At 38.1% G+C, this 72,089-nt stretch overlaps 2 non-coding genes across 2 annotated transcripts; both read right to left on the bottom strand.

Moving 5' to 3' along the window:
• Positions 1 to 47,471: 47,471 nt before the first annotated feature.
• On the bottom strand, positions 47,472 to 47,578 carry LOC128592811 (U6 spliceosomal RNA). The gene has a single exon (XR_008382024.1). It is a non-coding gene; the product is annotated as a U6 spliceosomal RNA (small nuclear RNA).
• Positions 47,579 to 65,334: 17,756 nt separating this feature from the next.
• LOC128592839 (U6 spliceosomal RNA) lies at positions 65,335 to 65,441 on the bottom strand. The gene has a single exon (XR_008382052.1). It is a non-coding gene; the product is annotated as a U6 spliceosomal RNA (small nuclear RNA).
• Between the last annotated feature and the right edge of the window lie 6,648 nt (positions 65,442 to 72,089).

Here is a 72,089-nt window from a genome sequence, read left to right as displayed (position 1 = left end):
TACAACATGGAATACTACTCAGCCATAAAAAAAGAATGAAATCATGTCTTTTGCAACAACTTGTATGGAACTGGAGGCCATTATTTCAAGTGAAATAACTCAGGAATGAAAAATCAAATACCACATCTTCTCACAAGCGGGAGCTAAGCTATGAGTGTGCTTAGTCATACAGAGTGTAATGATAAACATTGGAGACTCAGGAGGGGAGTAGGTAGGACAGTGGTGAGAGATGATAAAATTACCTATTAGGATAGGTACAGTAAAAGCCCAGACTTAAACACTAAAAGACTGCAGTCTCTTACTCCCTTCCCCTAGCCCCATATGCAGACTAGCATGGGTTAGTGGCCTGTTAGGAAAACAGCCACTAACCAGCCAGGAGGTGAGTGGTGAGCAAGTGAATGAAGTTTCATCTGTATTTATAGCGTCTTCCACTGCTAACATCACTTCCTGAGCACCACCACCTGTCAGATCACCAGCAGCATTAGATTCTCATAGGAACGTGAACCCTGCTGTAAACTGTGCATAGGAGGGATCTAGGTTATGGCTTCTTAGGAGACTCTAATACCCTACACTGTCATACCCAGCTCCCCATGGAAAAATTATCTTTCATGAAACTGGTTGGGGACTGCCACTATAGGATATACAGGTAGCAAAACTCCACTTGTACTCCTTAAATCTGTTGAAAAAATATATATATTTATATATAAATGTAGGATTATGGATTTTGCTTCAGAAGGTCTTTATCAATTCAAAACAAATTTTGAAAATCTTTCAATTTTGATTCTGTCTTGTGAAAGAAAAAATTAAAAATAGTAAGTAACAATAACAATTAAAGTATAAATTGAAAACCAGCTGTGGGAAACCAGGAGGGTCATGATGCCCACCAGGGTGAAAGGGCAAGATTGAGAGGCCCAAGCCCGTGGACCTGTGTGGGAAAGGCTTTGACCGGAACCTTATCCTCTTTGAATGTTTAGGACAAGGCTATGCTGAAAAGCCAAAAGTCAGGGGGACACCTTTTATGATAAATAGTTCAAGGCTTGGGCATTGTTTTCCTCTCAAAATAACTTTTGCTTATCTATTTATAGCTTGGGTAACAGGAAAGAAGCTTGTCTTGTGTTAACACAGAGCAGTTAATTCTGAATGCCATTCGGAAATGAAATGTAATCAACCTAGTCCAGGTTCCTAGCTTCCAAAGATAGCAGAAAGTTCAGATATCAAAACTGCCATCAGATAGCATGGTATCTACTTTCTTTGTTTTTTTTCTGTTTTTATATTTTGAAATATATCCTTTAGATAACAGTACATATACCATATCAGTAGAATTTAAGGAACAATAAAACAAATACTGTGAAACAATCACCCAGTTTAACAGTACATAGCTTTAAAGGTCCCTGTATATCTGTACTTCATTATTTCCTCCTGCCTTCTAGACATAATTAATACCCAGAACATCATTAAGCATTCTTGTGTTTTTCTTCATAGTTTTCTATTTATGTAAGTACCTGTAAACAGTATCCCATTTACTTCACGTGTTTTTATTACTTGCATGTTTTATAATAATTTTTGAAAAAATTAAGTCACAGTCACTCTATTCTTCTAAGACTTTTGTTCAAGCAACATTATGCATTGTATGTATAGCTATACATTTGTATTGATATGTATAACTACAGCACCTTCATTTCCACTGCTTGTAATTTTTTGTTATGAAATAAACAACAGTATATTTATTCATATTAAAGTCTATAGAGATTTAGGTAAGTTCTATATTTTGTTATTATAAACAAATAGTTTATGCATATATATACATCTCTTTGTAAAGGATGCTGAGGATATTTCTATAGAGGTGTTATCTGGTATTATAGGAAAAACAAAACACATTCAAATTTTCTGGATTATGCTGCATTGTTTTCCAAGTGGCTTCTTCATTTACACTCCTATTATTAACCTACAATATTGCCCACTGGCTCACAGTCTTGACAATACTTGTTATAATCAGACTTTGCTGTTTGCCAATTTAGTAGTTTAATTTGGAGTATAGATTTTATTTTAATTTTGCATTTTCTAGTTACTAATCGAGTAGAGCACCTTTTTATTTTTATCAGTTGGGTTACCTTTCCTTTGAAATGTTTGTTCCTATCTTTTACCCAATTTGTTTGCTTTTTTCTTATTGATTTTAGGGATTATTTATGTATTTTTAATAATAAAGCTTTATCAATTACATTTTGAGCAAATATTCTCCCATTTTGTGGCTTGTGTTTGGGTTAAAGTATGTTAATTTTAATGTAGCTAAATTCATCAATCCTTTCCCTCAAACTTTGTGCTCTTTGCATTCTTTTAAGAAATCCTTTTCTCAGGGCAGCGCCTGTGGCTCAGTGAATAGGGCGCCGGCCCCATATGCTGAGGGTGGCGGGTTCAAACCCAGCCCCGGCCAAACAAAAAAATAGCCGGGCGTTGTGGTGGGCGCCTGTGGTCCCAGCTGCTTGGGAGGCTGAGGGAAGAGAATCGCGTAAGCCCAGGAGTTGGAGGTTGCTGTGAGCCGTGTGACGCCACGGCACTCTACCCAAGGGCGGTACAGTGAGACCCTGTCTCTACAAAAAAAAAAAAAAAAGAAAGAAATCCTTTTCTCCTATAGTCCCAGCTGCTCGGGAGGCTGAGGCAAGAGAATCACTTAAGTCCGAGAGTCAGAGGTTGCTGTGAGCTGTGATTTCATCGCACACTACCTGAGGGCGGTACAGTGAGACTCTGTCTCTACAAAAAAAAAAAAAAAAAAGAAATCCTTTTCTACCTTGACGTCATAAATTTTTTTACCTATATTTTTGTGTAAGTTTGAAGTTTGCCTTTCACTTTTAAGTAGCTAACCCATTTGGCCATTGATTTGCAAGTATTAATTAATTGTATGATATATGAATGCAATTTCTTTACTTATTTTGGATAATGTGTTACTGCTTCAATATATTTAATTATCATTTTATCGTTTTCTCATGATCCACAATACCAGTTTTGTCATATATTAAGTTACTTAAATACATTTGTCTATTTGGGTGCTCAGTTGTTTCTTTAGTCTATTTTTCTATCCTTGAACCAATATCAAGCTGTCTTAATTTAGGTTTTTTAGCCATAGTTGAACTAGTTATCCCACATTGTTTTCTCTTATTTTTCTGTTATTCACTCTGCTTTTACTTGTATACTTCAAAATAATTCTTGCTTTAAGAAACTTTATTTCTCAAGAAAACTGTCTTGAATTTATATCCCTGGCTCCCAAGAAAAGGGATTATTTTTCAAATCTAATCGACCATAGCCCTAGAAAAAAATTATCCTACATTATTGTGAGTTATCTCACTAACACAAATAAATCTTAAATACTACTTTGATCTAAAAGATAACATTTTGCTCCCAAGAGTAATTAACTTATTGTTGACCACATCTAAGACTCCATAAATTGAAAACACTTGTGTTGGAGTTCCTTGGTGAGTTTATATGACACATTTTCTGCTTTCATGGAAGACAGCCAACTTAAAAAAATGATATTTTTTTCCTCAGAAAAGCATATGCCTGATTATGAAGAGCTTTGGCTGATGCACAGAGTCAGGGTCTGAAAAGTAGTGTTTATAACTCTATATCCAAGAATGTCTTCAAGGCATATTAAAATTACTTAGTTTTATACTTCTTCATTCATACTTAGTGATTCATTAAACATAAAGTGTTGAGATGTGAAGGAAAGGACACTGTTGAAGTTGAGATTTAAGTTGTCTCATAAAGTTCATTTATCGGAGGAAAGACCATTTGATTGCCCTTTACGTACTGACAGAAAAGGGATCCTTTAGGGTGGTAAATTTACCACACTTTAGTTTCTATCCTTTTTAGATTTAGAAGTCCAGTATGTTCAGCAACAGATATTAGATCTATCTTTACAGACCAGATTCACATTTAAGATGCTGCCATAAAAGCATGCCTGTGGCTCAAGGAGTAGGGCACCGGTCCCATATGCCAGAGGTGGCAGGTTCAAACCTAGCCCCAGCCAAAAAAAAACAAAAATAAATAAAACATATATATAAAAAAAAAGCATGCTTTAACATAAAGGCAGATACATGATACACAATGCACTTTATTAATTGGCAATCATTACAGAATTTGTAATATTTTCCAAGCCAGATTTTGAACTTCTCTGTGAACATGGAATAGATTCAATTTATTATTGAATATATAATTATTAAAAATCTTCTATGAACCAAGTATGATCACAAGAAGTTGGGTTAGTTATATGACTCAAAAGCTTAATTATGCCAGGTGTTTTAGTGGTCTACTACAGAGTAACAAAACACCCAAACTTAGTAGTTTATATCACAATTAAGACATAACTGCTTCTTGAATAAACAGATGATATTCTTAACCCCATTTTTGGAACTGAAAGTCATTAGTTTTTAAATGGCTAAATTTGATATTACTAGATTGGATCTTTTTCCATAATACTTACAGTGGAAAAGGCAGTAGATAAATAATTAAGAGACACTAATATCATTCCTAATGCTGTTATTATCTGTAAAACTTTGGATAATACCAACCTTTCTGAGCAATAGTTTCACAATGAACTTTCTTTGTGACTATTGCTTCTCAGCCTTTTAGCTAAGATCAAGTGTAAAATTACATTACTAATATATGTTGATGACTGTATTATTCATTCTGTATATTTACATTTCTGTTTTCTTTTAAGAAAACATTTCTTTGAGGGAAGTTTTCAAAAAAAAAATGGCATCTAATAGATGTACATTTTAAAATCTGAAATTTACTGCAAGCTCCCAAATCCACATATGTCTTTAACTAGCATTTGGAAAAATGACAGATTTCCCATCAGCCAATAAAAGAATAGGTTTTTAAAAGACTATATCATCCCAACCATCACTAAGAACATCTTCTATTAGGGTGAAGAAGAATAGAAAGATGATTTAAAAAATCAGCAACATCCTTCACTAATTACCCTAAAGAAAACTTTACTGATTTTCTTTTGATCTTTAGAAAGCTTTGAATTTCAGTGCAGTATATTTTATAGATAGTGCAATAGCAAATAGAACAACCTTTACACAAGGTTTCTCAACCTCAGGACGATAGAGAATGTGGCTACAGAATTCTGTGTTGCTGGAAGCTGCCCTGTGCATTGTAGGATCTTTTAGCATGTCTGGCCTCTACCCACTAGGTGCCTATATCATCCCCTTTTCTTGTTGTGACAACCAAAAATGTCTTCAGATATTATGAAATACCTGGGAGCATAATCGTGATGGAGAACCTCTGCTTTAGTTATGCCATGCTGGGATTTTATACATTTTCTCTACTTATCAGTCTTGACATTTGAAAATACAATGAACTTGGGCGGCGCCTGTGGCTCAGTTGGTAGGGCGCCGGCCCCATATACCGAGGGTAGCAGGTTCAAACCCAGCCCCGGCTGAACTGCAACCAAAAAATAGCCGGGCGTTGTGGCGGGCGCCTGTAGTCCCAGCTACTCGGGAGGCTGAGGCAAGAGAATCGCTTAAGCCCAGGAGTTGGAGGTTGCTGTGAGCTGTGTGACGCCACGGCACTCTACCGAGGGTGATAAAGTGAGACTCTGTCTCTACAAAAAAAAAAAAAAGAAAATACAATGAACTTGGGCAACACCTGTGGCTCAGTGAGTAGGGCATCAGCCCCATATTACCAAGGGTGGTGGCTTCAAACCTAGCCCCTGCAGAACTGTAAAAAAAAAGAGCCTGGCATTGTGGTGAGGGCCTGTAGTCCCAGCTACTTGGGAGGCTGAAGCAAGAGAATAGCCTAAGTCTACAAGCTGGAGGTTGCTGTGAGCTGTGACGCCACAGCATTCTAGTGAGGGCAACAAAGTGAGACTCTGTCTCTAATAAAAAAAAAGAAGAAGAAGAAAGAAAAAAAAATACAATGAGCTCTATAAATTATGACTGTGGTTTTAATTCATGGACTCAGCCTCCAAGATTCTGACTTAACTGATGTGGGTATCACCTTGGCGGAGTTCTCTTATTCTTGTTTGTTGGTGTGTTTTAAGTTCTAAGGTGATAACAATCTTCCATCAGGGATAAAAGACACTGCTTTAGATAAAAGCAAGCATCTCTCTCTGAGTCCACCTAGGTCTGTGGACATATGACTATTACCAAAGTACAGAGCAAGGGCAACCTATGACAGAGTTCAGTCTTCTCATATCAGCAGTAGTCACTCCCATCCAGACTTAGAGTCAGCTGGCCAATATCTCCAACAGGGAAGGGAAGGGTACAATTAGGAAGACAGAATGATCTGTGTATTCAGAGATCAATCCTAGATCTGGGGCAGAAATGGAAAGAGATCTTTATAATTAATCTGACAAAAAGCACTAATGGAAGAATTGAAATGTATAACAAATAGATGACAGAGATAAATGTTTGTGGTAGTTATTCTTTTTTTTTTTTTTTGTAGAGACAGAGTTTCACTTTATGGCCCTGGGTAGAGTGCCGTGGCATCACACAGCTCACAGCAACCTCCAACTCCTGGGATTAAGTGATTCTCTTGCCTCAGCCTCCCGAGTAGCTGGGACTACAGGTGCCCGCCACAACGCCCGGCTATTTTTTGGTTGCAGTTCAGCCGGGGCAGGGTTTGAACCCGCCACCCTCTGTATATGGGGCCAGCGCCTTACCGACTGAGCCACAGGCGCCGCCCCTGTGGTGGTTATTCTTTGTGTGAGTAGGCACTGTTACTGGCATGAAATTGATATCTATTGTTATGGGCAAGGTTAAGAAGGAAGATCTCTGTTTAGTAATGGAGAGTGCCTTCAATGGTGCTATTAATATCATTGTGCATTTGAATGCCCATTATATAATAATCAAATAAGACTAAGATGGATTTGGTAAAAAGTGGTCTGGGAAAATTTTTTAGCTTTTGGTACTATACTAGAAAGTACTTCATAGTGTTTAAACTTTCAAAATAGTCACATTATTTTTCATCAGACACTTCTAAGAATTTTTAAAATTCAAATCAACAGAAGAATATATTTTTCACCTTGATATAAACTAACTTTTGCCAGTTCTTCAACCAAATGGAAATCTCTGAGAACTGGCTGGGTCCTGGCTCCCAGAAGTATCAAAGATGAGGAAATTTTTGACATTTGGAATTACAAAAAAAGTCATCTGGATGAAGAGTAGAGCATTCCTCCAAGGTTGGGGAGATAAATGGTACTGGAGGAAAGTGGCATTTCAGAAGAAGAAAGCAGCTGGGGCTCCAATAATCCTTGTCCTACCTAGGCGCTGTTCGTCTGTGTGTCATCATCTGATTATTTTCATCATGCTGCCCTTAGTTATCACCCAGTGAGCTCAGACTGGCAAGACCTAGAAGCCTAAACCCCTTTTCCTCTGTCTAACCACTTCTCCACAATTTATCACCTTTTATTAAAGTCATATTAAATCACCCAAGCCTAATTGCTTCTTTCACTTATCTGTGAAGCCCCTATACATGTAAAATTAAGTGTTTTTAAAAATAATATGCCTTTTTTCTGTTGTCTCTTGTCAATTTAATCCACAAGTACCCAGCTATAGAACATAGAAGAATTAGAAGAAAAATTTTTTTCTCTTCTGCAAAGTACCTCAGACCCATCTCTGCCTGTACGATCATACTTCCTTCTTCTCTCCAGCCCACTACCTCCCTCTTATAAGAACCTTTGTGATAATATTGTATTCACTCATATAATACAATATAGTCTTCACCTCTCAAGATCCATGTATTAATTATATTTGTAAGGTTCCTTTTGCTTACATTCATAGGTTGTAGGCATTTTCGAGAATCATTATTCAGTCTATCATAGTATCTTATTCTCTACATACATAGTTCTAATAAAGAGTAGCCCCAACCACTGCCTTAAGGTAGGTCATGACTCAGGCTTGGACAATCGGGGAAATCCACTTTCTTATAACCACAGTTAGATCAAGTTAGAATGTGGATCAAGTTAGAATGTGGATCTTATAACCACAGAGATTGGATCAAGATGACCTATTGAGACTAATATCATAACTATTGGAAGAATTTATTTCCACTTGGGTTGTACATGAATTCAGTGAAAGCGTAGAGCTTCCAATTGCAATATCTGTTCCTAGTTTGAGTACCACCATCTAAAAATAAGAAATTACAGAAGAATTAGAACCAAGAAATGGAGAGATTGACATTATTGCTTACCCAATTCTACCCAAAAGTCTTCTTTCCCGATGCTCTTTAAATTAAATATGATTAAAAAGTACGTGTTAAATCTAAATTAAATTGGGTTTTTATGCCTTGTTACCCAAAGTGTCAAGATCAACACATTATTATTCCATATTTAGAGCATAAAAAAACTAGAGGTCATAAAGCTGAAATAAGTAAACAATGGCACAAAGACAGAGGCAAGATTTGAAATTACTGACTCTATGCTCTTTTTATATGTACGCAACTGAGCTGATAATAACTGAGAATGTATGAAAAACATGTAATTTATCTGTTCAGGAAGTTTGTCCATTATTAGCCACCAAGTAGTTCCTGAGGTTTCTCTCATGATGATGATTCATATTCTGCTAAATTCAATTTAGGCTCAGGTCACACAGTCCAAATAGAGAACAAAGCCGATGTAAATGGAGACCTTTCTCTGCAATGGCAAAGTACAGAGTCAAGTACTAACTGATAATGGAGGTAATATAAAAATCTAAAAAGTCTGTGGCGAGGGGCTGGAAGATTGGAAGATGTCAGGGCTCTTGTTTGTAAGTGATCAATCTCCTCACAGCAACTCTAGTTCAGAACTCTTAGGAAAGACATTGCCCTGGAGAGTAATCAGTGTGATAACTAGTGTGTATGTATGTGCGGGGTCCCATCGGTTTCCAGCTGAATCAGGTGCCACGGAGGTAAGAGAGATACAGTCTTACTGGTTTCTATTGATAGGAGTAATGGGAGACAAAAAGTTGGGAAAATGAAGAGGGTGCTATTTCCATAAAAAGAGAAATGCAGTGGATTTGTAGAATAATAATTGTATACCACAGCTAGACAAGAGAGGGAATGCCTCCCAGAAGACTGAGACAGACTTTCTCTAAAGAATACTGGTGAATGGCTAAGGAACATGTGAAAAAAGGCTCATAGTCCCTAATTATCAGACAAATGCATATCAAAACCACCCTGAGATATCACCCAACCCCAGTGAGAATGGCCTACATCTCAAAGCTGCAGATGCTGGCATGGATGTGGAGAGAAGGGAACACTTTTACACTGCTGGAGGGACTATAATACAACCTTTTTAGAAGGAAATATGGAGAATCCTCAAGGAACTCAAATTAGAACTGAACCTTCAATCCCATCACTGGGCATCTTACCAGAAGGAAAAAAAAAATCCTTTTATCATGAGGACATTTGCACTGGACTGTTTATCACAGCTTAATTTACAATTGCCAAAATGTGGAAACAACCTAAATGCCCACCAATCCAGGAATGGATTAACAAGCTGTAGTATCCGTATACTATGGAATACTATTTAGCAACTACCCTGTTTCCCCGAAAATAAGACATCCTCCGAAAATAAGACCTACTTACAGGAAAGATAAGACATCCCCTGAAAATAAGACCTAGCGCATCTTTGGGAGCACACCTTAAAATAACTGTCTTATTTTCAGGGAAACAGGGTAAAAGGATGGAGACTATACATCTTTTATACTAACTTGGATGGAGGTGGAACACATTCTTCTTAGTAAAGCATCACAAGAATGGAGAAGCAAGAACCCAATGTACTCAATTTTGATATGAAGACAATTGCTGTAGTACATGGAGGGTGGGGAAATGGGAGAGCGGAGAGAAGGGAGATGGCAGGGGAGTAGGGATCCTGATATTTGGCACACCTCTTGGGGGAGGAACACATATATAAAAGGGACTTTGAAAAATGCAATTAGTGTAACCTGGATGAATCTCAAACAATAGAAAAAAAAGAATAATTTGAACATGTCCAGAAAGGGGACTGTCTGGCAGCTCCAAAATCAAATGCTCTGTGACACAGAAGAATAAAAAAATACAACCAAAGGGGAACAAAAGACAAAACCTGGAGAAAGAGGCCTGAGGAAACAAGTTTCCTACAGAGAACTTCCAGTTGGTACTTGTTACTAACTCCTCTGTATAACCAGCACAACCCACTGACAGGGTGACAGGGTGTTCAAATGGACAGGTCTTTAAAATCATATAGTAAAGTATTAAATTCAAGTGACACCTTCTATGTAACCATAAAATTATAGAAAAGTGGGGTTTATTGTGTCAGTGTGACACTGTTACTCTTGCCAGGAGAGGCCCTTGCCAAACCCCACCTAGATTCCAGTTGAACCCAGTTTATTGTTTACAGTTACCAAGAGCATTATGGCCAACTACATGGTTTAATGAGGTTGGAGGGATGTATTCTTCGTAATTTGCTTTTTAGTTAAAAGATTCAAATTAATTCATAACAATGCTTTTAATCTTATCCCCCTCCCCAAGAAGTAATCCTAGTGAGTAAGAATTCAATTAGCAACTCAAGAGAGAACTCTTGCTGATGTGTACTTACTGTAGGGGGCCAGGGAAGGGAAATATGTTGTAGAAACTGTATGAATACTGTAAACACACTTTAGGTTGATTGCCATCTTGAAAACTGGCCCTGGCCTCCCCAAACCTTGTAAAACATTGTTTCTATGAGAAAATGCAATCTAAGTGGCCCATTGGCTGAAACACAATTTTTTATGTAAGAAACTCAATGTCATATGTGATTAGGTTGCAAAAAAGAAGCCATTTATGAAGGATCCTCTAGGCCAGGCAGAGGAGTTTAATGCATGAGAGAAGCAGCAGCCTTGGGAACTGTCTGTTGATGAAAGTGACAGAATAGGAGCAGAATTATGGGCCAGTGGGATGGGCAGATCCATGAAGACTTGACTGGATGGAGAGCCTGGCATCGGAGTTATCAGTCCCAGAGCAGTGCCAGTGAATCTTGTTGGTTGTGTTAGGGGGAAAGAAGGAAGGAAGACGACATAGAAAGGAATTTTCTAAGGTTCTTTACAAAGGCCATTAGAGGTCTCTTAGAGGAAACAAAGGCCTTTCATTTCTCTATGGCATTATAAATCATGTTCTCTCTAGATAATTGAGAGCGATTCTGTACCTGAAAATAGTCTTTCTCTTGGAGGGGAGACAAACACAAGCATAAACAGAAATATTCTGTTAGGGTCATGTTTCTGTCAAAAGCATCAAAAGCTCAGGGGGCACTTGCTAATGCAGAAATGGAAACAGCAGTGGTTTAAGATGAAACATTATCTGTTCAATACAGTCCAGTAGGAAATGGTTATTAATAATTACTGTGTCCCTCAAAATTGTCTTCTACCACCTTCTGAAAAGTAATAGAGGCATGCACTTGAAGAAAAAAGCATGTCTTTATGCTTTGAGAAAAGCTTCTTTCATAATTAATAATAGGTGAGAGTATCCTTCCTGGAACTTTTAAGCAACTTGAATTTTATTATATAGAATCAGATCTCCTATTTCCTTCCTCTGAAAGAGTAGGCATGTTTTATTCTTTTGAAATAAATATGCCAATTATTTAATCATGAATGTGTGCATTTGTATTAGTTTCCTATTTCTGTTGTAACAAATCACTATAAACATAATGAGTTAAAAAACACAAATTTATTATCTTACACTTCAGGAAGTTAGAATTGTGAAATGGGCCAGTAGGGCTGTATTCCTTCTGGAGTCTCCAGGAAAAGACCCATTTCCTTATCTTTTTCAGCCTCTTAAGGCTGCATTCCTTAACTTAGGACCCTTTGCTCTGTCTTTAAAGCCAACAATGTAGCATCTTAAAATCTCTCTTTGATCTTTTTTTCTGTAGTCACATCCCTTCCCTCACTGTCTCTCTTGCTTCTCCTTGGAAATTCCCTGTGATTATATTGGGCCCACTGGAATAATTCAGGATAATCTCCCTACCTCAAGATCTTTAATATAATGGTATCTGCAAAGTCCGCTTTGCCCTATTAAGTATAACAACATATTCAAAGATTCTATGAATTAGGATGTGGATGACATATATTTATTTTTAAGTACTACTCTACTATGAAATGTTATAGGCCTAAGATCCTAAATTCTCATTAATAAAATAATCTATATATTAAAGAAAATTTGTTGTGATAAACAAATTTGTGGAGGAATTGAAGCCTAATCATTGAGGGCTTATAGGGAGTCACATCAGATTCAGATTGAGTCAGATCAGAGATTTTTTCACCCCTAAATTGTTCAAATGAAATGAATACAAACTAAAAAGAACTTTCTAAGAAGACAAAAAACAAATTCAAAAATGATCATACAAACAGTTGGTTTCCAGGTCATGATTTTGAGGAAATGGTATAGTGGAAGAAAGTCTAGGGGCATTGATTCTGTTTTATGTTTTTTTGTTTGTTTGGGAGTTTTTTTGCAGTTTTTTTTTTAGCTCAGAATGAATGAAAGAAAAGATTCTTCTATCTTCCTCCCCCCTCAGAGGATACATCTTTGCCTTTCTTCATCCCCATGTAATAAAGCTAAACGTTTAGAACTGTTTCTTAAGACATTTTCAATCAACTTGAAATTCACTAGGGCAGGAATCAGTTGGATTTTGCCTTTAGACAAGAAATATGTGCTGAATTTTTTAAGAGACATAAACTTGGGCAGCGCCTGTGGTTCAAGGAGTAGGGCGCCGGTCCCATATGCTGGAGATGACGGGTTCAAACCCAGCCCCGGCCAAAAAAAAAAAAAGAGAGACATAAACTTGGCAGTGTCTAAGCCAGTATAATTCCACAGTGAAAGAAGAAATTATATTAACTAACAGATGTGGGGGGATAAAAATCTCCACACCTCTAAATATTGATAAAAGACTGATTCCTGGATGTGGGGAACGTACAGCCTGCGTCAGTGGTGTGTTTCTGCAACTTCTTACCACATGGTTCCTTCCTCAGCATCTGCACAGTCCACAGCCAAGGGTGGTGATTGTTTGCTTAACATTATCTTTGAGAACCATTTATAAGACAGTATTTAGGTGTTAATAGATATCCAAATGCTGCCTCTAAAGCTGTTTTACTTTGAGCAAGATATTGCAATTATGTATCTGCTTCCCATTTGCAAAAAGAACAATGCCCACTAACTGTCCCTTGAAGCCCTTTGAGACTATTAGATAAATTGATAATATATTTATTATTATAGCATTAAGTAGAATCATGTTAGAGTCCCAAATTCCTATATTAGGCATAACCACAAATATCAACAAATAGTTGGTTTTTATAGTAAGTTTTTAGCTGATGAACCCCATGACCTCTGAAAGTTTGAGGAAAATGATGAAGACATATCTTAGCATCAGTGGAGGAATTGAAGCCTAATCATTGAGGGCTTATAGGGAGTCATATCAGATTCAGATTGAGGTCAGATCAGAGATTTTTTCACCCCTAAATTGTTCAAATGAAATGAATACAAACTAAAAAGAACTTTCTAAGAAGACAAAAAACAAATTCAAAAATTTAGCAATAGAGGCATAGCCCAGTATCTTAAATATCAAAAGCATTTGACAAGGTAAAGGAAATCTGTTCCTTCACTCACAATGCTTGTAATACCAAATGCGTGAAGATTTCTTTTCCCACCAAAAACCAATACTCCACTGTTCTTTAGAACCAACTGGGCATCATATGATTCAGTTTCAATCCTGACACTAACTATCCAGAGTTAGCACAGTCTGTAGGTTAAGGGCCCAGTCTCACCAGACTGCTCCTGACTTCAGCCACACTTGCAAGTAGGGAGTCCCCAAATTACATATGTGTCTGTCTGACTTATCAGATTCCCACACCCTGTCCTCCATTTCAAGAAGTTGTTACCAAAGGAAGGAAGGAAGTACTTTAGAAGTATTTTGCCAAGCAAAATAATAGAATGAATAAAACAATTTGAGAAGCAAACATTGTACAAGATGGAAAAACTAATTAAATGTAACAAAAATTCTATTCCTATATGTTTCTGTTAAGGTAAGAAACATAAGTGAGAGATCAAGGCATTAAAAAAATGTCTTGAAAAGTGTTGAGAACTTGATCTACAAGTTGTATAAAAACTTGATTTATTTTAGGAGAAAACACTCAGACTTATACTAGCTAAAATTTTAAAATTTAATGGAAAATATTTTGTTAGCATTCAGACAATGAAAGAGGGAGAGGCTAGTCTGGGTTTAAGCTTTTCCACATTGCCATTCAAAGATAGAACTCAAGAGTAAAGTCTATACCATTCTGAGAGGAAAAAAATGTAATCCATGAATACTATGCCCAATAAAGGTCATACATATTCTTGAACATGGAAAAGCTATAGCCATACATACTCATAGATTTTATGGCACAAAAGTACTTAGTCTATGATAACTAATAGATTTTTTTTGAACGAATTTGAAAATACAGGAGATGAAATAAAAAGACTGTTAGAAAATATTAATTCAAAAAAATTGATGAACAAACAATGGGAATTATGATCCCAGAATACAGTAAAAATATAATTGTCACACACACACACACACACACACATATACATAACAAAAATTAAGTGCCAGGAAGAGGAATCAGGAGCAATTTTAAGAGATTAATTTATTATCACCTATAGCAAGTAATCTAAAATTGAAAAATACATTCTAAATATGCAAAAATACTTTCATAATCTTGGTTATTTTTATAATCATTTTAAAGAGAAATCGTTTAAGAAGTAATACGTATTAGAATCAAGAAACATTTGTACTGAATTTTAATTTATTTTATCATGTTTAAGTTTTTTTCTGTTGCATTAGGGATAACAGAATTATATCATTGAACTTATAGATGACTATAGAACTTATCTGAAAAATCTCTCTCAATTAAACCAATGCTTAGAAGTATAAGAGTGATAAATATTCAAGAGGACATCAGCACAAAAGGCTAAATTGGCCATTCTTTTCTATATTTTTTTCAAAAAACAAAATACATGTGATTCTGAGTAAGCAATATTTATATTGTAATTCAACAAATATTTATTGAACATAGACTATTAACAGCTATTAAGATTCTATGCTAGCTTCTGTCAAAGGTTTTATTTGGTTAAATAATGAAAACAAAAAACCATCCTTTAGAGACTATTTTAGAACATATAGAAATAACCTTTGTGAGCACCTAGGAGAAGTACCTAATATTTGATGCTTTCTTTTACACTCATTGGTTGGTTTAAACGACTAGGCAAACAAAGGTTTTAGCTTAACCTAAAGAATCTCGCTTGTAATGTTCATAAGAATTAGTGAGAGCATTTGTATATGAAAATGAGTGTACTCCACTGACTTAGTGATTTAAAATGCTTTGGAAAAAAATTGCACCTTTATGCCCTGGTTTTACAATCAACTAAACTAAGGTAAAAATATCACCTCGCTGAAAATTCAAATTAGTTTATTAAAATGTAAATTGTATACTATGATACCATTTTTATAGACATTTTCTCTATTTTGTAAGCTGATAACTTGCCCAAATGTTTGGAAATATGTATGGAAATGTAGCTAAAGCTAAAACTGTTAGTTCAGAGTGATAGAAAGTTAGGTGATTTTTAAAAATTTACTTTCTTAAACACTTAGAAATTTTGTTAGCATGCTAATGATCATAAATTGCTATAGAAGGAATTGTGTCTCTCCTCCCCTCCCCCACAATCCATCTGATGCCTTAACTCCAATCACTATATTCGAACATATGGCCTTTAAAGAGATAATTAAGGTTAAATGAGTTCACAGGAGCGGAGCCTACTCCAATAAGACTTGTATCCTCTTCAGAAGAGCAATAGACACCCAGAAAATCTATTGCTATGTCTACAGAGGACAACACCAAGAGAAGATAGCCCTCTGCAAGTCAATGAGAAAGGCACCAGGAGAAACCAGATCTGGTGACATCGTGATGTTGGACTTCCAGCCTCTAGAACTATGAGAAAATAAATGTCTACTGCTTAAGCCACCTAATGTGTGATATTTTGTTATGGCAGCCTGGCAGATTAATACATACATTGTTTTTATATGAACTCATTCAAACACTGTCTCTCTTTTTCTTTACCTCTCTTCCTCAAAGTTGACAAAATGTCTGAAGGCCTTTTGAGAAAAGATGCTCAGTAAGTGTAAAGATATAATCACGATAAAGCCCTAAAGAGTTTGAAAGGGACTTGACTTTAGCCACACAAACCAAGACTGCAAAATTGGTTGCAAGATCCCTTAAGAACAGGCTCTTGCCTGAGAGCATTCTCAGCTGTCCATTTCCAATCACACCAGAGAACACCAAAAGAGCTCCTTTTACACAGGTTGGTACTTTAGCTTTTGATCCCCTCAGGAATCAGAAAGTGCAGTGATCTATTTCTTATCATTTAAGCTTGAGAATGTTTTAGTCTGCCTGAAGGTGATGGCTCAACTTGATATTGAACTGGCTTTACCCCAGTATCTTGAGAAAAAAATCCTAGGTTAGGCTCTTTCTCAAAATGGCTATTCTGTTACAGGAAAGAGACACAAAAAGAGATTTTGACTGTTCCATGAATCCATTATTTCCCAAAGTTTGTTTCCGCAGGCTGCTTTACAAATACATTGTTTTAAGTCACTGCATTTGAAAACATACTGTCATCAAATATTTACACCTGGATTCCTCAGTTCTGGCAGTTCTCTATACAATTTTTTTTTATGTTTTTACTTTAATAATCATGAAATAAATTTATAAACATTTTCTACATTATGTATACAACCTTCTTATAATAAAACTTTTTTACAAGATTTCAGTATCAATGTTTCCCCTCTTTTGTGTCTATTAACTGATGCCTACGTCAAGATCACATAATACTCTGGAAGCCCAGACAAGCTAAATTTTGGGATCATTTCCAAAAGAGAAAAATGTCTAGAGAATAGACGCATCAAAAGAGAACATGCTAGTAGGTGACGCTAACTTGAAAGGAACCTACCTTGTAACAAAGCATACAATGCTTTCTCCGAGAGGAGATTTGGTAGAGCTTCTAATTTAGGGTATCAGCTTCGAGTAGTTCATTAGCAGTATAAATACTAGCCTTCTAATATTAAACATTCTCATATTAATGGTATGAAATACACCAGGAAGAATTTTCTATTCCTGATTCCAGCAATACTTGAATTGTATACCCAGACAACAAATAAGTTAACTAAGGACTTAGATTTTGAGTACTTTGTTAATTTTTCCAACTAGTATCATTTATCTTTTTAAGACGTATGCTATTTCAACAACTTGTACATGCCCTTATTTGCTCTTGCAATCTTATTATCTTTTATTTTATGAACACTATAAACACCTAAAGAGAATTGTGAAAATTAAAATAGACTTGCAGCTATTCTTGAAACCTAAGGTCTTTGTGCTTCAGAAGAAAGATGATGAAGTTTAGATGATATTTTATCCATCAATTGTTTGATGCATCTGTTTCTGGCAGTCACACAGTTCTTTGCACATTACAAGGCTCAAAAGATAATATAGAGACACACAGGGTGGCTTATACCTGTAATCCTAGCACTCTGGGGAGGCCAAAGTGAGGGGATTCCTTGAGCTCAGGAATCATAGACCAGCCTGAGCAAGAGGGAGACCCCATCTCTATGAAAGAAGGAAAGAAAGAAAGGGAGGGAGGGAGGGAGGGAGGAAAGAAGGAAGGAAGGAAGGAAGGAAGGGAAGGAAGGGAAGGAAGGGAAGGAAGGGAAGGAAGGGAAGGAAGGAAGGAAAGGAAGGGAAGGAAGGAAAATTAGCCTAGCATCATGATGGTACACACTTCTAATTCTAGCTACTCAGGAGACTGAGGCAAGAGAAATCCTTGAGCCCAGGAGTTTGAGGTTGCAGTGAACTAGGATGATGCCACTGCACTCTATGGGGAACAACAGAGTGAGTCTATGTCTCAAAAAAAAAAAAAAAAAAATGTTGGGCGGCGCCTGTGGCTCAGTGAGTAGGGCGCCAGCCCCATATGCCGAGGGTGGCGGGTTCGGACCCAGCCCCGGCCAAACTGCAACAGAAAAATAGCTGGGTGTTGTGGCGGGCGCCTGTAGTCCCAGCTGCTCGGGAGGCTGAGGCAAGAGAATCGCGTAAGCCCAAGAGTTAGAGGTTGCTGTGAGCCGTGTGACGCCACGGCCCTCTACCCAGGGGCGGTACAGTGAGACCCTGTCTCTACCAAAAAAAAAAAAAAGTTAATATAAAATTCTAAGCAAATAGATCATTTGTACCCATCCAGGGTTGACTCAGTTTGTCTTCAGTATCTATTCTACTCATAATTTCTTTTTAATCAACATCTAGGAGAAATAACAATGAATGTTTTATGTCCAGCTAAATGGTCTTTCACATTTGCTGAAATTCCAGGATCTTTGTGTAGACCAACCAAAGGTGTTTTGGTTACCCTATTGTTCCAAGCAATTTTAAGATCTTCTTTCCCAAAAAGTTACTTTTCTTTGTGAAAGCTCTCTTTTCTGTAACTGAAAATTAGGGGCCCCAGCCTTCCATTCATTTATTATTCTCTGTCCTTTTAAGCCAGAAGTTGATAAACTGTTTCCCTAAGTACCCAGATAGTAAGTAAAGATTTTCAGCTGAGGACCTTAAGCCCTCAGTCATAACTGCTTAACTCTGACATTGGAGTGTAAAATCAGATATAGATAATATGTAAGTGAATGAACGTGACTGTGTTCCAATAAAGCTTTATTTACAAAAATAGGTGAAAAAACATATTTGGCCAACAGACCATAGTTTTTAATTTCTATTCTAGACTCTAGAAAGTGATGAAAAAAATGTTAATAATGCAAACTGAACTTAAATGTATGCCATGTCTATAGCTGTTACACAGACAATATCACAAAAAAAAGGTAAATATTCTTCCTATATTTGAAAACTATTATATAATTCAACAAAGAAGTCATTCACTTTATGGTGAATAAATGAAGTTTCCATCATCTGTGGCTTCACTCCTATCTTACTGGTTAACATACATAAGGATATCAACCAGAATTCAGGTCAGAACTACACTTATTTGTAAATCACAACAATAGGCTGTCTAGGAATACAAGAGTTTGGCAAAAATCAAAGAAAGCATTCTATGAAAATTAGCTGGTCATGTACATTTATTTTTTTTAGATAAATTAAGACTTTGTTTTGAATTATGAATTAAAATGCTGGAGAATAATTTTTATTATTGGAGATTCCTTGAGGGTATAAGAAACCAGGTTACACTGATTGTTAGATAAAGTCTCTCTTAACAATTGTCTCTCTGGCCCTCAAAAGGTGTGTCATACACCGAGACCCCACCCCCACTCCCGCCTTCTTTCTCTCTGCTCTTCCTTTCCTCCAACCCCCTACCGCTTTCTCCCTCTCTGCTCCCCACTTCCCCCACCTCCCACTGTGGACTAGGTCATTAATTGTCTTCATATCAAAATTGAATACATAGGGGATTCATGCTTCTCCATTCTTGTGATGGTTTACTAAGAATAATGTGTTTTACTTGCATCCAGGTTAATACAAAGGATGTAAAGTCTCCATCTTTTTTAATGGCTGAACAGTATTATTCCATGGTATACATATACCACAGTTTGTTAATCCATTTCTGGGTTGGTGGGCATTTAGGCTGTTTCCACATTTGGTGATTGTAAATTGAGCTGCAGCAATGGACCTCGAACTACAGCCTGCGGGCCACATGAGGCAGTGTGATTGTATTTGTTCCCGTTTTGTTTTTTTACTTCAAAATAAGATATGTGCGGTGTGCATAGGAATTTGTTCATAGTTTTGTTTTTTTTTTAAACTATAGTCCAGCCCTCCAACGTTCTGAGGGACAGTGAACTGGCCCCCTGTTTAAAAAGTATGAGGACTCCTGGTAGTGCAAGTGTACTTATGATAGAAAGATTTTTTTTTCTTCTGGGTAGAAGCCTAGTAATGGGATTGCAGGATCAAATGGGAGGTCTAGCTTGAGTTCTTTGAGGTTTCTCCATACTTCCTTCCAAAAAGCTTGTATTAGTTTGCAGTCTCATCAGCAGTTTAAAAGTGTTCCTTTCTCTCCACATCCACGCCAGCATCTGCAGTTTTGAGATTTTGTGATGTGGGCCATTCTCACTGGGGTTAGATGATATCTCTCAGGGTCATGTAAATTTTTTTATAAAGACTATTATTTGGGAATTATGCACTTTATTGTATTTTCATTAGTAAAAATTTATAATACATTTACATGTATGCATAGAGATTAGTTATAGATATGCATGTACTTGCTTTATTTGAGGAGCCAGTATAGATACTAGACATCCAGCTCTTCCTGAAATCCATAATAGCCCAGTAATTGACTTCCTATGACTATTATGCTTAGGATTTTGGTCAACAGGCTGGGGAAAAATTTGTAACACTGGAAGCATAAAGAGGTTATTAAGGTCATGGGTCCAATAAAGAGGACTAATCTGAGTTCAAATCTTCGTGCTATGTTATAACTGTACAATTTAGTAAAATATATTTTATTCATTTTTCCCTTTCTTTTCTCATCTATCAAATATATTCTAGTGATAGCATCTAACTTATAGATTTTTGGAAGTACTAAATAAGAAAATTTACATGAAGGATAAATTAAAGTACCTGATAAATAATGATAGACTGATAATATTAGCTATGAATGTATAACAATAGTAATTGTGTATCATAGAGTGCCAGTGTCTCCCAATATTCATTTCTTACTTCTTCATAGTAATCAAGTATAGATTCATACGTCTGCACTGTTCATCCCAAGCACTTTCCAAGATAGAACATTCCCTGGCACAGCACTCTGAGCCCCAGTGGCAAGCTTAAAGCTATTTACCAATCAAATCCTTGCATCCTAGAACCACATCCTTTGTGCTTTGATTACATGCAAACAAGTCACTTTCTGGTTGTGGTATTGCAGCCTGGATGGTGTGAGGTCCTATAGAAATGTGAACTTAGTTATATTGTCTTATACCATCCCCTTTGCAGTTAAAAATTCCAAATTTTAATTTAATCAATAGATGTTTTTGTTTTTCAATCCTAATTTGGTTTTATATGTTAATCTTGGGTAATGTAAGTTGACCTGAATGTGCTAACTTACATAAAACAAAATTGTTTTTTCTTTTTTAATTTCAAAGTTTGGAGATAAAGTCTTCATCATGGAAACATTATATGGCTTTGCTCTCTGAGATTTTCTAGAATGATTTTCAGACTTGAATTTATTAACAAAGCTACCTCTAACAATAAAACAACAAGGAAATAAGGAAAAGACAGTGTTTCCCATTTTTCTTGATAAGAACACTAATCATAAAATGAAACCAACAAAAGCCTACTCTCCTCTATGAATATCATTGCATCCACAGAAAAATATATTTAACATAAAAAGGACATAATCTTCTAATAAAAATGTCTCAAGAAAAAAATTATAGATTATCTTATACTTCTGTATAAAAAAATGAAAACAAAGATCTTAATGAAATTTAAGACATAAAAATTCTACATAAAAATTTATAGTATTATATAGCATTATAGAAAATCCTTTTTGGACATAAACATGTCAGTTCACATGTGCATATTTGACAGTGTAAAATAATGTGGAGTTTGACTATCCAATTTATTCAGGTAATTTATTTTCATTACAATCACTGCCAAAAATTCAGCTTCACAAATTGTAAATTGACAGAATGGAAAACAACACATTTCACATAATTTCACTCAATTTGGCAAAATCTGGGTGATGACAGAAAAGTTGAAAAACAGTCCCCACCTGCATACTAGTATACCCTCTATGGAAAGTAGTATGGGAATTTCCACAAGACCTAAAAGTAGACCTACCATTTGACCATGCAATTCCATTACTAGGTGTCTAACCAAAAGAAAAAATAAAATTTTGCCACAAGGACATTTGCAATTGAATGTTTGTAGCACCTCATTTCACAATTGCAAAGTTGTGGAAACAGTCCAAATGCCCTTTAATCCATGAATAGGTTAACAAATTTTCTTATATGCGTGCCTTGGATTGCTATCAGCCATAAAAAAGATGGAGATTTTGCATCTTTGTAACAATCTGGATGGACCTGAAGAACATCTTCATAAGTAATATATCAGTAATTGAAAGATGACAATCACAATTACTCAGTACTAAATTGAAACTAGCAGATTAAGAACTATAGTTTCACATGAGATTATATCTCAGTTAGATTCAATTAAGGAGGAGCGGGAAAAGGGTTCGGTGTGCTGTCACCCGTGGTGTACAGTGCACAGGTATGTGGCACACATCGTGGGTGAAGGACACAGCTACAACTTGGACTTTAACTGTACAAATGCAAACTATGTAACCTAACAGTAAGTGCCTTCCTATTCATTTTAAATTTATTAAAAAAGAAAAACAGCCCCAGGCCTCCAGCTCTCTCCTGAGCCATTTCCTCAGCCTAAAAATGAGGATCACTCAAAGGTAGGACATTTTACTGAAAAGGGCAACCCATTCAGAAAGCCCAAGGATAGAGTCAGGGAGAAGATATAATTCCTAAACCTGTGACTATGGTAGGCAGGCAAAATGTATTTTGCGTGAAGAAAAATAAAAATCTTATTATGATATATTTTTTAAAAATTTCAAGTTAATGTGAGGGTAAAAACAACCAGGTCAAATATTTGATTTAGTTAGGTAAAGTCCCTTTTATAGTTGTGTCCTGCACCCAGAAGGTCAGGTGCCATACACTACTACATTGTGCCCATTCAATAGGAGCATACCAATCCCCTCCTTCTCTTCTCTCCCTTCTCTTGCATTTTCCCTCCCTCCGGCTTGTATTGAATCAAGTTTTCCTCCTGTATGGGTATGCTTTAGATCACTCTACTGATTTCATATTAGTATTGAGTTCATTGGATAATTACATTCCTATTCTTGTGATACTTTTACTTTACTAAAAAGAATGCATTTTAACTCCATCCCAGTTAATACAAAAGATATAAAGTCACCATATTTTTTGTAGCTGAATTGTATTCCATAGTATACGTATATCACAGTAGATGCCTAGTGGTGGGATTGTGGGATTTAAATGGAGGTCTAATTTGAGTTCTTTGAGGATTCTCCATACTTCTTTCCAAAGAGGCTGTATTAGTTTTCAGTCCCACCAGCAGTGTAAAAGTGTTCCCCTCTCTCCACATTTGCACCACCATCTGCAACTTTGGGACTTAGTGATGTGGGCTAATCGTACTGGGGTTAGTTTTGATTGGCATTTCTCTGATGACCAGGTACAATGAGCATTTTTTCATATGCTTGTTAGCCATCCATCTGTCTTCCTCAGAGAAAATTCTATTCTTGTCTCTTGCCCAGTGATAGATGGGATTGTTGTTGGTTAATTTGAGTTCTTTATAGGTACTGGTTATCAAACCTTTGTCAGATTTATAACTTGAAAATTATCTTTTCTTATTCAGATATTTGCTTTTAATTGTTGTGTCTTTAGCTGTGCAGAATCTTTTCATTTAGTTAAGTCCCATTTGTTTATTTCTGTTGTTGTTGCTATTGACACTAAAGTCTTCTTAATTAAATCTTTCCCCAGGCTGACATCCTCAAGAGTTTTTCCCATGATTTCTTATAGTATTTTTATCATTTCGTGTCTTAGATTTAAATATTTTATCCACATTGAGTCAACTTTTGTAAGCAGTGAAAGTGTCAGTCCAGTTTCAGTCTTTTACATGTTGTTATACAGTACCCTCCACAACATTTATTGAATAGGGATTCTTTTGCCCAGTGTAGGCTTTTGATTGGTTATCAAAGATCAGAGGGATATAAGAGACTGGTTTTATCTTTTGGTTTTCTATTCAGTTCCACATGTCTGTGTCTGTATTTTTGTGACAATGCCATGCTGTTTTGACCACTGCAGACTTGTAACATAACCTGAAGTGTGGTAAAGTGATGCCTCTGACTTTGTTTTTATTACTAAAAATTACCTTAACTATACAGGGATTTTTCTGGTTCCATATGAAACAAAGAACTACATTTCTCAGTTATTCAAAGTATGATGCTGATATTTTAATGGGAATTGCTTTGAATCTGTAGATTGCTTTGGGTAATACAGACATGTTAATAATATTAATTCTTCCCAGCCAGGAACATGGTATATTCTTCCATTTTTTAATGGCTTCTGCTATTTCTTTTCTTAGGGTTTTATAATTCTCTTCATAGAGGCCCCTCACCACTTTTGTTAGGTATGTTCCTAGGTATTTCATACTGTGAAGGCAATTGTGCCCTTGATTTGCTTCTCAATTTATTTGCTATTGGTATATACAAAGGCTACTGATTTGTGGACATTGATTTTACCCTGAGATATTACTGTATTTCTTGATCACTTCCAGGATCTTGTCATTCAATTTCTGGGTTTTCCCTGTATAAAATCATATAATTGGTAAAGAGTGAGAGTTTGACCTCTTCAGCCACCAATTAAATCCGGGGTCCTCAAACTACAGCCCATGGACCACATGCAGCCCACCCAGGACATTTATCTGGCCCACTGGGTGTTTTTGCCACAGCTGCCTGTCCTGCTTTACAGCTGACTTGTCCCAGGCCACAGTGTACATATGTAGAATGTACGCCAACTCTCCAACTCTGCTCAGTCTCTCTGTCTCTCCCCACCCCTCCTCCTTTCAGTCTCTGGTGCAATCAGAGGAGTCACCAGGTTGCCTGTGCAGAGCCTGCTGCTGCCTAAGGACCGAGGTAAGAACAAGTTAGGATTTATTTTATTTTTTTTTTTTTGAAGTTAGGAGGTCTATTTTTTTTTTTTTTTTTTTTTTGCAGTTAAGGGGGACTTTTTTTCTGAAGTTAGGATGTCTCTTTTTTGCAGATAGGGGGCGCCTTTTTTGAAGTTAGAAGAGGCTTTTTTTTGAAGTTAGGAGAGCTTTTTTTTTTAAGTCAGTTAGTTGTTTGGGGGTGGTTTCTAAGAGGGTTGCATCACAGTGATAACGCAAATAGTCAGCGCTCAGTGCTAATGCAAATTGTCAGTGCTCAGAGGTAATGCAAATTATTAGCGCTCAGTATTAATGCAAATTGTCAGCAGTCAGTGTTATTGCAAATGGTCAGCAGTCAGTGTTAATGCAAATGGTCAGTGGTCACTGTTATCGTATGGGGGCCCCAAACTGGTAATCTGCCTAGGACCCCATGGGAACTTAATCTGGCTCTGCAGACAGCCGAGAAGTAGGAAACCCAATTTAATTGACAGTAAGTGCATTTATATTCTGATTGCTATTCAGTTGTGTACAATCAGTATGTTGTGTACTGTGTAAGCACCAGTTCACACTGTTGCGATCTCTGAGTAGTGTGAGTTCAGCCATAGGCTTGTATAGCTGAACTTGCATTAGATTTGTAAGAAAAAAAGCATATGTGCCTTCTTTTTTCCTGCAGTGGAATCTGATCGCATGGGTCTTCTCACCCATGCGATCAGATTCCTGTGCGAGTTCACAGATCGCAGTGCAGTTCACACAGGGTAGTGTGAACTGTAAAGGTGGTGGAGGAACCGGCTCTGTAATCATGCCTCTTCCTGCACTGCACAAGTGTGAGCCTGAGGTAAAAGCAGAGTTCCACCATATGGGCACTGGCGAGGCTGAAATGATGTGGACTGGCAAGGCTTCATTGATGGACACTGATCAGACTGCATTGATGGGCAGTGCAGTCTATATGTCTCTGTGTGGGCAAAGTTATTGCTGGTATATTGTTTTTGGAGTGTATTTTACTAATAGCAATTTGGAATCCCTAGGAAACAATGATATCAAGAAAGAGAAAAATTGACTTGGAGTGTGGGACATTCAAAGAACAGTGGACTTATGATTACTTTTTTGTGCAGTACAAGGAAAGAGCTGTGTGTTCGATATGTCAGAATATAGTGTCTGTTTTCAAAGAATACAATTTGCGTCAACACTATCAAACTCAACATAAAGATAAATATGATTGTTTGGTCAGAGAAGTGAGAAAAGATAAAATATTAAAACTGAAATATACATTGACAACTCAGCAAAATACTTTTGTGAAGCAGAAACAGCTAAATACTTCATCAGTGTGAGCAAGTTTTCAAGTTGCCAAGCTAATAGCGTGCACTGGCAGACCATTCGTGGAGGGAAAATTTGTTAAAGAATGCCTTCTTTGTGTTGCCAAAGAGATGTGTCCAGAGAAGGCCAATTTATTTAGTACAGTGAGTCTTTCAGGACCCTTAATTACACAAAGGATTGAAGAAATGGGAGAATATTTGCATCAGCATTTGCAAAACTCCGCAAAAAAACTTTCCTATTTTTCCCTGGCACGCGACGAAAGTAATGATGTTCGTGATTCTGCACAACTTCTAATTTTTATTCGTGGGACAAATGACTATTTTAAAGTCACAGAAGAGCTTGCTGCATTGTAAAGCATCAAAGGAGCAACTACAGGAGAGGATATCTATGAAAAGGTTTGCCAAACTGTGAATAGTTTGGAGCTGGACTGGACAAAATTAGCCAGTGTGACAACTAATGGTGCTCCTAGCATGGTGGGATCTAAGAAAGGAGTAATTGCTTGCATTGACCAAGAGATGGACAAACATAACCACTCTCATCCAATAGCTATACACTGCCTCATCCACCAACAAGCACTGTGTAGTAAATCACTGAAGTGGGACTCTGTTATGAAAACTGTGGTATCTTGTATTAACTTCATTAGATGTAATGCACTAAATCACAGACAATTTCAGGAATTTCTGTCTGAGCTAAATGTTGCCTGTGAAGATGTTCCATACCACACAGAAGTCTGTCGGCTGAGTAGAGGGAGAGTTTTGAAACATTTCTATGACTTACTTCCACAGATTACAGCTTTTCTGCTTTCAAAAAACAAAGAAGTAGCAGAGCTCATTGATGCAGAATGGAAATGGCACCTTGCCTTTCTGACAGATGTAACAGAGCTACTCAACAGTTTCAGTGTGCAACTTCAAGGAAAGGGGAAGCTCATCTGTGATATGCAATCACATGTGAAAGCATTTGAAGTAAAATTAGGCCTCCTCATCAAACAAGTGAAGGAGGAAAATTTCTGCCATCTCCCCACAACTCAAAATCTGTTAGCGGAAAATCCATGGGTTGCATTCCCAAATAAAACATGTGTGGATTCACTGGAAAAGTTGCAAAAGAGTTCCGATTTAGATTTAAAGAGCTTCATCTCCATGAACAGGACATACAGCTTTTCTGTAACCCATTTTCTAATGACATTGAACATGTGGATACAATTTGTCAAATGGAATTGGCTGATCTGCAGAATTGTAACTCTCTGAAAGACATATTCAATTCAAGCAGCCTTCCTAATTTCTATGTATCTCTTCCCTCTGAGACATATCCTAATCTCAGGAACCATGCATGCAAAATGGCAACCATCTTTGGCAGCACTTATGTCTGTGAACAGACTTTTTCCAGAATGAAACATCTGAAATCTCCAACCAGATTTAGACTAACTTATGCACACTTGCATCACTTGTTACCACTAGCAGTGACAAATATGAAACCAGACATTGACCATCTCATTAGCCAAAAGCAGGCCCATAGTTCTCATTGAAATATGGGTAAGTTTGTTGATTTAACTTTACTTGTTCTTCATTTGAAATATTGTATTTGTTCCCATTTTGTTTTTTTACTTCAAAATGAGACATGTGCAGTGTGCATAGGAATTTGTTCATAGTTTTGTTTTTGTTTTTTTTTTTAAACTATAGTCTGACCCTCCAGCGGTCTGACGGACAGTCAACTGGCCCCCTGATTAAAAAGTTTGAGGACCCCTGTATTAGATGTTGTTAATGTCTTTTCTTTTGCCTGATTGCATTGGCTAGAACTTCCAGAACTATGTTGAATAGTAGTGGTGATAGAGGCTATCCTTGTCTGGTTCCAGTTCTAAGTGGAAAAGCATTCAATTTTTCCCCATTCAGTATGATATTAACTGTGGGTTTGTCATAGTATGGCTTCAATCAGCTTAAGAAATGTGCTACCTATACCTATATTCTTAAGTGTTCTTTTTAGAAAAGAGTGTTAAATTTTATCAAATTCTTTGTCTGCATCTGTTGAGAGGATCATATGGTCTTTGATTTTGCTTCTATTGATATGTTTAATTGCATTCATGGATTTGTGTATGTTATACCAGTCTTGCATCCCTGGGATGAAGTCTCATTGATCATTATGTATAATTTTTTTTTAAATGTGAAGCTATAATCTATTGGCTAGAATTTTCTTGAGTATTTTTGCATTGATATTCATTAGTGAAATTGGTCTATAGTTCTCCTTTTTAGTTGGGTCCTTTCCTGGTTTTGGTATCAGAGTGACGTTTGCTTTATAAAAAGTGTTGGGGGAAGGTCCCTTCCTTCTTAATGTTTTGGAATAGGTTCTGTAGAATAGGCATAAGCTCTTCTGTGAAGGTTTGATAGGATTGTGTTATGAAGCCATCTGGTCCAGGACTTTTTTAAAAATGGAAGTTTCTGTAACCTCAGTGCTGGAACAGGTATTGGTCTGTTCAAGAGATATGTTTCTTCCTGGTTAAGTCTACAGAGATGACATGATTCCAAGTATTGGTACATTTCCTCCACATAGTCAAAGTTCTGGGCATAGAGTTTCTTGTAGTAGTCAAGAGGAAATTTCTTGTATCTCTGCGATATCTATTGTTATTTCCAACTCCTTTTTATTTTTTTGTTTTTGTTTTGCTTTGTTTTGTTTTTTGCAGTTTTTGGCCGGGGCTGGGTTTGAACCTGCAAGCTCTGGCATATGGGGCCGGCACCCTACTCCTTTGAGCCACAGGTGCCGCCCTATTTTTCTTTTGTAGTTAATATGGCTAAGACTATTGATTTTATTCATCTTTTCAAAGAACTACTTGTTTCATTAATTTTCTGACTGATTCTTCTGTTTTCAATTTCATTTATTTCTGATTTAATTGTGGTTATTTCTCTTATTCTGCCAAGTATGATATTGGATTGCTCTTTCTTTTCCATTTCCTTAAGATGATTCATAAGATTGTTGATGAACTCTCTTTCTGTTTTTATGTTATAGACATCAAATGTGATAAATTCCTTTTCTTAGGACTGCTTTTGCTGTATCCCACAGATTTCAGTAACTTGTACCTTCATTGTTGTTATGTTTGAGAAATTTGATAATTTCCCCCTTTATCTATTACTTGACCCAACTATCATTCAACATAAGGTTGTTTAATTATTATTTGTGTGGAGATGAAAATTTTTATTTGAGTTGAGTTCCCCCCTTTATTACCTTGTGGTCTGCGAAGATACAAGGTATAATAATAATTATTTTCATATTTTTGAGGTTTAATTTGTATCCTAGAATATGATCTATTTTGGTATATGTTCCACAGGATGATGAGAAGAACATATATACCTTAGCTTTGAGATGGTATGTTCTGCATATGTCTATTAAGCCTATTTGTTCTAGGGTCACATTTAAGTCCCTTGTAACTTCATTTAGTTTCTGTTTATAGGATCTGCCTAGCTCAGCCAGAGGGGTGTTAAATCCCACAGCTATTATGGTGGTATAGGATATCAGATTGTTCAGACCAATTAAAGTCTGCTTCATAAATCTTGGAGCGTTTTATGTTGGCTCCATCAATATTTGGAATTGGAATGTCCTCTGTTGGTATTATTCCCTTGACCAGTATGAAGAGACCATCTTTGTTTTTCTTAACTTTAGTTGCTTTAAATCCACTTATATGTGAAAATAAGATTGTGACCCCTCCTTTCTTATGATTTCCATTTGCCCAAAATACTGTTTTCTAACCCTTCTCCTTGAGTCTTATTTTGGCCTGCAAGTTTAAGTGTGTTTCTCCTGGAGACAACATATGAATAGTTGTAATTTTTTTATCCAATCAGCCAGCCTGTGTCTCTTCAGTGGAAAATTCTAGCAATTAGCATTTAATGAGAGAAATAATAAGTATGGTGAAGTTCTATTCATCTTATTTTATGAAAGTCCATTGCTTAGTTTTATCTTTTGCACCATTGTGGAAACTAGGTTTTGTTCTTTAGTTTCTGAGTGTTTACTTTGCTGGTGGTCCATTGTGATGTTCAGTGTGGAACATAGGTCTAAGTATTTCCTGTAGAGTTGGTCTTGTTTTGGCAAATTTCCCTCAATGTTTTCATATCAGTAAAAGATTTGATTTCTCCATTAGTTTTGAAGCTTAATTTATCAGGATATAGAATTCTAAGCTAAAAGTTGTTTTGTTTAAGGTTGGCTGAAAGATGTTTTGTTTTAGATGGTTAAAGGTAGATGACCATTATTTTTTGGCTTGGAAAGTTTCAGCTGAAAAGTCTGCTGTCACTCTTATGGATATACCCCTTCAGGTCAATTGGCATTTACTCCTCAGTGCTTGCAGAATTTTCACTTTCATCTTAACTTTGGATCGGTTCATTACAATGTTTCTTGGAGATGCTCTGTTTGTGTTGAGATGACCAGGGGTTCGATATTCCTTCTAGAAGAGCATTTTGAAATCTTTAGTGAAACTTAGGAAATTTTCATTTATCAAATCCTCCAGAATGGCTCCCATTCCTTTGGGATGCTATTTGTGTTGAGATGACCAAGTGTTCGATATTCCTCCTAGAGGAGCATTTTGGAATCTTTAGTGAAACTTGGGAAATTTTCATTTATCATATCCTCCAGTACAGCCTGCATTTCTTTGGGATGTTATTTTTCCCCATCTGGGATACCTATAATTCAAATGTTTGAATGCTTCATGAAATCTCACAATTCTATGAGTGAATATTCTGTTTTCTCTCTCTTCTTTTCTCTCTGTTTAACTGCTAGTGTTAGCTCAAGAGTTTTATCCTCTCTCTCTGAGATTCTCTCTTCTTCATGGTCTAATCTGTTATTGATAGTTTCTACTACATTTTAAGTTTCTTGATTGACTCTTTCAGTTTTTAAACTCTGCCATACCCTTTCTGGATTTTTCATATCTTTTATCCATTTTTTGGTTCAATTTTTCCACTTTCTCATCAATTCCCTTTATTATTTTTTCATCCATATTTTAAGTTTACTTTCTGTCATTTATATTGATTCTTTGTAGGTAGAATCCTCCATGGTAGTTGTCTCATGGTCCCTTGTGGGGGTTGCTATGTTTTGGTTTTTCATATTGCCAGAACTTTTCTATTGGTTCCGCCTCACATATTTTCTTCTTGTTCTCTTTCTTTCCCTACTTTTTCCTTTTCACAACCTCCATTTCTTAAAATTACCTTATTCAGAGCTTGGGTGTTGTAGTGGCTTTTTGGTATAAGGCCAGAAGGAAGAGAAGGGTAAAGAGAAAGATTGGAGAAAGAAGAGAAAAAGAGAAGAAAAGGGAGTTAAAAGAAAAGAATTGAAGGAAAAGCTCTTTAGGAAAGAAAAAGAGAAAGAATGGCAGGAGAAATGGTGATTTTGGCAGGGGAGTTTGACATACCCACAATGCTAAGACTTTGGGGGTCCTGGTTGAGCATGTCCTTCAAAGTTAGGAACTCCTTACCAGCCTAGGCAAAAGCAAGACCCCACCCCTACCAGTGGGGTCAGCTGGGGATCAGCAGTATGTCACAGTATCAATATCATCTTTCCAAAGGCAAAAGCTAGAAGGATATTCTAGACCCACGGCCTCCTTGAGCCAGACCAGTTCTGTGACCCAGTCACACCAATGCTGAGATCCCTAGCCCTCCGAGAAAAGAAAAGTAAATAAATAATAGTAGATTAAAAAAATTAAATACCATTATATGAGATAAAGATAAAAAGGGATGTCAGCTGTTCTATGAGAAATTTATGTGGGAAAGATAGAAACATAGAAAAATCTCACTAAAAGAGAGAAAAACAGAATGAAGTAAAAAAAAGGAAGAATAAAAGGAGCTGAAAAACTCTAACAAATGGAGGAGCCTTTGTCATTGAATAAATTAAAATGAAAAAATAAAAATAAACCAAAAAGAAAAAAACAACCAAACCACAACAACAACCAAAAAGAAAACAAACAAACAAAAAACTAAAGAAAAAATTGAGAAACAAAAAATGAAATATATATTGCAATATATTCCCTAGACTCTAGATGTTACTGTGGTGTTAGGAGACCAAGAACATACATACTGGTTTTTCTGTATGAAATATGGCCCAGAAGCCACTCTCCAGTTGCAGAGAAAACCTGGTTCTGTCTTTCTGACTTATTTGCCTCTATCAGGGCCTGGTAGCATCTTCAGCATTCATTCCTCATGAGATTGGAATCCTAAAGCTCTCTCCAGATTTCTCAGGAGGCACGTCAAATAGTGACCTCTGACAATAAAATAACCTTCCCTGGGGTGTTAAGGCTGCTCAGTTCACCCCAGTGATGGTTACCTAAGCTCAGCATTCATGATAGAGTTGGCCATGCACTAGGACCCTCTGGACCATTCTTTTTTTTTGTTTGTTTGTTTGCTTTTTGAGACAGAGTCTCACTTTGCCACCATGGGTAGAATGCTGTAGTGTCACAGCTCACAGCAACTGAAAACTCTTGGGTTTAAGTGATTCTCTTGCCTCAGCCTCCCAAGTAGCTGGGACTACAGTACCCACCACAGTGTCTGGCTATTTTTAGAAATGAAGTCTCCTTCTGGCTCAGGCTGGTTTCAAACTGGTGAGCTCAGGTAATCCACCTGCCTTGGCCTCCCAAGTGCTGGGATTACAGGCATGAGCCACCACACCCAGCCCCATTCTACAATGGCATTGTTGTGGTAGTAGCCAAACCAATGGGCAATCCACCCCATTCAGTATTCAATCCCAGCCAGTTGATCTGTTCAAGTCTACTCATTCTTTTAAACCTTCCAAGACAGCTCCACTGAGCAGCTCAGTCCAAAATGAAAAATTCCAGAACTGCCTTTTCCTGTCTCCATCATCCATGGGAAGGCTGGCCAGCCAGCCCCTGCCCATACCCAGGTATTTGCCTTCTGTGCTGCTTTTCCTCAGCTAAAGACTTCCTTGATGGCTTCTGGGGTCCCTTACTGCTTCACTTTGCCCTTGGAGTGATGTCCCTGGGTGGGTTCCCCTAGCCAGAAGTGGCTGGAGTTCTCTTTCTCCTGTCTCACCATGAGTGGCTAGCAAGAAGATATCTCTAGTCCACCATCTTGCTCTGGTTATTATGATCTTTGATATAATACTGTTGCATCAATATTGCCTAAGGGTCACTTGATTCTCCAGAGAAATATAGAGTACTATTTTTATTATTAATTAGGGCATAGCATACACATATGATATTTTGGTAATGTTATAATTCTGTAAATATATCAATTTTATAAAATGGATGAAATTATTTCTGTCACATAGATATGCAAAAGAGTTTTTTCCTGATAGCAACACAAATGACTTTTGTCTATTAGAGAAGATAACTTAAGAGGCTATGTTAATTTCTTTGTCTTTAACTTATAAATATTACTTTGTCATACGTTTTTTTTTTCCACTCAGTAACAATATATGTATTTTCTATTTTGAAGTAAAATATGAAAATACAGTCATCTCATTTTATATGCCTTTTGAACTGTCTTTATAATTCTGCTAGTTCCCTCATTAATGAGTTAAACTTAACCTCTGTTATATGCTCACTGCTCACTCTCTATTTGTATAACTGTGTGTGTGGTTTTCCTTTAAATTTTGAAAATTAAATATTTGAGAGTCCATAACAGATGTACACCCTTGTGGGTGGATACTCAATACAAAGCTGTAAAAGTTGGGCCCTGATTACTCAGCACAAGACACACATGACTTGTCTGAGCAGGATAACATAAATTAAAGAAAATATCATGGAATTTGGTATACATTTTCCTAGAAGATAGCCAATAAGTATTTATCCATGTTAGCCACTATTTATATTTTTGACTTTTGTAGTGACTGCAGCACCCAACTTTGAGTTATATTATCTCCTCCCCCTCCATATTATCTCACATTCATTAAATCACTGCATTCTGTCCTTTTTGGTTTAATTACTTTTCTCCCATATATTTCTTTTTGCATTCTCCTTGCCCTTTACTTATGCTTAGACTTCCTTCCCTGTACTTCTTCCCAACTTTAAATCATTTCAATAATTACTCCTTGATTCATCTTTTAAAAACATAGCAGGAATTAGGACACTATTCTACTAAAAAGATCTTTGATGCATCATCACTCACTATATATAAAATAAAGCATATGGGTCTCAGATAAATCTTACCTTTCCAGAGTATGTTATACTCACCATTCTCATAGTCAAACTGTGTCAAACTGACCTTCCTATGTTTGTCAGGCAGACATGGGCTTCCATACCTCTACGTACATAGAAGATAAATTTGTGTTATGAAAAGAGTGTGATCTTTGGCAGAATAGGGACTTTCCTTTATTTGTAAGTGAACATGTCTTGAGAAATTTGTTTAACCTCCCTAGGTGTCAGTTTTCAAATCTATATTTTGATGATAATATCACCCAGGGTTGTGATGAAGATTAAAAGATATCACTAATTGATTACTTATTTACTCATGCAGTTATTTATTAGTTATTTCAACAAATAAGGAGTGGGCTTCCTCTATGTGTCATTGTTCAAAGGCTAATTAATCAACATTTATATAGGTTGAAAATACATGTAATTTTCTTTAAGATAATTTAGCATAGACAATGTTGAATGGATAAACTACCACCTACATGCAAAAAAAAAAAAAAATTCCACTTAATGACATTTACTCCAGTTTTGCTTAATGAGCAGATACTCTATACTCTATAAGCACTATTACATGGTGTATTTGTTATTCTTACCTCAACCAATTACAGAGGTTTTTATATTAGCAAAGTGAATATCAGAAATTAGTTTTTGTTTGTGCAATTATCTTGATTGTATAATAAATGTAAGAAATAAGTCTGCAGTAGTGAAATCTATAGATTGGCTAAGTATTTAGAGCTATTATCTAGCCTTGCATGAAAAGGACATAGAAATACAGTAAATTGTGTGACTTTTTTGCCCAAGGGATGATGCTAAGAGGCTCTCGGGTCTGTGAATATACAGGATTTTAGTCACTGAATGTCTGCTGAAAGGACAGCAGTGTCCTGTCTTTTCCCATTAGCAGGACTGCCTCAGTTGAAACTTTCCCATGCAAGGTGACAGAACATTTGAAAATATTAAAAGATGAGATTTGGTAAATTTTTTGAGAAGTTTATGTGAATTGTTTTTGTGATTGCTTATTAATTAATAGATTAACAAATATCTAATTAACAAATATCTGCCCATTACAATTATGTAAGTAAAGATGTCTACATTTATTTACCAAAAATCACCTAAAACATGTATACTTATGAAATTAGCTGCGTTATTTTACATAACGAGGAAACTCATTGTCAAGAGAGGAGACAAGTTTGTAAACCAGTAATTATGGTGACATATTAGTGGGATAGATACAGGGAAATATGAGAGCACAGAGTAAGTATATTTGAATCAAAGAAGGGTCTTGGTATAAAGGAACCCAAACCTGTCTGGATACAATTACGGTGTTTTTGGAGAACTTTTATAGCTTTCAATAGTTAGAGTAGATAAAGGGTGTATGTTTCTTTGCTTATGATCTCATTATCAACTGAAGTATTAAAAAGACACATTATTCTTTCAAGAACTTGAACATTCATTAGATAGTCAACAAAAAAATTAGGGCATCCATATATTCTATATGCTCCATGAAATACCAGTGCCCTATTCTTTCCTGTCTTCTAACATGCACCTTTGTGTGAAAGAGTCACTCAATAATTTTCTATTAGTGGGATTCAACTAGCCTAGGTCTGTTCAGGTGACAAAATTGATTGAAAATGATCACATGCCTTTAGACCTACCTGGATATAAATTGCTAGATCCATGTAAGGTCAATGGTTTCTGTATAATATTTCTAATCAAGTCACACATGTAGGGCATCATTTTTTCCTGTTGGTTAAAAAATGATTTCTTCTCTCCATTAAGCAAATTAACAACTCGTAACTCTGATGTTTATCTGAGATAAATAGTTGGTAATAGCAGCCCTCAAAAAGTGAGTTTCTGAATATAGCTTTTAAATACTAACTACCCCTTGAGTATGCTTTCTTGATTAGAGTAATTCAAATGACAAATGACATTATCTAGTTAGACTAGGCTAACCAAGACTTAATTGCCCAAAATATGATTGAGTGTTTTCAAAAAGAAGATAATATAATGAAGATGAAAGGAAGAAATTATAGGGGGAAAATTTTAAGAGGAAGCATCACTTAAACTGAGTTTTAAATGCCAAAAGGTTACTATAAAGGATGTAGTGCCCAAAACTTTGAGGAGAGGTGTTTAATAAATGTTTTCCTTTCATTTCTTCTTTGTTCATCTTTTTTTTTTCAGTCCAAGACATCCTTTCCATCTCTACTGCTCCAAGTTCTATCCATCTCTGAAAGCCCTTCCTAGCTAAACCTCCCCTAATCAATAGCACAGCTACCCAAACCCCTACTTCCCTTCAACTTGCCCCACAGCTGACGCTGATCTTCTGCAATTTGTGGGCTCCCATGATGTATTGTTCACTGCATACGAGCAATGCCTTTGGAGCTCCTTTTAAACATGTACATCATCTTATATTTTCCATGTTCCTCCAGTGTAGGGGGTGTTTCATATGTGTTTGAAGAATAAATATATGTACAGAGAATTGTTATTACCCAACATCATCTTATCATTTAGAATCCTTCCCTGTGTCCTTCCAACTAAATCCTTGTAGAGACAGTGAAGAGTGCAAAATAATACTTGGAAATATAAAGGTAAAGACATTTATTTATAGATTCTTATTTAATCTGAAAATTCTGCCCCTCTGTGGCCAGCCAAGCTCTAACATGAAAAAAGTCATGTTACTTTGACATGTTATTCAATATTTTAAAATAAAAATTCTTATTTTAGTAAGAATTTAGTGAAAGCTAAATTACTTTTTAAAGTGAATTTAAAAATGGGGTTATTCACCATATTTATTTTGAGGTTGGGTGTACTGGAAAAACCAGAACTCAGGTTTGTAAAGAAAGACTTGGTGTAGATCCTGTTTAAATAACATGCTTTTCATGACATCATCTTTTAATATCAGCTGAGGAACCTGCTGAAAAGTACAATTCCATGCAAGGTCCCACCTTCAAAATTCTAATTCAGGGTGTTTTGGGAGGGGGTCCCTCCAGTGGAACTTTTAGTATATGATTTAGGGAACTCCAGTGCAAGTTTATGTTTTGATAGACTCTGAAAAGAGATAATTTCAGTTGGTTAACACTCAGATTACTAGCTATAAAATGATGCTTTCTTAAGTATTATGCTTTTTTAATAAAGAGTTCCAAGGTATAACTTTGCACTGAGGTTTAAGAGATTTTTGCACTGATCCAAGGCTTCTTAAAAACATGTACAGTCTTAAAACTTTGATAAAAATCAAACATGCCTTCTAGGTTCATGTAGATTACAAGTCTTACAACTTAAACGACTCTACAAATTCTAAATAATCGTCCTCTTAAGTCACTTTCTTCTTGCTTTTTATGATAAAAAAATGACTCACAAATGTTGTGACATTTGCTCACTGCTACATTGTGGGTCAAGGGAAGAGTAGGAATAGGTTGGAGAACTAATTACACTCATCTCAGACTTCTCTCACTACCGTCTCACCCAAGGATTGCTGTATGTACCATTTCAATGACTCTGACCTAGAAGCTGTTCCTCTGTGGCCAGCCAAGCTCTTTTATCCTTGCACTTTATTCCACCTTAGCTTTGACACAGTAAATCCCTCAGGATCTTGCTGAGACTGTGGCAAGCTTTCTACTTAAGATCAGCCTGAGACCACTAGCTCGTTTCACTACTGTCAGCAACTAAAGAACTATCATCCTTCGGTACAGGTTTGAAAGCATGAGTGAGCTGAAGTTGAGCCTTCTCCAGCTTTTTACAAATCTCTTGAATCACTTGGCAGATAAAGCCATTGCAAGAAATCAAAAGTAGGCTTTTGTTCCATTTATAGAACAATATGGGCTTTCTCCAGGGCCAAAGTCACACCTGTGTATTCATTTACTGAAAATGGCTTATAATCAAAGAGTCCATCATGCCAAAAAAGAAAAAAATGCATTGTGATTTCACATGTTTTCCCCATTACGTTAAAAAATAAGCAGAGAGCAACATAATTAGCCTTATAAAATGATTAACAAATCAAGGCATAGAGAGATCAAGGGATTTGCCAAGGTCATATCATATTCCAAGGAAATGATAGAATCTAAATATTCTACCTTCCTCCAACCAATATTCTTTGCATTATTTATGATGCTTCGTCTTCTGAATTTCTGCTTATTTTCAAAATATATTTGAGATACTTATAATAAAAGCACATACAGAATAAGGCAGATACATATAAAGGTTTAAAAACACCTTAAGAATCCTTCAGAGCAAGGAAAAACATGTAAGTGAAAAGTGTAAGTGGTGGTACCCAGAGATGAGGCTGCAGATGAGATGTTCAGGCCAGGTTTATTGAAAGGGGTGGATGACCCTTCTGGGCAGCACAAAAGTGGTGTCTGCACTGGAGGGCAGTTAGAGACCTTTTGTAGATGGGGCTGTCGGGGGTGGGAACATTCTACGGGTTGCTTGTCAGATTAGGGTTTTTCATCATGAACTCTAGGGGGTGGGCTAGCCAGATCGTGTGTGGCTTTGTCTTAGGAAAAGCGGAGGAGGAAGAAGGGAGAAGGATTTGTGTGTGGCTGCATTAGGCCCCTCAACAGTAAGGAACATGGAATATTGGAGTACAGTTGGCTTTGAGCTTCCTGGTTACCACTATGAGGAGAAACCAAAATGAATCAAAGGCTTCTAACTGTTTGGTAAATTCAACCATACTGTTTTTCAGAAAACAGTATAGATTTCTGGTGTACATTCTAAAGAACCAATCCTCAGTACTAATAATGCAGAAAAGTAAAAATATGATCTTCCTATGAAAATATATTGTCGTCATCCTTAAAGAGACACAAGGGCATTCTACTAAACTGTAATTCAGTAAAGCACCTTCCAACACTTCATTTCCACGTTGGGCATGCAGTTCTTCCTACTAGCGGTGAACTTGACTTTCCTACCTTTTGAATTTGGTATACGCCATGTGACTTCCTTGTGCCAGAGGGATTTTAACAGAGGGAATGGGAACAAATACCTGAAATACTCTTCTGTGGTTAGACTTGCTCTGTTGTGCCTCTACCACCAGCATGAGAACGTGTGCTGGATATCCTGAAGGTCAAGGAGGATGAGGCTTGTAGATCAGACCCAGACCTGCAGGAAGAAGCGTAGCTGCTGCAGGGACATCCAGCCAAGTCAGCTGCCTGCCGCCGCCACGCCCTCAGGCCCTGGAGAATAGAAGGGTATTTTACCCTTGCCATTTACAACAATGCTACTTTAATCCACTACATTTTATAATGCTTTATTGTGCAGAACTTTTAAAATTGATGTTTAATAAGATATAATTTATAGACAAGGCAATTCATTTTTTTCAAGTATATCATATTATGAATTCTGAAAAACAAATACAAGCATTTAACCACCAACACAAGTAAGACATAAAACATTTTTATCACACCGAAAATCCATTCATTCCTCTGCAGTTATTCTCCTCCATGGCTCCTTGTCCCTGTCAATCACTGATCTATTTATAGTTTTGCCAAATTATCATATAAATATAACCACATAGGATGTAGACCTTTGTCTCTGCCTTTACTTAAAATAATACAGTTGAGATCAATTTATGTTGTCGTATTTATCAATAGTTTATCAGCATTTATCTGTTTGTCAGAACTGTCAAACTGTTCACTCAAGTAGCTATACAGACAAATACTATTATTCCTGAATAGTACTGTTGTATGGCTACACCATAGTTTGTTTCCACAGATTTTGGACATCGGGTTATGTCCAGTTGGCTATATGAATAGAAGTATCGTACAGGCACATGCAACTTTTCATAGGGACATATGTTTGCACTTAGCTTAAACACCTAGGAGCAGAATCACCCGACCATATGGAGTATACACTTGTAAGAAACTGTCAAACTGTTCACTCAAGTAGCTATACAATTTTGCATTACCTTCAGAATTGAACGAGAGTTTCGGTCACTCCACATCCTCACAAAGACTGGCTATTTTCAGATTTTATGATTTAAGCCATTTTTAGAAATGTGCAACGGTATCTGGACAATATTTTTGTGCCAATGCTTAAATGACACAAAAAGAGTTAAGTGAATATGAGACAGATACAAGGTTACCTGGTTTTCTGGATTTCATGGTTAAGCTACTGCTGTTTAAATTAAAAAAAAAAAGGCAGAAGTTAACCCATGATTTAATTGTTGCAAAATGTACTCTTTCAGAAAAATTTGAACATCTACTAGGACTTCCATATTGTCTCGTGTTATTTCCTACAGCCTCTGATATTACAGTGCCCATGTGTCTGTTCTATGCAACACTGCCCCAGGCAATTATTCTTTCCCTCTTTTCCCTGATTTTATTTTAATAGCTGCAACCTGGGTTCCATTGACTGCATTAAATAAAAAAGACCTGAGTTGTTTTATTACATCTGCTTTCTAAACAGAAATAAAATCCCATACAGAATTAGACCTCCAGGACTGGAGGCATGAAACCGAACTTGGGGAGAAGAGAAGTTTTCTATACTGTTCTAGTGTTTAATTTCTCAGTCAAAGAAATGAGATTTTCAAAATGAGGTCATTTAATTTAAAGCTATTTCAAAAGTAAAGTAGATAATATCCTAATAGACTCTTTGTAAAGTAAAATCTTTTAAATGAAAACTCTATTTTTCCAAATATAGGTTGCCTTTTAGTATAATATTGGCCTTAAATTATTGTCATTTCTAAATGAAATTAACCTAGGAAAAAAGTGAAATTGGATTTATATGTTACCAATTAGTTCCTGATTTAGTGGTGTGGGGGCACCATCCCTGGAATGATAAGCGTGTAACTATTTATTCTTTCTACTGAAAGCCTTTTCCAAGACTCTGATCTTTTTGTATGTTTCCAGCTGATAGGCTCCAATAAACTTTGTAATATTTTACTACTATTGGTCACATTGCAAGCAAACACTCTTTCCACCAACCCTGTTGCCTCTCAAGTGTCCTAAAGTTTATATCTCACTAATATTTAACAAAATGTTTTGGTAGCAACATTTGTCCCAAGAAAGAAAAAAAAAACTTACAAGGAAATAAAAACTATGTTCAAATATGGTAATTCTCTCCTATGAACGAGGGAAGAAACTTACTGCTTTCCAGTGGGGAGGAGTAGGTATGATGAGGGGACACTTTGGGAAGTGAGATTTGCTTTAAGAAAATGAATAAATGTTTTCACTGTTAGAGCTACTGACACCCCAGAAGAAATGGTTTCCTTGTGCTCAGTGATACCCAGACAAAATTCAAAATCACATCATCTGTATAAAATCTCTGAGGTTAGTTCACAGCTCTGGGACTCCGTGATTTTCATGCTTCGGCTATATAGAAATAACCTGAGGATCATTTTTTCTGCTAGATGTATTTCTTTTTTTTTTTTTTTTTGGTTTTTGGCCGGGGCTGGGTTTGAACCCACCACCTCGGGCATATGGGACCGGCGCCCTACTCCTTGAGCCACAGGCGCCACCCTCTGCTAGATGTATTTCTAAAAGTGAGCCTCCACCCTCTCCATATTCCCTGGCCTCTGTCTTTCTCTTCCCCTTCCGTTCTTCCCTCACTCTCTTTCCTCTCCCCTCCCCACCATGTCACTTTTATCTCTATCTCTGTGACAAGTACTAGGGGAAAGGGGAGGAACATAGCTGTATTTTCCAGAAAATTTTGATCTTTTTGCCATTTTTACAATAAATTTTGGTCTTTTGATGGGAGTCATAGAAACTAATTGGAATTGAATATGCCTTTTCTCCTGTTCCAGAAATGGGAACACTTAGATTCATGTAAGTAAACTGCTGGAAGAGCATGGGTATAGCTGCCTTAGAAATCAATAAAACTGGGAGTGGAACACTGCTTATGGCCTCTTTGTTCATCTCTGTCTCTGCTCTCTTTTATACCAGATTTTGCTAATCAGCTTTTTCCTGGTCACAGAGTGCAGGGTACATGGTAGCTGGAAGCATCTAGATTTTTAACTAACCCTTAAGAAAGGGACTTCCCATCTTGCCTTTGTACCTTATCTGAAAAATCCTAAGAACTTGGAATAGATAATGTAGCCACTCCTATAGCCTGAGGGGCAAGAAAGTTCCTATCATTGGCAGCCCCTGAACCATATGAGAAGGCAAAGCAATTAATACCCACTGCTGGCTGGAATTTATTTATATAACAAACAGCTATAGCACTTACTAAATGCTGGGCACTATTATAACTGCACAGCAAGTATTTGTTGACTTAATCCTTCTATTAATCCAATGATATCTCCATTGTCATTTGTTTCTTTTAGAGGTGAGGAAACTGAGGCACAGAGCGCATTCAGGGAATTGCTCAGGGTAGATCTGGACTAAACCAGAACCTACTCACATGGCACAGCCTGCTTAGCCTTCACAAAGTCTGGGAACGTGACCCTCAGTTGTATTTTCTAGGTTTCCCCCATCTCTCCTCTTTTCCTTCATGGATTTTTATCCTTTTACTGTGTGCTTTCTCATACGACACTGGCCATGGCAGTCCTTCTGGCTGGCTCCCAGTCCTTCTCTGCCACATTTGACAGAGGAATAATCTCTATCTGGCTGAGATGTCAAGTGCTGAAAAAATATTGGCATTCCTTAAAGAAGCAATTTGTTCTCTTTTCTCACATGTGTCACGTGCAGTTAAGTGGCACTGACTTGTGGCTCCACTGACCAAATTTCCCAGAGATAGCCTGTCAGAGGCTAGAGAATCTTTTGAGGAATGGGTGTCTTCTCTATGGAAATATCCCAATTATGATTTCTTGTGGGAAACGCAACATCACCCCAGAGATCTGTGGCCATCAGGAAAAGTAACCCAGCTGAAGGGGCATCCATCTCCATCCCCATTGGGGACACCACCGCCTTCTCTAACTTGTTCATCTTGAGCAATAGAACACACTAACTAAATAAACGAAAAGGGATGGCAGAAAATAATCCATAGTGACTTATGCATCTTTCTCCATCCATAAATAACTTTATATTTCACTTCTGGCAGCAGAGCTGAGCCAGAAGGTAATGAGCCATTGTGGAAAACCCATCTGTTGCTTATAAGAGGAAAGGCCAGATTTACTGAGGAAGAATATGGAGTGTAAGTCCTGTTATTGTTAATGAGAGTTGCACATCTAATTGGTCATGCTGAAAATATGCCCTATTATATTCTTTCACTGGCCAGATGGATGTACTGAGCTACAATGCTGAGAAGAAAAATGTACCTAAAGAATTTAGCAGTAGGAGTGGACATCACAGCCCACAGGGAACTGGCAGTTCTAATGAGGACAGATAGTACTTGTCCTTGGGCCTGATTTAAAGAGGATTGTAAAAGAACCCCAAAGGCCTGATACAGGTCTTTCTGAATGGAGTCACATAGTCCACATAGTCCAGTCCCCTGGAATTGTCCCACCAGCCCATAATTAGAAACACTTCTGCCTGTCATTCGTTTGTGATTGGTCCATTGGTATTCAATAACTGCTTTGAAACTTTCTTAGAGTGGTGCTGGATAATGGCAATTGAAAGGCACTCCTCCCAGCTTCCTCTTTACCAAAAAAGAAATACTGAGAAATGAAAGGCAAGCTATGCCTCATACACTGAATTTCCCCCAGTTGTGTTAGAATTGGATTTGGGGATAGAAGACCCCTGAAAGAGGTGGGAACTATTTCTTCACACAATTATGGGCACACTGTAAGTGCTTAGTGAATGTTGAAGAAAAGAGAATAAAATAAAGTAACAATCATTAGTAGAAATGATTTGTAGAATCTCAGGACATTGCGACCGAAGGCAATCTTAGAGATTCTTTTCGTCAGAGTATGCTAATGCGGTAGCAAACGTCACTTGTTCTGTAAATGTAGCAAAGGCTTAGTGCTCTCTAACAAGGTCTGATTTAGCAGATGCAAAGTAGGAGCATTCGTGTGTGTGTGTGTGTGTGTGTGCGCGCGCGCGTGTGGGGAGGGAGGGGAGAATAATGTTCCATCATGCTCCATCTCATGATATTGCCAACTTCTCCAAATATTCTCAAGGTTACTGCAATAAAGAAGGAGACAAGGACCTGGCCAGGTGTCACGATCGAGACTTGGAGTGAGCTGTGTCACTTCCAGCCCATTCTGCCATATTGGGAAATGTAGTCTTTCCACATACTTAGGGGAAAAAAGATCTGGGTTTGGTTAACACATAGAATTGTCACTGTCACTGAGACCCTCAAAAGATAATCTTTCATTTTACAGATGGTCAATGGAAGTCCTGAGAGAGGAGGATTTTCGGCAAGTCACGTGACTGTTGGTAAGAGTCAGGAAAAAGACTCTAATTTCCTACTTTCTGATACTGTAGTGTGTTGGGGGGAGAGAGAGAGAGAGGAAGAAGGAGAAAGAAGAGGAAAGGAGAGGGAAGGAGTGGGAGGGGAAGGGAGGGGAGAGAAAAGAGAATGGGAGGGAAGACAGGAAGATGGGCCCTGGGACACCCTATAAAGAGCCCTGGGAAGGACTGAGGACATTTGATGTCATGTCACTTACACTGTCATCAGTTTGTTTACTCACTTACACTCCTCATTTTCCCCTTATTAATTGAGAAGTTCCAGTGATGATTCAGATCCTTTCAATCTTTAGTAAACTTTATTTCTTTTAAGAGACACTAGGAAGCACAAATCAAAATATAGGCACGTGTCTTTCAGAGAGATATGTCGTGAGGTACTTACACATGAGAGAAATGTGTCAATATGTACTTAGACAAACCTAGATGGTCTAGCCTGCATAGGCTGTGTGGGATAGCGCTACAAAGCTATATAACATGTCACTGTATGGAACACTGTAGGTAATGATAACACAGTGGTGAGTATTTGTGCATCTGAACAAAAAAATTCAGGATAAAAGATTAAAAAAAAAGGTGCACATGTGTAGGATACTTAACATGAAAGAGTTTTCATGACTGAAAGTTGTTCTGGATGAGTCTGTGAGTGAGTGGGGAGTGAATGTAAAGGCCTAGGCTGTTACACTATTTTAGACTTTATGAACACTACACTTGGGCTACAGAAAATTACAAGGAAAAAAACACATTTTTTTCTTCAGTAATAAATTAAGCTTAGGTCACTGTAACATTTTTACTTTATAAACTTATTAATTTTTAAATTTTTTGACTTACAATAACAGATTAAAACAAACATTACACAGCTCTACAAAAATATTTATATATTCTTATTCTATAAGCTTTCCTCTATTTTTAAAATTTTTATTTATTTATTTTTAAAACTTTTATTAAAAACTAAGACACAACCACACAGGATCAGAATCACTAATATCACGGTCTTCCCCTCCAACTGTTGTCCCATTGAAAGGTCTTCCAGGGCAATAACACACATGGACACGCATGAGCTGTTATCTCCTATGACAAAATGTCTTCTTCTGGAATGTCTCCTGAAGGACCTGTCTAAGGCTGTTTTATCACTAGATTTTTAAAACACAAGTAGAAGGTATATATTCTAAAATAACAAAGAGTACAGTATAGTAAATACATAAATAAGTAACATAGTCTTTTATTATAATTTTGAAGTATTTTGTACTGTACTTCATTGTATGGGATATCCTTTTATATGACTGGAAGCACAGCAGTTTTGTTTTCATCAGCATCACCACAGACATGTGCGTAATGCATTGTACTATGACATTAAGCACTCTACAACATCACTAGTGATAGGAAATTGTAGCTCCATTCTATAATGCTATGGGATCCACTAAAGTGCATACATATGTGGTTCACTAAAAGGTCATTATGTAGCTCCTGGCTGTAAGAAAAAGGGTTATCAAAAGCAAGGAAGTGGGTGTGAGATAAGGAGTGTGCTAAAGCAGAAGACAGACAGATAGTTGCAGCCTTGGCATCACAGTTTGTGAGGATGACACACAGAGCCTGGGCCTGCATGACTCGGAGGTCATGGGCATCTTCCTAGAGTCTACTGCACCATCCAATATCCCCTGTCTCTCTCCCTCCCCACCAGTCCAGCCTCTTGCCTTCTCATCAGAGATCCACAGGATGAGCCCCCACTGCCCAGATGTCACAGTAGCCTGACCAAGGGCAGAGCTTAGGCAGCTGGCAGCATGCAGCTAGTAACTGTCCCTTCTCCTTCCTTCTTAGGAACTTAACTTTCTTACCCACCTTCAAGTGCACAGGCTGTAGCAGCAAAGGGATTAAGGTGACCTTATAGGAGGCTTCTTTAACTGCCCTGAGGCCCCATGTAGGAGTGATAACAGACCTCCACCATGAAGCAGATGGCACCAGTCTCAAATCCCTTTTCAATTCTGCCCATTTGGCTTGTTCAAAAGGGATCAATTCCTGAAATCAGCCTTTCCCTTAAACATGACCAATTGGCAACCAAAGTACAAACAGAGGTAATCCTTCAAGGAGCGGCACTTCAGCCTCATCAAGCAGTTTCATCTCAGGATTCTAAAGTCCTTTCCAATCGTTAATCACTTTCTCTAAGTGTCCTGTTCTCAGAACCAGGCAGAAGAAATGTGGACGTTGTCCAAGAAGGGCTGTAAGAAATGGGGGTCTACAAAGCACCAGGAGAGCACAGTTACATTTCTATCTTCTACCAGGTTTTTTTTTTTTTTTTTTATTAAATCATAACTGTATACATTGATATGATCATGGGGCATCATACACTCGCTTCATAAACCATCTGACACATTTTTATCACAGTGGTTAACATAGCCTTTCTGGCGTCATCTCAGTTACTGTGCCAAAACATTTACATTCTACATTTACCAAGTTTCGCAAATACCCCTGTAAGATGCACCACAGGTGTGATCCCACCGATCCCCCTCCCTCTACCCACCCCCCCTTTCCCACTTCCCCCTATTGTTAAGTTGTAGCTGGGTTATAGCTTTCATGTGAGAGTCCCAAATTAGTTTCATAGTAGGGCTGTGTACATTGGGTACTTTTTCTTCCATTCTTGGGATACTTTACTAAGAAGAATATGTTCCAGCTCCATCCATGTAAACATGAAAGAGGTAAAGTCTCCATCTTTCTTTAAGGCTGCATAGTATTCCATGGTATACATATACCACAATTTATTAATCCATTCGTGGATCGATGGGCACTTGGGCTTTTTCCATGACTTAGCTATTATGAATTGGGCTGCAATAAACATTCTGGTACAAATATCTTTGTTATGTTGTGATTTTTGGTCTTCTGGGTATATGCCCAGCAGAGGAATTACAGGATTGAATGGCAGATCTATTTTTAGATCTCTGAGTGTTCTCCATATATCTTTCCAGAAGGAATGTATTAATTTGCATTCCCACCAGCAGTGCAGAAGTGTTCCCTTTTCTCCGCATCCACGCCAACATCTCTGGTCTTGAGATTTTGTGATATAGGCTAGTCAAAAATATGGAACGCTTCACGAATTTGCATGTCATCCTTGCGCAGGGGCCATGCTAATCTTCTCTGTATCGTTCCAATTTTAGTATATGTGCTGCCGAAGCGAGCACTTCTACCAGGTTTCTATAAATATTATAGGCAGAAATAATGTGTTGCTTGAAACAATTGATATCATCTTGAGACAGAATTTCTCAAACCTGGAGAAGGAGCAATTATGAGCTAGGAAATGCAAAATTATGGTTTTCACTCACCTGGACTTCATGAATCAATCCTTCAATATCTCCCAGGGTCTTTCTGTCATCCCCTTTGGGTTAACATGGAAACATTTTCTAATCATTATGAGAAACCAGATTGTAATATGACCTTAGACTGCAAACTCTCAAATGGGCTTATACTTGTGAAAGGTATGAATGTGCAGCTACAAAATCAATTGTGGTAGAAATAATCACAATATTTTATTTTTTGAACATCAACCTAAGTAAGACTCTAGCATTCCTCTCACCAGGCTGATGAAAGATTTGATCTCAGCCTTGTGGACATTGTCCCCATTAGACTACAGGAATTCTCAGGGGCCTGGGTCACTGGCCCTCACCAGTTCACCATGGCAGCCTGTGGGCAGAGCCTGCTCAACTCCTCCAGGACTGTTGAGTGCAGCTTTTGTTCATGGGAATGCCGGCTGCTGCTGCCCATCAGGCAGCTTCCCTCTGAGGTCTCCTTGTTTCCCCAATGCTGACTCAGCTGAGGAACGTGTGTCCTCCCTTTGCAGGATGGATGGATGTCTTCTAACTCCTTCTTGGAGGAAGGTAGGAAGAAACTGATTGAAAGAAATCTTCTTTCCATTACTATTGGCAAAAACTCTCTCCTTTGACCAAACTTGAGTCAGGCTCCACTGAGTTCCCTTTTTGACCAAGTCCAACCTTGGACTCTGGAGTTTTTTGTTGTTGTTTTTTCCTGTTTGCCAGTTTTAGTAAGAATCCTGGCTAGGTGTGGTAGCTCACGCCTGTAATCCTAGCACTCTAGGAGGCTGAGGCAGATAGATCACTTGAGCTCAGGAGTTCTAGACCAGCCTGAGCAAAAACGAGAACCCATCTCTACTAAAAAAAAAAAAAAAGACTAGCCCAGCATTGCAGTGAGGACATGTAGTCCCAGCTACTCGGCAGGCTGAGGCAAGGGAATTGCTTGAGACCAAAAGTTTGAGGTTGCTGTGTGCTGTGACACCTGGGCACTTCACCCAGGTTGACAAAACAGAATCCTGCTGGATCAGTTTAACAAAGCCCTCCTCCTTTGATATCTGATCAAATTCCTTATCCCCACCCTCAATGTCTTGTCACCCTGGCTACTTTAAGCAATAACCCCATCAAGCTTGTTTAGCCAGAATCCCTCACAGTGCATATGTTTCCAGCCTCTGACCCCTACCTTGTTCCGTGGCTATAAATCTGTCTGTCCTTGTGACATTTGAAATTTAATTTGACTCTCTCTTCCCTACTACAAAATGCCATTGTTTAGTAGCTCCTTTTGAATAAAGTCTTTCTTATCAAATTTAGCAAGTGTCATGAATAAGTTTTTTTTCCTTAACACACATATCAACGTCATCTCACTATTTCCCTTTCTGCTTCACCCCTTTTGTTCAGCAAAAATTTTTAAGGCAAAGGCCATGGCCTCTGGTTTGAAAAAGAGAAAGAAAAATTGTAGAATGAACAGAATGGCTTAAAAATTATTTTAATAAAGAATCATCCTAAATTCTGTCATTAAGAAAACCAACACAGACCAGCACCACCTCAAATTATAGAAGAAACAAAGCTCAGAAAAAAAAGACAGCCAGAAGCAGAGGATAAGATCTGTATCTTTGTGATTAACCTTCCAGTCACTAGTGTTAGCTGTAGACAAAGATAATAGAATTATTAAAAACCATTTGTGCCTTGAGTGATTCTGTAAAAACTTTCTGTGAATCTGGATGAGTATTTTCTTGGTTCTATGTTTGTTAAAGGAGATGGGGACAAATAATTCATTCAGTTTATCCTTTATCTGAAACACTTAGTCAACTTTCACAATAAGGCAGCACTTTCTCTTGAGGAAGCCCATTACAGATAATAGTGTTTGAACCAAACCTAGGCTCCCTCTGCTTGATCGTAATTCCATCCTCTAGCCCAGAGTCACAGAGGTTGTTGGGAAGAAAATTAAGCTCTGCAAGATTTATATTATGTGCTAGATATTTTTGGAGCACTTTTTACATTTGCTTCATACAATTTCTGAAAGGTGGCAATTATTGTCTTCATCACAGAGATGCAGAAAAAGATTCAGGGAAGTTAAGTGACTTGCCCAAAGTCAATTGTAAGAAGAAACAGTGGTACCCTGTCTCGGAAGCAATGCCCTCCCCTGGTATCATGCTGTCTGCTATCTGCACAGAACAACCTGCAGGATTGTTATTTCTAATAAAATTACTACCACTTTCCCACTAGATTTCCAGGTTAATCATTCTTTCTCCATTATTCTGTCAATAATAATAGTAGCCAATGGTTACGGAAGGCTTTGTTATAATCCAGTTGTCTGGTCAGCCCTTCACAAGGAGGATCTCATTTACATATTTCAAGGACCCCAGGAGGAAAGTTTAATTGTACTCCCAGTTTACAGTCATAGAGCCTAACTACATGGCATGTGACATGTGGTGTTCACAAGCAATGGCTCTGGAGTCAGACCACTTAAGACTCAAGGCCAGTTCTCCCCACTGTGTGACCTTTGGAAAGTTAGTCTAAGTCTCAGTTTCTTGTGCATGAAACTATAGGCATAATAATAATAGCCACCACAACGTGAGTAGTTGGCATTTCAAGTGCCATCATCATTGAAGAAGGTCCAGAATGCTATAAATACATAATAAATGTTAGTGACCCTTATTGGGCATCTGAAGACTTTTTTTTAAGAACTTTATGAATAGGTGCTTGCAGTTTGTTGACTTTTTGACAAAATCAAGTTGTAAACTTTTGTTACAAATTAAAAATGAAGTTCTTAAAAATCTCAACTTGACCAGATATGAAACAATTTAAAAACCTTTAAAGGCATATTGAGAAAACCAGGCTTAAAAAAAAGTTTTTTTTCATTATTACCAAAAAAGAGGTCTTTAGGTAGGCGGCGCCTGTGGCTCAGTGAGTAGGGCGCCGGCCCCATATGCCGAGGGTGGTGGGTTCAAACCCAGCCCCGGCCAAACTGCAACAATAAAAAAATAGCCGGGCGTTGTGGCGGGGGCATGTAGTCCCAGCTGCTCGGGAGGCTGAGGCAAGAGAATCACATAAGCCCAAGAGCTGGAGGTTGCTGTGAGCCGTGTGACGCCACGGCACTCTACCGAGGGCAGTAAAGTGAGGTCTTTACTTTAAAGAAAAAAAAAAAAAGAGGTCTTTAGGTAAAAATAATAAAACCCCATGCTGCATGGGTAATGCAGATAGTTCTAGTTATCTGATCAATGGGCTAAAAGCAAGCACTTGAGGCCTCCAGCTGCAATCTTTTGTTCATTTCTGTTCATTCCTGCTGGAATTTCATACTCATTTATTCTTATTGGATGATTAAACCAGATGATGGTGAAGATGATGAGGCAGAGTTTACTCAGCCACACCCTGCTCAGCCCGCAGCCGAGGAATTCTCAGTTGGTGGATAGGCTGCGTTTGCCTTCTTGCCATCCTGTGGTTTAGGGTTTTCTGGGTGTCTACCTCAGTAATTGAAGTTGCTATGGTTCCCACGTTGAGGCGGCTGCTGACCGGGGGTCTCATTTCCTTGATTCTCTTTCTCCTCTTTCTTGCCTCCTTTCTGGGCTGTCTGCTATGAGGAGGGCCCTGCGGAATCGTGGTCTATAACCCCAACACACATTCTGCCTTCTTGGTCTGTTGTACTCCTGCGCCCTGGTTGTCATATAACCCTGATTCATACTCTCTCTTACTGGCCTACCTTGTTCAGCACACTGGTTGTCAGCACCCTCCATCACTTCTCCCTGCACAGGAGGGTTGGAACACTGTGAAGGCCCACAGGCTCTCTATGTGTAGTAAGGCGAAACCTTCCACCTCCGCAGGGCCAGTGTTGTCAGCCTGGCCTTCAGGAGCTCTCTCCCACCCCTCCTTTTCAGCCCTGCTTTCGCTATTCTGGTAATTCTGCTGGTAATTTCGTGGAGGCCCCCTGCATCGTGAATAGCACCTATAATGGTTAAGGCCTGCTGGGTGTTTACTCTCTCGAAATGAAACTTCAGCAGGGCCTGTAGCACTTGCTGCCTCTGCACCTTTTTCTCCTTCAACAACATCAAACTCCACAGTCCCTGCCCAGGGACTTCCCCTGGGGTTATTCATCTTTATGGCAGTCTGGTGTACAAATACATCTTCCTTGGTGTCATTCCTGTTGATAACACCATATCCATTTCTTACATTTTACTGTTCCCAAAACCTTCATTGTGAGGACACCTGCCACGGATGTGAGGCCACCTGGTGCCCTTGGTGTCTGCAGTGCCTGAGAGCAGGAAGGTGGGAGGTGGGGGGGCTCCTAGGTCCCAGCTGCTCCTGGTCGTGGTGATGGTAACTAGGCTGGCGGTGGCGGCAGGGCTGCTCAGGGCTCTCTGGGTTCCGCTGTCCATTTCTGCTATTGATTGGACAAACTGAAGACTTTTCATCATTATTATTGTTGAGTGCTCATAAAACTACTGAATTTTGTTAATAACTGCCTTAAAATAGGACACCAAATATCGAATATGGTAACCAGGGGCAGAGTGATCAGCATAAAAAGGAGCAATGCAATTTTCTCCTTGTCTTTTTGCTCCCTCCAGCAAACCAGTCCAAGGGCTCTCCACCTTTTCAGAACATCATATCATACTTTACATACACACAGAGGGCACAGTTACCTGGCAGTTCTTGGAAAAGAATTTAAGAAAATACAGAGACAATGAAGCTTGGTTAGAGCTTCTAGGTTTGTCCTCTTACCCAGCTTGTTAATAACACAGGGTCTTCATTCTACCTCTTTTGCAAACAGTAGCCCACATTCTCTTGAGGCAAATTCCTGCAGGGATTGCTTTTTCAATTGTCTGCACATTCTAAAGTAGTTTATTTCCCCTGTTAGGGTAGGCTCAACTCAGTATGTCACTACTTTTTTTTTTCCTGGTAAGAGGTCTCCTCAGTTGGAGCAGAATTTCAGATGATAATCATGGAACTCCTGGTTTTTCCAGTGAAAGAAAAATTTAATACATGGAAGTGAAAATCAAACAATCAGTCTGATTAACAACTCTGGACAAGACAGAGGAATCTCATTTACTACAGTAATGTTAAAGCAAATGCAAACAAGTACACATGGTATGTTTCCATCAATATAGAGCGCAAAGCAGGAAAGTCAACCCTATAGCTTGACATCAGGATCCTTCCAGGAGTCCTGTGCTCTCTTCTAGGCACTGCCTACCCAACAGGCGTTACTGGAGCACAGGAGTTTCTGGAGAACTGGTCATGTTCTGCTCCTTCATCTGGCTGTTGGTTACATAGATGGATATGATCTGTGAACTGTCATTGAGCTGTAATGATTTATATGTTTCTTGATACATTACACTTTAATGAAAAGTTTACCGAAAATCATGAGATTAAATACCTTAATATTTTGTTTACATAAGGACATACAGAACAGTTTATTCAACATTGAATTATTAAGAAAAAATGACATATGGGATGTCAGAGTTTTAGTTAAAGTAGCACTTAATAAAACCCTCATGCTGAGCATGGTGGCTCACTCCTGTAATCCTAGCACTTTGGGAGGCTGAGGCAGGTGGATTGCGTGAGCTCAAGAATTTGAGACCAGCCTGAGTGAGAGTAAGACCCAGTCTATACTAGAAAAAAAAGAAAGACAACCCCTGCACTGTGGTGGAAGACTGTAGTCCCAGCTGCTTGGGAGGCTGAGGCAAGAGGATTGCTTGAGGCCAAGAGTTTGAGGATGCTGTGAGTTAAGATGCAACAGCACTCTACCCAGGGAGGCAGAAAAAGACTCTGTTTCAAAAAAAAGGGGGGAAAAGAACAAAAAGAAAGAAAGAAAGAGAAGGAAAGAGAAAACCCATCATATTTAGATGGATACTGACATTTTCTCTTTGCCTTTCTGTCTTCTTTTTTTTTGGAGAATGATATCATTTGAACTAAACAAGAATGTATAAAATATACTATGAGAGAGCATATTCTCTTCTCTTAGTCACTAAAAATCAAGAGTGTCCCTCTCCATTTTAAAAATAGTCAGATTACCAAATCAATTTCATGCAGGCTGAGACACTGTTTTCTAAGAAAAGGAAGCCAGTAGTTGTCCTGTGCTTTATTGTAACCTATCAAGCTTTAATTTGTAGACCAACATAATGCTGTCCTAAAAACTAATATCTTTATAAAATACTTTTCTCCAAGGGGGTTGGCATATTGATATGGGGGAGACTGAAGGATTCACTTAGTTGTTCTTTACGGAAGCCCTTCCCATACTTTGAGATCTGCAGTAGGAGGCTGTCCTTTGAGCTTCCAGGGAGAATGTGCTAACTCTGTCTTTGGGTTTAGCATATTACATCCTGTCAGCTTACATGTTCACTTTATAATATAAGCACTTTGACCACAGGTGAGATAGATGCTGGGTTGCTCTGGCCTGTGTCCTTAGTCACAGCAATCACCTCAGCTTCATGGAACAGGACTCTCCACCCTGAAAGCTTCCCAATTCAAGTGCTCAATCTCTCTAATTCATTACCCACTGAAATTAGCTCAGCTAAGTAGAGCATCCCAAATGTCCTAGAGATCTAATGCTTCCTGACTACTAATGAGGGCTGGATATTGGTGGATAAATGCCCAGGTCTGTTTATCTACTTCTGCATAACAAAAAATTCCAAACATAGAGACATACAGCAATGTTGATTTTACCAGAAAACTCACAATTCTGGGAGTCAGGAATTTGGAAAGAGTAAAGTAAGGACAGCTTGTCTCTGCTCCTTGATGTTTAATGAGAAGACGCAAAGCTTTGGGGTGACTTGAGGACTGAGAGTGGGGCTCATCAGAAGGCATACTCATTTTTCTGGCAGTCAGGATGGGCATAGCTGGGTCCTCTGCTGGGATTATGGCTAGTATACCTGCATGTATAATGCCCATGAATTTTTGCCTTCCTTACAACATGGAGGAGGTGTTTGAGGAGTGACCATTCTAAAAGAAACTGGAAGATGTATTTTCTTTTACGTTGCAGTCTCTAAAGTTGTATAGCATTACTTCCACTCGTGTCTCAAGTTCATCTTTATTTAAGGATAGGTATTGTAGACCCCAGCTCTTAAGTAGATGATTCTCAAAGTCACATATTAAGAAGAGTATTTGGGATAAAAAAAAATTGGTATGGTCATGTTAGAAAAAGAAAAAATGCCAGACTCAGCTGTTTTGTTCATTACTGAGACAATTCCAAAGTGTGTTCTACACGAGTCTTCTAAGTGTCCCCAGTAGGACTGAATACCAACTGCCTACAGCAATAACCATTAATAAATATATACACAGCTCGTTTTTTTTATTATTAAATCATAGCTGTGTACATTAATGTGATCATGGGGCACCATACTGGTTTTATAGACCATTTGACATATTTTCTTCACACAACTAACATAGACTTCCTGGCATTTTCTTAGTTATTGTGTTAACATTTATATTCTACATTTACTAAGTTTCACATGTGCCCTTGTAAGATGCACCGTAGGTGTAATCCCACCAATCACCCTCCCTCTGCCCATCCACCCCCCTCCATCCCCTCCCTCTCCCCCTTCCCCATATTCGTAGGTTATAACTGGGTTATAGCTTTCATAGAAAAGCCATAAATTAGTTTCATAGTAGGTCTGAGTACATTGGATACTTTTTCTTCCATTCTTGAGATACTTTGCTAAGAAGAATATGTTCCAACTCTATCCATGTAAACATGAAAGAGGTAAAGTCTTCATCTTTCTTTAAGGCTGCATAATATTCCATGGTATACATGTACCATAATTTGCTAGTCCATTCATGGGTTGATGGGCACTTGGGCTTTTTCCATGACTTATCAATTATGAATTGGGCTGCAATAAACATTCTGGTACAAATATCTTTGTTATAATGTGATTTTTGGTCTTTTGGGTATATACTTGGTAGAGGAATTATAGGATTGAATGGCAGATCTATTTTTAGATCTCTAAGTGTTCTCCAAACATCTTTCCAAAAGGAATGTATTAATTTGCTTCCCACCAGCAGTTTAGAAGTGTTCCCTTTTCTCCACATCCATGCCAATATCTCTGGTCTTGGGATTTTGTGATATAGGCTAATCTTACTGGAGTTAGATGATATCTCAAAGTAATTTTGATTTGCATTTGTCTGATGATTAAGGATGATGAGCATTTTTTTATATGTCTGTAGGCCGTGCGCCTGTCTTCTTCAGAGAAGTTTCTCTTCAAGTCCTTTGCCCAGCCTGCAATGGGATCACTTGTTCTTTTTTGCTAATATGTTTGAGTTCTCCGTGGATTCTGGTTCTTAAACCTTTGTTGGAGACATAACCTGCAAATATCCTCTCCCATTCTGAGGGCTGTCTGCTTGCTTTACTTACTGTGTTCTTGGCTGTGCAGAAGTTTTCAGTTTGATCAGGTCCCAGTAGTGTATTTTTGAAGCTGCTTCAATTGCCTGGGGGGTCGTCCTCATAAAATACTCGCCCAGACTGATTTCTTCAAGAGTTTTCCCTGCACTCTCTTCCAGTATTTCTATAGTTTCATGTCTTAAGTTTAAATCTTTAATCCAGTGAGGTTCTATCTTAGTTAATGGTGAAAGGTGTGGGTCGAGTTTCAGTCTTCTACAGGTTGCCAGCCAGTTCACCCAGCACCATCTATAAAATAGGGAATCTTTTCCCCACTGAATGTTTTTAATTGGGTAGTCAAAGATCAAATAATGGTAAGTAGCTGGGTTCATCTCTTGGTTCTCTATTCTGTTCCATATATCTACCTCTCTGTTTTTGTGCCAGTGCTATGCTGTTTTGATCACGATTGATTTATAGTATAGTCTGAGGTCTGGTAGCGTGATTCCTCCTGCTTTGTTTTTATTTTTGAGTAATGTCTTGGGATTTTGTGATATGGGCTAATCTTACTGGAGTTAGATCATATCTCAAAGTAGTTTTGATTTGCATTTCTCTGATGATTAAGGATGATGAGCATTTTTTCATATGTCTGTAGGCCATGAGCCTGTTTTCTTCAGAGAAGTTTCTCTTCAAGTCCCTTGCCCAGCCTGCAAAAAAGCTATTCAAAGTTTTTTCTGATTCCATATGAAACGAAGTACTATTTTTTCAAGATCTTTAAAGTATGACAGTGGAGCTTTAATAGGGATTGCATTAAAATTGTATATTGCTTTGGGTCGTATGGACATTTTAACAATGTTGATTCTTCCCAGCCATGAGCATGGTATGTTTTTCCATTTGTTAACATTTTCAGCTACTTCTTTTCTTAGAGTTTCATAGTTCTCTTTATAGAGATCTTTCACATCCTTTGTTAGATAAACTCCCAAATATTTCATCTTCTTTGGCACTACTGTGAATGGAATAGAGTCCTTAAGCTTGACTATTATTGGTATATATAGAGACTACCAATTTATGAATGTTGATTTTGTAACCTGAGATGTTCCTGTATTCCATGAATACTTCTAAGAGTTTTGTAGTAGAATCCCTGGTGTTTTCCAGGTATACAATCATATCATCTGCAAAGAACAAAAGTTTGATCTCTTCTGACCCTATATCGCCTTTTCTTCCCTAATTATGATGGCTAAATCTTCCATTACAATGTTAAACAGCAGTAGAGACAATGGGAAACCTTGTCTGCTTCTTGATCTGAGTGAAAATGATTTCAATTTAACTCCATTCAATACGGTATTAGCTGTGGGTTTGCTATAGATGGCCTCTATCAGTTTAAGAAATGTCCCTTCTATACCAATTTTCTTAAGTGTTCTGATAATGAAGGGATGCTGGGTATTATCAAAAGCTTTTTCTGCGTCAATCGAGAGAATCATATGGTCTTTGTTTTTTAATTTGTTTATGTGCTGAATTATATTTATAGATTTACGTATATTGAACCAGCCTTGAGACCCTGGGATAAAACCAACTTGGTCACGATGTGTAATTTGTTTGGTGTGTTGATGAATTCTGTTTGTTAGGATCTTGCTGAATATTTTTCATCCATATTCATTAGTGATATTGGTCTATCATTTCCTTTTATTGTTGGGTCTTTTCCTGGTTTGGGGATCAGGGTGATGTTTGCTTCATAGAACGTGTTGAGTAGTCTTCTTTCTTTTTCTATATTTTGGAACAGGTTGAGTAATATAGGTACTATTTCATCTTTAAAGGTTTGGTGGAATTCTGACGTGAAGCCATCTGGTCCCAGGCTTTTCCTTTTAGGGAGATTTTGTATGGTTGATGCTATTTCAGAACTTGATATGGGCCTGTTCAACATTTCCACTTGATTCTGGCTAAGTCTTGGAAGGTGACATGCTTCCAAGTATTGGTCAATTTCCTTCAGATTTTCATATTTCTGAGGATAAAGTTTCTTGTAATATTCATTAAGGATTTTTTTAATTTCTGAGGATTCTCTTATTATTTCCTCTTTGTCGATTGATGAGATTAGAGATTTTACTCTTTTTTTCCTGATTAGGTTAGCCAAAGGTTTATCTATTTTATTGACCTTTTCAAAAAAACCAACTTTTTGATTTATTGATCTGTTGTATAATTCTTTTGTTTTCAATTTCATTTAGTTCTGCTCTAATTTTGCTTATTTCTTTTCTTCTACTGGTTTTGGGGTTGGAAGGTTCTTCCTTTTCCAGTTGCTTGAGATGTCCCATTAAGTTGTTAACTTCCTCTCTTTCCATTCTCTTGAGGAAGGCTTGCAGTGCTATAAATTTCCCTCTTAGAACTGCCTTTGCGGTGTCCCAGAGGTTCTGATAGTTCGTGTCTTCATTGTCGTTTTGTTGCAAAAATTTGGCAATTTTTTTCTTAATCTCATCTCTGACCCAGCTATCGTTCAGCATAAGGTTATTTAACTTCCATGTTTTTGTATGAGTATGCAGATTCCTGTTGTTACTGAGTTCACCTTTTATTCCATGGTAGCCCGAGATGATACAGGAATACTTTGTATTCTTTTAAATTTACTGAGGTTAGACTTGTGACCTAAGATGTGATCAGTTTTGGAGTATGTTCAGTGGGCTGATGAGAAGTATGTGTATTCAGTTTTGTTGGGATGAAATGTTCTGTAGATGTCTGCTAAATCCAAATATTGGATGGTTAGGCTTAAATTTAAAATTTCTTTGCTGAGGTTCTTATTGGAGGATCTATCTAACACTGCCAAAGGAGTGTTGAAATCTCTGAATATTATGGAGCTGGAGGAAATCAAGTTGCTCATGTCTTTTAGAGTTTCTCTTTTAAATTGAGGTGCATTCTGGTTGGGTGCAAAAATATTAATAATTGAAATCTCATCATGTTGAGTATTACCCTTAACAAATATGAAGTGGCCGTTCTTATCCTTGCTTACTTCTGTTGGTTTAAAGCCTATTGTATCTGCAAATAGAAATGCAACACCTGCTTTTTTCTGATTTCCATTTGCCTGAAATATGGATGACCATTCTTTCACCCTGAGTCTATATTTATCCTTTAAGGTAACATGTGATTCTTGTATGCAGCAATTATTTGGCCTGAGTATTTGTATCCAGTCAGCCGACCTGTGCCTCTTTAGAGGACAGTTTAAGCTGTTCACATTAATGGAGAATGTACATAAGTCTGGTAAAATTTTGCGTATCGAGTTTTTTGAAAGTCCAGTGGACATTTTTAATCCTTTCACCACTGTGGAAGTTGGATTTTGATCAAAAGTTTCTGAGTGAGTTTACTTTTGTGGTAGAGGATTGGTCTGGTCATTATGGAGGATAGGTCTGATAATATCCAGAAGAGCTGGTTTAGTTATGGCAAATTTCTTCAACATGTGAATGTCATTAAAGTATTTAATTTCTCCATCATAGATGAAACTCAGTTTAGCTGAATACAGGCTCTGGGGTTGAAAGTTATTTTGCTTTAGGAGATTAAAATCCTGGTGGTCGATGACCACCCTCTTCTGGCTTGAAAATTTTCAGCAGAGAGATCTGCGGTCATTCTAATATCCTTCCCTTTTGTAGGTAATGGTTTCCTTATGACTGGCTACTTTCAGAATTTTCTCCTTCATATTAACTTTAGTGAAGTTAATTATGATGTGCCTGGGGGATGTCTTATTTGGGTTGAGTCATGCTGGGGTTCTGCAACTGTCTGCTATCTGAATTTCAGAATCTCTTGGCATGTCTAGAAAATTCTCTTTCATAATTTCAGGAGAAGGGCCTCTGTGCCTTGCAAAGCCACTTCATCGCTTTCAAGGATTCCAGTGAGGCAGATATTAACCTTCTTCTAATTATCCCAGAGCTCTCTGAGAGAATGATCCATTTTGCTCTCCATTTCTCTTCCTGTTTGAGTGTTTGGGAGCATTCAAAAGCTTTGTCTTCAATGTCAGAAATTCTTTCTTCTGCTTGCTCCACTCTGTTACTGAGGGCTTCTACTGTATTTTTCAGGTCTTTAAGGACTGCAAATTCTTGCTTCAATGTGTCAAAATCTTTGGTGGTTTTGTGTTTAAATTCATTCAGTTCATGAGACAACTTTTGAATTGCTCCTTGAATTTCTAATTCCAACTTTTGAATTACTCCGTGAGTTTTGAATTCCAAATTTTCCTACGTTCTATTAATCTTGATTGCATTCCAAATTTTGAATTCGATTTCTGACATCTCGGCCATCTGTTTATGAATGGTATCTTCAGTTACATCTGCCATATATTTCCTTGTGGGGGGGGGCTTGACCTACTCTGGTTATTCACGTTACCAGAGTTTTTTTGTTGATTCCACCCCATGATTATTTTACACCTTTTGACTTTTCCCTTGGAGCTTTGCTGAGGATCCGTACAGTGCTACGACCTGAGAAACAGGGGATCTGTTTGGTGTGGTGGGTCTAAGTGGCTCTGTCTTGTTTTCAGCTGGTCTCTGTCCAACCCTAGTGAAACAGTTACTCTGGGTTGAAGTCTCATCTGTTAGAAATACCAGCAATTAAGTCACCTTGCCCCCAACAGGCAACAATTAGAAAAGGAAAATCAAACCTTCCTACAACCACACACCCAGGGCACCACTTGCATAGTCCTTGGGTGATTGACTCAGTTCCAAAGGTCCAAATCAATTGTCTGAGTCAGCACTTGTCTCAGGTGGGAAAGTTTGAAAGTTCTCTGGCAACTAGATCGCAGGGGTCTGCTGACAACTCAAGTATGACTTGCTCCTGTGCTCCGTGAAGTCAGGAGGACCCACCCAGCAGATAGATTAGTCTCAGGAGGTTGATGCCTCCTTCCCCACCTTGCACCTCTGTCACACCCAGTCACTAATAGCCCCACAGGGCTGTTACCCAGTTGCCTCCAGTGAGCAAATACTCCAGGGGTTTGGGCCTGTCTGAATCACAAGGAAATCTATGTCTCCTCAGCCAGGCTGTTGCTCTCTGCCTCTATCCAGCAGGGGGAGGTGAGGCCTGACAACCTGGAGTGCTTGATGGAGACTGGGGGTTCCAGACCCGCCCCTGATTGATGTTACTGACAGAATAGAACAACTTTGTGGAATTTGTTTCTGTCCCAGGTAAATTCCCCTGCAGAAGTGAAGCTATTTTGAGTTCACACAACCTGCACCTCAGACCCTGTCTTTGCTGCTGGAGGTTTGTAGTCGATGCACGGATAGCTGTCAGTTCTATCCTCCTGCCTTTCTTTGCCCAGGCTGATGATCCACTGGGGACTGGGTGCATCTTAGGCTCAGTAAAGCAGTCCTCTGGCTCAGCCCTGCCCTGGGAGTCAGCTGGCACTGCGCGTACATTTTCGAGTCTTAGCGCTCCACCCAGGCCAGTACCACCTCAGGCCTTTACTCATGGGGCCTGCGTTTCCGTCCCAGATCTGTTCCACCAATGGTTGCCACCTGAGAAGATGCCTGGCCTCCTCTGGTTGACCACAGAGACAGGGGGTGTGACTCTAGAATATCCAGGGGTGAGCCCTATTGTTGCCAAAAACAGCTGCTGCTCTGCACCTTGGGGCATTGCTGCTCCGGTGTGGTTCCCTCTCAGCTGACTGTCCTCTCCTCACTCCCGTGCCACAGAATCAGCACTTACCAGCTGCAGTCCAGGCCCTGTCCACACCCCTCCAGAAATCACCCAAGAATCTGGATTCCTGGGGGACAGGCCTCCAGACCTCAGAGTGAGAGTGGAGGGGAGTGCTGGGAGCTCAGAATTGCAGGTAGAGAATACATACAGTTTTACACAGTTTTATGCCTGGCAGGAGAGCACCATGGCACCCTAGTAGGGGAAATAGGTCCAGTTTTTAGAGGGTCTCTCCCATAGAGTATAATGGGAGGACTTTTGAACTCTACTTGTTTGTTTATGGGGTACTCTGAGTCATTCTCATGGGGGAGGGGACTCCCATCTGCTTGGTGATGGATTTTGTACCTTTTGTTTGTATCCTTGGGGTTGCAGCTTAGCTCAGCAGGGTTGATGTACGTTCTTCAACCTTCTCTCTTGTTGCAGCTCTAATCCACCAGGTTACTTGCTAAATTTGTGTCCTTTAACTCTCCTTCTGGATGGGAGCCTCTGTGGAGAGCTGGCTTCTGTCAGCCATCTAGTGTCCGCCCCCCTGTGAGACTCTTTGGGCAGCTGCAGCCACAGTGGCCACCGACAGAGGAGAGCCTTTTTTGCCCGAGTCAGGGAAGCTTCTGCCCTCCAGGATCCCACTTTTGGCTTCCTGCTTCTCTGAGGCAGTGGTCAAAGCTGATGTCTCCATCTCAGCTGCTCATTGTCCTGGGTAGCAGCCTGAGGGAGACAAAAGTTTGCCTCTAGCACACAGGTGGCCTCTGTTTCTCCGGGTGGTGATCGCGGGCCCCCATCCCTACTTGGCTGGCTCGGCAACCCACAGCAGGCTACCATGTGCTGGGGCTCAGGCCTCTACACAGCTAGCTTTTCCAACTGACTGTGTCACTTTCCCAAATACTCTGCTTGTGCTTCCTGGGATCACCTTCCATATATTGTCTGCACCCAAGTTCTTGTCTTATAGACTACTTTGGGGAAAATCCAATTAAGAGTGGTGAGTCTTTATGCTTTGTATAGCTGGAGTGGCTGTGCCATAATTAGTGCTTAATAAAAGCTGATTGGATGTATGGATTTTTCTCATTTCCTGTATTAGAATAAGAAAAAAATAATAAGAAAAAAATGGCAGAGCCTTTAGTTTTAGAACTAAAAATGAAACTTATGTTGACATTATTTGGGTATTTTCTGTTGTCCACAAGCCCAGAGTTCTTCAAGAATTGTTAAACGATCTCTCAAATATTCCAGTAAGTAGGATCATAATTAGTGCATATAATTTTGTTCTTACTCTGTTACCATCTTATTCTAACATAACCATTATCATTACTAACATGGTAATTGTTGTGTGTCTCTTACAGACAGTTTGAGGCCATATGAAAGACCAACTAGTGAATTACACAGCACTCTAGGGGATACACATCAATCTGATCAATCAAGTCAATTGAATATATTTTTATCCATATTATTGTTTTGACGGATCATTCTATCACTGTCTGTATTCTTAAGTCAGGTTCTTCCTTGGAATAGTTTTAATGATGGGATAATTTTGTTCCAAATTTACAATTTCAATGACTATCACTCTGTATCTTCAAAGTATCATAGAATCCACACTTCATAGCAGAAAAAAAAAATAAACCTTCAAACATCTAAGCCAATCTTCTCTACATACTGAAGAATTCTGAGAAAATTGTATCCCAGAGAATTCAAAATGGCTTGTTAAAAAATATAGCTAGTTTATGAACTGTGTTTATGAGACTCTCAGTCTTAGCTGAGGGCAAGCTTCTTAATGCCTGACTGGATAATACAAATCCTAGCTGCAATATCAGGGGTCATACATAATTAAGTTTTAAAAGTAGAACTTATTGTATAGACATTCTATTTTAGTCTATTAGTGTTATAAAAGATAATATTCAGAAATGCTAAGAAAATTTATTCATTGATGCATTCATTCAACAAACATTTGTTGAGCACCTATATTTCATGCCAACTACTATACTATTGTGTGCACTGATGATTGAAAGGTCAATAAAGCTTTCAAGGAGCTTCTATTTTGTTCTAAATAGGATCTTACTCAACCTTTAAGATTGTTGTCACTATTCTTTGCTTCTCAAATATTTGGCTTTTGAACAAACATTGAACAATACAAAGCACATTTGGATGTATGACACAAATGCCTCCTATGCAGTTTACTGGGGAAATGTATTGTGTAATTTCCTATTTGTATGTGTGTGAGGCCCTTTTGAATAGAAAGCCATACAGCAACACTTAACAGCAGGTTAAGTAGGATCTTGTATTTCAAGTTGGGGAGGGTGAATAATAAGGGAATTATGTCAAGGGAGGTAAGTAGAGAGTAACCAACAAGTTCCAAATGCTAATATTATCTCTAAAGGAAAACTGGCTAAAAGATAGAAATTCCCACTGGGAATTATCTTTCAGAATCTGATTTTCTCCATTGAAGGACCAAAAATTAGTCTTTTGATTTGTTTTTAAATAATCTTAAGCTACAGAAAATTTGCAGAGACATTATCAGGAATGTTTTGTTCTGAACACTCTGAGGCAAGTTGCCAACATGATGCCTTTTCTCCTTCCACCTTATCACCACTAAGCTAGTGTGGATTTACTACAAACAAGAATAGTCTTATGTACAAGCATGATGCACTCAACAAAATCAGGGAAGTTACCACTGATAGATAACTACCTTGTAATCTGCAGACCACAGTTTAGTTTTGTCAGAAATCCTCATGGCAAAAAGGATTCAGTTCAGAACAAACATCACATTTCATCTCCAAGTCTTTCTTTTCTCCTCCGTTCAGAAATTGTTCTTCTGTCTTTCTTGATGATTGCGATGACTGCAGGCCAGTTATTTCATACAATATTCCTCAGTGTGGCTTTATCTGATGTTTCTTTACAATTAGGCCCATGACATGCCTTTTAAAGGAATATCTTAGGTGAGTTGCTGGTTCTGTTCATTGCACTCTGTCAGCGGATACACAATTTTGCTTTGTCTCTTTATTGGTCATATCAGCTGTAATCATTTGATTAAGGTGATATCCAGGTTTTTCAGAGGAAAAAATCACTCATTTTCTCTTTGATCAATAAGGATTTTGTGGGGAAATACATTAGAATTATGCAAATAGATCATTTCTTATCAAACTTTTGTTTCTTTATAGCATTATGAACTCAGTGTTTCCTTTTATTTAGAGGAAAACAGATTTCTCAGGGAAACCTATGAAGTCTAGTTTCTGTGTGTCTTTCACATACCCATCATTATTTGGGGAGTTCCTTACTTCCTATCAAAAGATATTCTAAGTTCTTGTATTTTCTACATCCCATCCCTGGAACCAGTCATTCATCCAAGCAGCCCTGCTTTCTTTTAATGGAAAATTATATGAAGAACCAAGATTTGGATGTGTGCTACATGTCCTGATAACTACAGGGATGTTGTTGTTGTTGTTCTTTTTTTATTATTAGATCATAACTGTGTACATTACTGCATTTATGTGGTACAATGTGCTGATTTTATATACAATTTGGAATGTTTACATCAAACTGGTTAGCATATCATATACCTTACTTATTTAATCATTGTGTTTAGACATTTATACTCTACTATTAATATATTTGACATGTACCTTGCAATAAGAACAATAGGTGAGGTCCCACTGATTACCCTTCCTCCACCCATCCACCCCCCTCCTCTCCCCAAAATATGGGACGCTTCACAAATTTGCATGTCATCCTTGTGCAGGGGCCATGCTAATCTTCTCTGTATCATTCCAATTTTAGTATATGTGCTTCTGAAGCAAGCACAGTATGTTGTTGTTCTCAGTGAGCAGAACTAAGGAGTCCTCCCTCCTCATGTTCATGCCTGTAGTGCTAGGACTACAGGGATGAGCCACCGTGCCTGGCCAATTGTTATAATTCTTATTGTAAGGCAATAAGTCAAAACTTTGTGGGTCTAGCTTAATTTCCTATTTCCATTTTTCTTAAAGGAGGAAATTCCTTGAGGTCTGATTACTTTCAATAATAAAAGTACATGTGTGTACATGTATGTGAATACAGTGTATAGATGTGTATTCAAGTGCATTCATCTAGTCTGTTCGTGCTGCTATAACAGAATACTACAGAAGAATAGAAATTTACTCCCCACAGTTCAGGTACACCAGCAGGCCTGTTTTGTCCTTACATAGCAGAAGGCAGGAGGGCAAGTTAGCTTAATGTTGTGTGATGCCTCTTTTCGTTTGTTTTTTAAAGGCCTTAATCTCATTCATGAGGGAGGTGCCCTCATGGGCTAACCACCTCTTAGAGATCCCACCTCTTAAATAAGCACATCATCAGCATCTGAATCTTTGAGGGAGCACTTCAAACCATAGGATGCATACAGACATTTATATATCTCTTTATCTATCTATAATTGCCAACCATCATGCACTCCAATGTCTACAGTTCCAAGTCAACGTAATAAGGACAAGGATAAGGATTATTATGATTTTCCCCTTTTCCATATTTGTAAATTCCTGTCTGACAGTGATTAACTTAGCTTCTATGATTCTTGATATATTCACTTATTTGAACAATCCCCTATGTGTAACCAATTTCTCTTGGCCTCCACTCTCTTACTCCCATGACAGATGCCCTACTTACCCTGCTCAGGCTATCAGATCACTTGCTGAGTGCCACCAGCATGAACATCCTCCTCATTCACTATGGCTTACCCATCCATGGGGATGGAGATGCTTCCCTTACCTAACACAGGCTCTAACAATTCATGTGCTGGCTGTAAACCCTCCCCGCTCCTGCCCATGGGGAGTCCTCCTAACTCTGCTTGGGTTATGACATCTTCTCTAGGCCACTGTCTACTGGCCGCCCTGTGCTGAACTTATTTCTTCCTCTCACCTGGACTCCAACACCCTGCTCTAGGCACTTGGTGGCTCCCCTGTGTGTATCTTGCTTGTTTGTTTCTAATAGCTTTTAGAGTAAACAATTCAAGAAGGAACAAAAAGAAAAGGGAGGATAAAGGAACCAAAAAAGAGCAATGGGGGAAAGATATTTTATTATTAAAAGTGATCAGACCTCATGGTATTTCCTCCCTTAAGAAAGAGGGAAATAGGAAACTAAGTTAGAGCTACAAAATGTTGACTTACTACCTTGCAGTAAGACTTATAGCAATTGGCCAGGTGCAGTGGCTCATGCCTGTAACCCTAGCTCTCTAAGAAACTGAAGTGGGAGGACTTATTGAGCTCAGGAGTTCAAGACTAGCCCAAACAAAGTGAGACCTCATCTCTACTAAAAAAAATAAATAAATAAATAAGAAAAGAAAGAAAAATTAGCTAGGTATGGTGGCACTTGCCTGTAGTCCCAGCTACTACTCTGGAGGTTCAAGCAATATGATCACTTGAATTGAAGAGTTTGAGGTTGCTATGGGCTAGGCTGACGCCAGAGCACTACAGACTGGCCAATTAAGTCTCATTCTGTCTCAAAAAAAAAAAAATTATAACAGGGCGGTGCCTGTGGCTCAAAGAAGTAGGGCGCTGGCCCCGTATGCCAGAGGTGGTGGGTTCAAACCCAGCCCTGGCCAAAAATTGCAAAAAAAAATTATAATAATCATGGGGACCAGTAACATACATTCTGGCATGACTGGCTCATACTTGTCCATCAGACTTCATGGTAAACCACGTCATAATCAAATGTTGCATTAAAGACTCATCATGGGAAATATTTAAAATAAAATTCTCTTGGTCATCTCACTGCTGATGTGGATGAGGTCTGCATAAAAATCAAAAGAATGATAAATGGGCGGCGCCTGTGGCTCAGTCAGTAAGGCATCGGCCCCATATACCGAGGGTGACGGGTTCAAACCCGGCCCCGGCTGAACTGCAACCAAAAAATAGCCGGGCGTTGTGGCGGGCGCCTGTAGTCCCAGCTACTCTGGAGGCTGAGGCAAGAGAATCGCCTAAGCCCAGGAGTTGGAGGTTGCTGTGAGCTGTGTGATGCCACGGCACTCTACCAAGGGCCATAAAAGTGAGACTCTGTCTCTACAAAAAAAAAAAAAAAAAAGAATGATAAATAAGCATCAATTTAGAACAAAGTGGTTGTATCAGTGGATCTCAACCCTGCATGCCCCAGGTACTATCTTATAAAATACCGAGGCCTAGGACTATCTCAGAACAATCAGCTCAAAATCTCTGAGGCATGGGTCCCAGGAAGAATATTTGTTATTAAAAGGAAGAAAAACTTCCCAGACGATCACAATGAGCTGCCAAGGCTGAGAACTATTGAGTTAGATGGCTTAGAGGCTGAAATGCTAATTGGGCACCAGTTTCTGTTATCCTGCAGGGGGAAAAAAACACATGTGGTGTGATTGTATTTGTTCCCATTTTGTTTTTTTACTTCAAAATAAGATATGTGCAGTGTGCATAGGAATTTGTTCATAGTTTTTTTTTTGTTGTTTGTTTTTTTTTTTTAACTAAAGTCCAGTCCTCCAATGGTCTGAGGGACAGTGAACTGGCCCCCTGTTTAAAAAGTTTGAGGACCTCTGAATGCATCCAACTCATTTTGTGGACTAGAAATAATCGGGTTTAGTTAAAGCCTCTCCTTTTTCCTTCAACAACACAAGGAAATTCACTACAATCTTTTTCAATACCCCTATTGAACTATGTTTGTAGGTCTGATGAACATCCTACTTCACACAGTTTTATTTCTTAGATATTGCTGATCCATTCATACAGGTTATAGTGGTCCAGGCTTATTCAGAAAGACTTCACATATATCAGACTCAAAGCCAATGTGCTGTTTTTAATAATAATACCAACAATTACCAAGGGGGTAGTGGAGGGGTTCAGAGCATGCCATCCCAAAATACATTACCTGAGATCTTAATTATTTTGAGTTAAAGCACTTGAAAACCAGCACATGCACAAAGGGCACTCTAGCCCTCCTTTTTCCTTCTGAAAGCAGGAGATAAAATTCCCATGAGAAAGGTACCTTCCCTGTGCCAAGAGGAAGGAAGACATTCCTATCACCAGAGACTGGGAGTCAAGGCTGCAAGAAATGTGTACAAACACACTGTGTTAAACTTATTCTTATCTATCTAGCAGTCCTTCCCAGTTAACTGTCCTACCCACACCCCTTTGTCTAGTCACATTTGCACAGTTGACTACTCTTTGTCCAATTTAGTGTATAAGCTTTCAGCTGTAACTACTGCTTTGGGTTTTCATTTTTCTTGTGGAGGCTCCTGAGTACAAAAGTAAAACTTCCAATATAAAATATGTATGCTTTTCTCTTGTTTATTTTTCTTATGTTGGTTTAATCCTTAGACCCAATCAGAGACCCTAGAAAGACAGAGGAGAAAGTTCCCCTTGCCTAAGATAAATACTATGTCCTAGTACCTAGCAAGATTGTTTCTATTATCTCATTTAAGCATTACAACTCTATAAAGTAAATAAATATCTTCCCATTTTACAGATAAAGGTGAAAGATTAAGTAACTCGTCAAAGGGTATTGGACAGCCACTTTTGACTACAAATTCTATACTCTTTCTCTGTGTGTGTTTCTGCCTCTTACACAGACACAAACACACAGGATGGCCATAAAGTTCATGTGCACACTATTTTAAATCACACATGTATTTTATGGCCACCATGTGTGTGAGTTTTTGTTTTTTGACATAGAGTCTCTCTCTGTTGTCCTGAGGTTGAATGCCTTGGTGTCATAGCTCACAGCAACTTCAAACTCAACCTATCCTCTTGCCTCAGCCTCTCAAGTACCTGGGACTGTAGGCACCCAGCACAATACCCAGCTAGTTTTTCTATTTTTAGTAGAAAAGGGGTCTCACTCTTGCTCAGGCTGGTCTCCAACTCCCGAGCTCAAGCAATCCACCTGCTTCAGCCTCTCAAAGTGCTAGAACTATAGGTGTTAGCCACCATGACCAGCTTGCCTCCCATATTTTTAATGTTAAAAGGGCAATCACCGTTTTGCTCATTTTCATAGTTTTTGAAGAAATTTATCACAGTTGTAGCACTCAAGTGCTCAAAATATTCAGTGTAACATAATTTACTAAAAACTGGATTTTAATATGAGTTGGGGCAATCCTGGATGACTGCCAAAGAGATTTACTAACAACGATTGAAAAGCCAAAAGGAAGCAAGATTCACGTGTGCACCCAGATGGACTCCTGTCAGAGGAAAGCTCAATATGGTAAATTGGAAGAGAAAACAGAGGCAATCTTATAAATGTGGTTTCTTTGTGCTATAAGCGTGAATTCTTAAGCAACTCAGAGTATAAAGTGTGAAAAGAAAATTGTTTAGCCTAGGACTTGTCATTTGAATTATCCCCAAAGGCTACATTCGGATATATGAAAGTAATAAATTTAAATGTTACTTTTAAATGTCTACTTATGTATTCCTCAGGTAGTTCTCAGGTTAAATATTATTATTTAGACCTTTCCAAGAGCCATGGACTGATTTTTCTTTATATTTCTATTAATATGAATTACCCATAACCTGAACTATATGACAAAGAGAACCTTAAAGGGAGAAATAAAGGGAGAATAGAGATATAAGAGGGCAGAAAGCAAGCAAGAAACCGACTTTTGCCTAAGTGATTAAGTCGAACTATCATTAATTACATAGGCGGGTGTATCTCAGAAATGGTATCTACCATAGCACAAATTCCATGTTCATTGAAGATGGAACATTTATCAGGCTATTAATGACCCATGATATTTGCATTTCATTGTTCTCAGAGAAAAAAAAAAATAATCCCATGTGAGGAATTTTAAATGGCTGGCTGTGACTCCATTTATCAGTCTAAGAAAAGATGGCCCAGAATTCAGAATGTGCATTGCTCTTTATCACTTGATAGTTTCTTAAGCCTTTACTTCTGAATTCAACTTGCTTGTGTGCTTCAAGATAAGGCATGAAAGAAAAATCACAAACCATTTGGGGACAACTTAGCTAAATAAGTTTCCTCAATGTTTCTATGAGGATTTTGATTAAATCATGGAGGTAATAATTAGTCATCATGAACTTAGGGTAATAGACTAACCTTGAGGGTTGTCCAGAAGGTAAGAATATTCTAGGCTTTGTTCATTCCTCTTTTATTTCTCTCTCCAAGGATTTGCATGTCAGAGTCGCAGCTTTCTAAGGGATCGTCTCCAAAAATTTTTGGCTATGTATTTCTGCCAATTAAAGAAAGGCTTTAAAATATATCCCCAATAATAGTAGATAAGTACCACTATAATAATATATATAATACATTCTAAAATTTTCTGTGCATACTATATAAATGGTAAGAGTATGAGATATAATAATAAATAAACAGAAACCTACCAGACCTCTCACATACATACTGCTATGGTTAGGCGGGCTGGCTTGAAAAGATGATGTTCCCAGACAGGTCTGTGTTTCTTTCAACCTTCTGCAAATGAGTTCGTCTCCCCCAAAATGTGGGCTTCCACACTGCTGATCTGATAGATAAATTCTCTTGACTTTTAATTTTCTTCATCATAGCTTCCTAAATATAGTGCCCTGAGCTTATGTTTTGGTAACTGACTCCTTTTAGCTTAGTACCATCAAAAGTGGGACAAGGGTCCTTGAACAAAAAAATTTTGAGAGGAGACTTAAAAAATTAGTAGTCAAATTAGATAATACTATAATTCAATATTATACTTTAACAAACTTTCTGTAGACAAAGTTTTATTAGTCTTGATACACTTTCTTACCTCCCTTGTTGGGTACTGCACACAGCAACATAAGAGACTAGATGAGACATTTCCTAAATGTCCTCTTCTAGATAGTTGTTAAATAACTATAAACATCCATAAACTGATGTTTAGAAAAAATGTTTAAGTCATAGTATACAATGTTTGAAGAAAAAAGTTAAATACATTAACATCCATACTCTGTATTATTAACAGTTGAGGAGGAATATTTGAATTCATGCTGTCTTTTCATGGAACTAGCTTGAAAGGTAGAATGGCCTCGGTAGTAAAAATGTATTAATTCCAATTTTTAATATTGCCTAAAATCTGTCCCATAATTTTGCTAGCAAACCAAACAAGGTTCGCTTGCCTAGCACAGCAAAGCCAAATACTGAAGTTAAGAGTTTCATTTGGAGGAAAAGGATGTATTGCAGGGCACTAACCAAGGAGTACAATCAGCTCACCAGCCAATGCTTAAGACTGGAGATTTATAAGCCAGAGTTTTTAAAGACGGTGGTACATTTCAGGTAGGAAAGACTGTAAATCAAGATAGAATGGTTTCAGATGCATCTGGTCCAAAAGGTGGGATATCCTGAAGTGGGAGTCTAAGGGACATAAGGTAGATTCCAGGATTTTTGGATTGGTGGAAAGGATTGTTAAGATGGACGTAACTACCTCCACACAAGCTCCTGGAGAAACAGAGAGAATGCAGTTCCTCAGTCCCTCCTTATCTGCTTTTTCCATCAGATGGAAGTTTC

Source organism: Nycticebus coucang, chromosome 8, assembly GCF_027406575.1.
Source record: "Nycticebus coucang isolate mNycCou1 chromosome 8, mNycCou1.pri, whole genome shotgun sequence".
Taxonomy (NCBI): Eukaryota; Metazoa; Chordata; class Mammalia; order Primates; family Lorisidae; genus Nycticebus; species Nycticebus coucang.
This window is presented reverse-complemented; position numbering and strand designations above follow the sequence as displayed.